At 35.8% G+C, this 72089-nt stretch overlaps 1 pseudogene; it reads right to left on the minus strand.

Moving 5' to 3' along the window:
• Nucleotides 1–22691: 22691 nt before the first annotated feature.
• On the minus strand, nucleotides 22692–48345 carry LOC131383739 (uncharacterized; annotated as a pseudogene).
• Between the last annotated feature and the right edge of the window lie 23744 nt (nucleotides 48346–72089).

A 72089-nucleotide genomic window follows, 5' to 3' on the forward strand; every position in this document is an offset into this window, starting at 1 on the left:
TTTTATGGGTCAGATTTCTCTTTTTTTAAGAAATATGTTTATGTCATCATCAAAGAGATATTTTATAACTTGCTTTTCCAATGTTCACAAAAATTATTCAATTTTCTATTTCTTCACAGAATTCTTTTTTTATTTTTCATTTTACACATTGTGACCTGCTTTATTATAGTGAATTGAACTGATTATTAAACTATGAACTTTGTAAGACAGTGTTTATAACATGCCTTTTAAAATTTTGAAAAAATTATAGTTAACACATGGTAATACATTTTGAGGACAAGATTAAATACTAAGAGGGCAGTAATTTCCTTGTCCAGTTCTTGACTTAATAAAACTACTTCAGTTTCTTAACATTTAGAATAACAGTTGAAACTTATTTTGGAATCTTATTTTTTATTAATTTACTTATACTCCAAACTACCTAATGTTTTATGATCAAGTCATGTTTAAATATTTATTGATATAGTCTTAAAATTTTTTTCCTTACTTTACTGCTCAAATAAATTATATTAAGCATGGACCTGGTAATAAATCACCTTCTGTTTTCTGAAGCAAAACCTATTTGTTGTAGTGTAACTTTTTTTGTATCATCACTCCATTTTAGTTAATATTCATTTAGAGCTTTTAAATCTACAGTATCACATGGGAGGGAATGTTATACAAGATTTTAAAATCACTCTTGTGAAATTCTGTTATTAAAATTATACTTCCTCTATGAAAGGAATTGGGGATTTTTCTATCTTTACTATAACCTGGAATATTTTAAATAATAGTGTAATTTTCATTTTTTAAAAGGCCAGTACTCTCCATTTGTAACCCTTATCTGACCCACTGGCGTTTTTTTTCAATGGCACATTTTTATTAAACACTCTATTCTTTTAATCTATATTAATTAGTCTATTCTTTTTTGGCATTTTCTGTCACCTTTTGTAATTTGTATGTTCTTATTTAATTAGTTGCACAGTAACTTTTTATACTTATTTTCTTTAATTTTCATTGTTAAGCGCCATCTTTGCTCTCTCATTTTCTACCATCATGCTTGTGAGGTTTTGATTTTATTGCTCTTAACTAAAATTTGGAATTGAAATTAATATTTAAAACTTTTTCTGACTTGGGAATTTTCAATATCACTAACTTCACATGTCCAACATTTTGTTTTATATTCTTTTTATTTCTCCAGTTTCTGGAGATGTTAATGTCATTAAGAAATTATTTTGGCTGAATGTAACAGAATGTCTGAGTAATTATTAAAGAAAGAAGTTGATTTTTTCATACACATACACACACACACACACACACACACACACACACAAAATCTGAAAGTAGTAGGCTGACAGCATGGTTCAGTGCAGCAGAACCATGCATTTTTAATCCTCCTGCTGATGTCTCTTGTTGGTAACATCTCCAGTTATCAACATAATCAAAGAAAAAGAGAATATACAGAGCTGAAATGAGAGATCAGTTCTTAGCCATCTGTGCTTGATAATTGGTTTTACCCAATGGAAAATAAACTTTTTCCTATTTTCAAGACAGAAGGCAATTTTAAGGCCAGAAAAGTTGGGCTCCTAACCTCTCATGGAGATTGGGAGATAGGGGCCCTATCTTTCTTAATGATTGTATTTCAAAGGCATGGCTCTAAGATCTGTAGGAAGAACATTCCTGAGTTGTAAAACTGCTCAGAGGCTCTTTAAAATTTCTGCATCTCAAAGGGGCAGACAAATTATTTAAAAGTACACATTATCTAAAGTAAATGCTCCAAGAAAAGGGAGATCTGTGGTTTGGAATTAGGAGAAGCTTGTGGAATGTTTTCTGACGCTGCGGGGCACATTAGATACAACTTGCTCACCACCAATTGTCATTTAGTTCCTGCACAAAGTTGAAGTTGAGGACATTTTGGTAAGTTGTAATATTGTCACTGGCTCCTCCTATTCTAGTGATCCATGCCCAAATAATATGATATCTTTGTTTAACACACTGACAATGCAGTATTTGAAGAGAAAGTGGGTAATAGGAAAAAAAGTCCCGTTAAAGAAAGGAAAGAAGAGAACCACACCACAGTCAGAGATGCGTAGCTCTTAACAACTCATGATGGTGAGCAAAAATGAGATTGCTCTGTCCGGGTAAGTTGATCTGATAGGTACCCCTCTCACACAATTCTCTCCACCTCCTCAAACTACAACCCTATTGTTGCCATCTAGGACTCTATTATTCATTGTCATTGGCTGCTACTTGTGAAATTGGGATGATCTATCTTATCCATTTTCTCTCTTGGCCATAGGAGATGAACTTTAGGTGAATGCCTACCCTGGTGAATGATCAGCTTTTGTAGTAGGTGATGAAGAGTTACAGGTTGTGGAGGTCAAGATGGCTGTTATTTTTGCAAAATTTTTTTTTAAACAAAACAAAACAACAACAACAACAGCAAACAATTATGTTTTAAGGGTATTTTCTTCCAGTCAGTCTTTATGCAAATAACCATGGCCAAGGATTTTTCTTAAACATAGTCTTTTAAGTTTAACATAATCTTTTAAGTCTTTAACATAGTTTTTTAAGTTTCTAAGTTTTTTTTTTTCTTTTTTTACAACCTACTGGTCTCTGTTCTATCCATACCCCTTCACCTTCCCATAATGGCTGTTACCCCAAGGCAGTGTAAAATGACAGCCTTGGGTAAAAGGCCCCATCCTGAATCCTCCCTTTGTCACCTGCTTCCTAATTTTATCCATCTTATCTCTTGCTGAGACAGCTATTTCCCTGCTTCTTGGACTAGTTGCAATTTGGGGTACACAAATTTTCTTTTCAAACTCAGCATGTCTACAAATTATGGGGCTCTAAATCACTTAGATTGCAGCCCACATGTTGAGAGCATACCTCCAGCAAAGCCTTATTTTCTCCTTCTCTGCTTTAGATTGCTTTCAGAACTTTCATACCTCCTTTTGGAAATTTGGCTGAAAGTTGCTAAGGATAACCACTATAACTAACATTCAGAGAGTTCCTGCTGTTTGTGCTAATACCACAGCTTCAGGAGATACATACCTTGTGTGCATCTCAAAGTAGAGCAGGTTATGTATTTTCTCCCTCTTTTCTCTTCACATGTTCGTATGTTTACATGATGGCTGTATTTGGGATCTTGGCATCAGTCTGCATTCAAGACTAGAATAAGTTGGGAAGGGGCTAGTCACAGAAACAGCTGTTCATTTAATGAGGAAAGCAAATATTTTTTGGCATCTGTATAAGAGATTACTTCTGTGTCACTAGTGAGAATTGTGTGCGCTTGGACACCCTGAGAAGCAAGGAAGATGAGAAGAGGTAGCATGATGCATTTCCAGTCTCTGAAGTCAACATGAGCAAGCAAAAGAAAAACTGGAAATGAGTGTTAGGGAAGGTAAAATAAGGAAGTATATCACAGATGAATACTAAATCATTTAATTTATTCTTTAAATAATGGGGATCAAAAGCCATTAATTTGCTCTAAATGTGGCATTGACTGTCCACTAGCTTTAGTATAAAGTGTGGCCATTTAAAAACTTTTCTGTATAATATTTATTTCTCTTTTGAGTTCATTTCAATGATCTGGGGATTAATAATTATTGTGTCTGTTAATTTTTAAGGCATTCACATCATCTTTTGATTATTATATTGTAAATAACATGGTATTCAGAAATTTTGCCTTTTAAGATTTTCATGTGGTTGTTATGCTACTGGTGGTGGTGGTGTGCAATATTTTTACAAAAGTAGACACATGAAAAATATATATGTTATATTGAGTAATATACAGTTTTGCTTATATTTACTTACTAAATCAAATGTATTCATTTTATCACTCAATTCCTTTGTGCTCTTACTTTTGTCAACTATACCTGTTAAATTTTTCCTTAATTTCCAATATACCTTGATTTCTATGTTTAAAGACTATACTGTTTGCTATGCATGGGTACATAACCTTTACATTTCTTTTACATTTGTCACTTATTTCATTATATCATCTCTCTTTTTATCTCACTTGATTGTGTTCTTAACCTCCAACAATCTTAACGTGAATATGGCCATTTCTGTTTTCTTTTTATTTGCATTTGCCTATTGTCTCTTTGTGTACTCCTTCATTTAGAAATTCTTATTTATTTTTATTTTAAGACGCTTATTTCTTCTTTATTTTTTTCAATAGCATATAGTTGCATCAGAATTTTTAACTCTGACAAACTTGGTATTTAATGAATGGAAGAATACAATATACATATTCCACTCTAGTGGGATAAATGACATGTTATTATATATCTTGAATCTTACTATGTTTACTTCTTCATATTATTTTTTCTTCTTATCCTTTTATTTTTGGATCAATACAGTTATATTTATTCATTTTGTTAGTGGAATATACTATGCTTGCACTGTTAGTTATTTTTTAAAAATTTGAGTATTTTCTATGTACCAGGTCCTATTCTAGAAGAATGGAATAGACAAAACAGAAAAAAAAAATCTTCTCTGAGATTTCATTCTAATCAGACACATTTTATTATCATTATATAGAACCAAGGAACTATATTTTCTACCAAGATCCCTATTTCCTACTGGTTTCAAATCCTGCAAAGTGAGCCATTTAGATAAAATTCTTACCCCTCTTCTCTTCCTTTTCTTACTCCCATTATGAAAAAAAACTTTTGAACATTTTCTTCCCTGTTGTCAACATTTATCTTCAAGTTTAGTGTTTAATCAATAAAATTTTCCTTGCAGTAGGATTCTGCTTCATGATCCCTTATGTCTTTATTTGAAAATTTTAAATTATGCAATACAGACAATCCATTTGTATCCTTGTATAATCATTACACACAACTGTTTCCAGATCTGTAGGCATTTGGTGAGAAGTGCAGGTGACCTGAGGACTCTCCACTGATGGCTGGCATCTAAAATAAGGGCAGTCTCGTGAAGTACCAAACCCTTAATCTGTGGGATATGTGCTAAATTTGGGGGGTGGGGTGGTTAGAATCTTCTATGTTTTGAATGTGATCCCTCCAAAACTTAGGTGTTGAAACTTGATGACTAATGTGATAATATTAAGAGGTGTTGCCTTTAAGAAATTATTATGTCAGAGGGTTCTTCCTTCATGAATTAGATTAAGATCCTTATACTAAAGGCTTCATGCAGCCTTCATCCTTCCACACTTCTTCTGTCCCTTCCACACTTCTTCTGTCCTTTCCACCAACACAGTGTTCCTCCACTCTGGAGGATGCAGCAACAAAGTGCCATTTCAGAAGCAGAGACTGGGCTGTCACCAAACACTTAATCTGCCTATGCTTAGATCTTGGACTCACAGCCTTTGGTACTATGAGAAATAAATTTCTGTTCTTTATAAATTGCCCAGCTTCAGGTATTTTCTTATAGCAGCAGGAATATACTAAGACAGCACAAGAATTGAATTGCAGTACACCATTTCATGTTAGATGAAACCCCAACACCTTGAACAAGACCAGAAACGTAGTATTTATTTATTCAAAGTGTGGATAATTGAATAAAGGAAGGTTGGAATAAGCCAACAAGAAGCTTCTTAGCTCATGGATTTATTTTCACTGTATATCCCTGAATGTCACAGCCCCACTGCAGCCAATAAAGCAATCTAAAAGCCTTTTATTTTCTGTGCATAAGTTTCTTCATGACCTTACATCAAGAAAGCAATTTTCTGATAACTAGTTATATCTTTTGTTTATCAAGATGCCAGTTCATTGTCTGTTTTTTTACCTGCTTTCTGCTTTCATCACTACGAGTGTCAAACATCTGTACTACAGCTTGGATCCTTCTGCTCTCCCCTTCATAACAATACGAAGCAGTAGTCTCTTGCTCTTTAATTACCAAATTACATATACAGTAGTCCCCTCTTAGTTATGATTTCATTTTTTGCAGTTCCATTTACCAGCAGTCAACAGCAATCTAAAAGTATATTTTGAGAAAGAGAGGGAGCATGCTTACTTATTATAATCATTCAACTTTATCATCCATTATTGTTGATAATATTTTGCTGTGCCAAATTTACAAATTAAACTTTATCATACATATGTAGGTGTAGAAAAAAAATAACAGTATATATAGGATTTGGTACTGACTGTGTGCTTCTACGTATCCACTGGGGATTTTAGAACCTACCCCCTGCTAATGACTGAGGGTTACTGTACTACTCACAATATAACCTACATTTCCTTGAATCCTAAATGCTTCGAGCGTGAGTTAAAACAGCTTAAAGTTGTAATTTGAGGAACTCTTAACACACTCTCTCTCTCTTTTTTCTTTCTTTCTCGGGTACCTTCAACAAAAGATAATTTGTTTGAAAAGTACAATTATCATTCATACTGCACATTCAAAGTATCATCATTTGTTGTTTTACAAAAATCTAACAATTGCCAGATAATTTCAAGCTACACAGTAGAAAATACTGAGCTCACCTTTTCCTGTTTGTATAATTACTTAAAACCAGGGAATGTGATAGAAAACACTAATTCTTACAGAATATTACATGTATTGCTTCTGCAGTGAGGGAACAAAGGAACTCATTTTACTGTGTAAGAATTATAATGTTAGCCTAAATTATATACAAAATATGATACAAAAATGTAGGTGCTTAGAAAAGTAGTGAGTACTGTTCTCTCAAATTGTATCTAAATGGGCCTTTGGGTATGTCTAGCAAAAAATTAATTTCAAAAAACATACATACTATTTTAATGTAAACAACTTTTATTATGCTAGAAATTAAGATCTAAACTAGAACATAATTCTTTCTTGATTGGTGTAATATTCAACCTTTAGGTTCCAACAAAATGTATTGTCAGTTTTCAAGATAACTACAGTTGTTTTGTTGCTCAAAGGTATTTTTATATTTAAAACTACTGAGTAGCTACTTCAGTGACCTAAATAATCTCCCACTGGGACTCAAATAACTCTATTTACATAATAAGCATATAATAGCACATTATCTTTTACTTCATCTAAACAACAACAGTGCCATATGTTTTACCATCTGAAGAGCCTGGAAAAAAAAGTTGGTCTAATTTCAAAATTAATTATAAAGGTTGAAGTAATAAAAAAGGCCAATTTTGTTAAAGCAATCAAGCCTATTTTGACTATCAAAAAGAAAATAATGGTACATATGAATAACTGGGACTCTAAAGAGATCCCAGAATCTCCAAATATATATTCCTGTTTTATTTATAATAATTATTGAAATTTTAGTATTAAACCAGTGTATTAGTTAGGGTTCTCAAGACAGACAGTGATATGGTTTGCCTTTGTGTCCCCATTCAAATCCTATCTCAAATTGTAATCCCCATGGGTTGAAGGAGGGACCTGGTGGGAGGTAATTGTATCTTGGGATGGTTCCCCCATGCTGTTCTCTAATAGTGAGTGAGTTCTCACAAGAGCTGATAGTTCTAAAATGTGGTACTTCCCGTCTCGATCTCTCCTTTTCTACTGCTGCCATGTAAGACATACCTTGTTTTCCTTTCACCCTCTGCCGTGATTTTAAGTTTACTGAAGCCTCCCCAGCTGTACGGAATTGAGTCAATTAAACCTCTTTCCTTTATAAATTACACAGGCTCAGGTCATTCTTTATAGCAGTGTGAAAACAGAATAATACAGACATAAAGAATTGATAGGATACATAATAGATAATAAGTAGACAGATAGATGATAGATATAGATAGATAATAAATAGATTAGATGGATAGATAGATAAACAGATAGGATTGATTAGGGGAATTGAGTCAGATGATTATGGGATACTGAGAAGCCTCATGACAGAATTGCAACTTGAAAACCCTGGGATGCCAATAACATACCAGGGTGAAAGTCCAAAAGCCTCAGAACCAGGAAAGCCAATGCTGTATTTCTCAGCCCCAGGCTGAAGACTTGGAAATCCAGGGGGGCTGTTGGTGTAAGTCCCAGAGTCTTAAGGCCAAAGAGTCCAGAGTTCTGATGCCCATCAGCAGGGGAAGAAAGGTGTCCCAGTTACAGGAGGGAGACAGAGAAAATTTACCTTTTTGTTCTCTCTGGGCCCCCATTCAATTGGATGGTGCCCACCTACATTGAAGGCAGATCCCTTGCACTTGGTCCACTGAGTTACATACCAATCTTTTCCTGAAATGCCATCACGGTCACACGTAGAAACGATACTTTACCAGTTCTTTGGGTATTCCTTAATCCAGTCAAGTTGTCACTTAAAATTAACTTTCACAACCAGGTTGCCTCAAATTACTCTTTTGTGTCGTTTGAATAATAATAATAGTAAAAAAATTTTTAAATTAGCTTTATTTTTAATAATGTAAATTAAAATGCCAATATTAATCTTAAGTGTTTTAGACATTTTAAATAATTAAAAAGAAGTATTTCCCAGGATCTGATTAGAATGTCATACAGTTTTCTAATATGAATTAAACCTCATAACTAATTTGACTGTGAAGAGATTGGGAAGCACACATGGATTAATCACTTTTGGGGCTGAACTCTGAAGGGTTGAGGTATTTTCTGTAGAATTCTGTATTTTTGGGGAGGAGGAGAGTGAGAAAAGGGAAAGATGGAGGGAATAAAACAAAACAGTGATAATAATGAGACCTACATACCCCTACATACAGCCTGGACACAGAACCCAAACCACAAGTTGTTGTCTATATTAGCATGAGTTTGTTCTGTTCCTCTCTCTTTATTGGCATGACTTCGCCATTTCTCTGTTTTCATTGGCATGACTTTATTTTTCTAGGAATCTTCTGCTCAGGCAAATGGTTTGATTCTTAATTATAAGAACTTGCAGAAAGTCTTATGAATCCTTCAATGAAAAATGCAAACAGACAGTTTATTTTGTCCTAAAATTTGTTGAATTCCTCATCTCACAATCTCACTCTGCTGTTACTGCCAACCCTGGACTATGGTATCATGATTCTTACCCAATCTTTATCAAACCCCCTCACTTATTTAAAACACCTATGTTAAACCAAACATTCAATTCTAAAAGAATTCTGCCTTTGCCTTCTTCTCCAGACACTGAAATCTTTTTGAGGTGTTTTCTCCCTGTTAAAAGAAAAAGCATAGACAAAATACATGTAACATAATTTATCTGAGCAAAGAATTATTCATAATTGGGAAGCACTCAAAATCAGAAGATTCAGAGAGCTCCATACTGCAATGTAGGCAGTGAGCTTTTAGGCTGAACATAGAAATAAAATACAGAAATAGCTTGACTGGTTACAGCTAGGTGTTTGCCTTACTTGGATATGGTCTGACCAATTGGCTCTGTGACTAGCTGAAGCATGGCTGCTTGTGATTGGCTGAGACCTAGCTATCTGTTACAAAAAATATACATACTCCTGAGTTAGGCTTTGGTTTGTTTATGTGCTAAGTTAGATTGTAGTTAATTACATAGAAACTCAAACTATGGAGACAGTCTTAAACCAATGGCCTCCTGCTTATTTAATGTGTCTGACCATAGTAATCTGTATACTCAGTTTTTTCATATCAATGGGATGTGTTTGGTAATATTTGGGAAGCCAGAATTTAACAATCATTATGAATTTATCCACGTTGGTGGAACTGAAAAGTTGTCTATAAACAACAAAAACAAAAAAGAAAGCTGAAGAGAAGAAATAGGAGAAAAACCGATCAGATTAAGCTTAAAATGAAAAGAAGGGGGGAAGTAATTATGGAACTGATAGAAAAGGAGGAATGAATGAAAATGTAGCTGTTACCTCAGATAAATGATCAGGGTAGTGAAACAAGAAGATAGAACATTTAGACATTTTCCTTGTACATTGGGAAAAGTCAGCAACTAGATGCATATAACTATAACGATGGTAGTTTCTATCCATTTCATCTAAAATGAAAATATGACCATGTCGGTTTCATTCTTAACCTTTCTGTAGCTTTTAATTGTGCTTATGATAAAACAAATAGAAACTCTTAATGTAAACTGTGTGATCTTATGTATCTTTAAAAAATCTTATCTTTAGCCATTATTTATCTCAATCACTTGTTATTCATCCACACTACTTTTTTTCTCAGTTACTCAGATTTTCTGAGTACCTATCATAGCAAGTAATTTTGTATTAATCTACTATGATATTTAATACAATTATCTTGGTAGAAAGCAAATTGTACAAAGGCAAATTATAAGCTTTGTTCATAATTGAATAACTGTTTCCAACATGCAGCAGATACTTGATTCTTAAGCAAAATAATGTATATCCAGAAGAGTATTATATAAGGATTGCTTTTAATACTTTCAAGAACTGGCAAAACTAATCAATGATGGTAGGCATTAGAAAGCAGTTGCCTTTTTCTGGTGAAGCAATTGAATGGGCATGAGGAAACATTCTGAGTTCATAGAAATATGAGGCTATTGGTTATTTGAAAGTATTCTTTTGCGAAAACACATCAAATTTTATATTTATGGTGTGAATTTCACTGTATAAAAATTGTAGTTAAATATAAGGCAGATATGACCAACGGTTTTTGAGCTATATACTTTGGAACCATAGTATTACTTAAGACTATTTTAATCCTTCATATATTTACACAGGTATTCGACATATATTTAGACAGGTATTCGACATATATTTATTGGTTAAGTACCTCACGTGCTCGTCTATGAAGAAGATATAGATAGTCTGTGCCTTTGTAGATAATAGAGATGAAAGGAGCCATTTTATGGGGTCTCATGGAATGTTTCATGGTGATTAACAAGGAAAGCCTATAAAGATAAAGCCCTTAGCCCTTCAAATACAATTCAACTTGATGACACAATTCAGTTAATTATAAATTATATGCTATGTAGTTTTAATATTATGAGTTATATTATAGATTGTGTGCTGTCTAACTATAGAAAATATAATTTTGGTTTAAAACATTAGAATCAAAGACTTATTGAAAAATGTTAAATGTCTGCTTAAATTTGTTATAATACACTGGTTCCTTTTCCTGTTATTATTAATATATTGTTTCATATCAACTGATTTCATTCCACTCCCTCAAATGTTTGAACACTAAACATAATAGAAGATACAGTATAGGAAAAGGAAGAATGAGTAAAATATTAAACTTAATGTTAGGTGGTATATTGTTTAATAATTTTGTAGGTCCCCCAAAAGACGTGTTGTGAAACCAGGCCGAATGAAAGTTTATTGAAAGAAGTTCCCAAATTAAGTTATGTCTCCACAATTCTAAAACATGCATTCTTACATAATTTTTAAACTTATAACATTGGTATAGACTCATGTTAGTAAACATTAGAGAAATTAGCTTGGGATTAAATATATGTTTCTAGGACAAAAAGGGTAGATTAAAAGATAAAAAATAAGAAAAAATATAAGGAAATTTGCAATATTATTTTATTTTTCTAATTTGCAATGTGCTAAACATTTTCACATGTAATTCATGTAGAATTTTGAACAAGGGCTAACATAGCAGATGTGTCAACATAAATTAACTCACACATCTAAATTACTGAACTAGTAAATGAGAAAGTTCATAATCTGAACTATATCTCAACACTCTTTCAAATTCACTGTACTGTTGAGGTAATCAAAAGGTATAAAGGTTTCTTCTATAGTCAAGTAAAAATATTTACCAACAAATGTACTCAAAAAAATCTAGTTTCTACATTTGTCTAAATTGATCTTGAATTATTCGGAAACCACTTAACCTCCAGGTAGGAGTAACTTTAGACTGCTGCAATAATACAAACTGTTCCTCTCTGTAGTACTCAAGTTTTCGGGTAAAAAGCCTTGAGTTTTTAAATTTATCTTTCTTTTCAAAATACACAGTCAGTGGTAAACAAAAGGGGAAAAAAGAAATAATAGTTTGCTATGGTATTGGAAATAATGAGTTCTCAGATTGCCTAGACATTCTCTAGTTGGCTCTATTAAAACATAAGAGCCAACTAGAGAATGTCTAGGCAATCTGAGAACTCATATGTCCATCTTATGTTTTAATAGATGTCGATCTCAGCCCAACCAGCCTACATTTGGGGTAAAGACAGTGGTTTGTGTCACCTGGGTTATTTCTCTTTCTACTTGTCAGTACCCAGCAGATCTACTTGGCTGCTTTGTCTTTTTCCCCAACTCCTCTTGGCATATATGTAGGGTATTCTCCACACATAGGGTCCAGTTTTTATTTTATTTTATTTTATTTCTTTTTTAAATATAGCAAGGAGCAGAAAATATGTATTTTGAGAAAATATGTATTTTGAGACATGGTCTTGCTCTGTTGGCCAGGCTGGAGTGCAGTGGCATGATCATATCTCACTGCAACCTTGAACTCCTGGGCTCAAGCGATCATCCTGCCTCTACCTCCCTAGTAGCTAGGATCCCAGGTGTGCACCACCAAGTCCAGCTTTTTTTTTTTTTTGGTTGAGAAGGGGATCTCACTGTGTTGCTCAGGACAGCCCATGTTTTGTTCTGATTTCCATTTGTTCTTGAACTTGACAAGTAGGACCCCGTCTGGCTTCTGAGGAGCCACTGTGGCAAATGTCTCCTGCAAACTCCCTCAGCTGGTCTTTCAGATGCTTCTAAGTCTGTTCATGTTAGAATAGCATCAAGAGCCGGTCAGGAGAAATAAACATCATCTTCTTTCTGCCTAATCATAGATAGCATTAAGTTTATTTTGCTGTATTTGGAATCGAAGTATAGAGTGTGGTAAAATGTCCATATGTTTAAGGCCTCACAAATTGTATTGTTTCTCTAAAGCCATCCCCTTTCTAGGCTCAACCTCAAGGCAGGGGAGTGGGAGGGAGGCTTGTTACTGTTTCCTCTGTCATCTACCACAATCTCTCATGTACTCAAGTTTAGAGAAAGTAAATGTTTCCTCTTCTTACCTGGTTATCCTTTAAGTAGTACTCTGTAATCTAATCCATGATACCTGCTTCTTGATAAGTTAAATGAGATGATAAAATAAGCCTTTTTAAAACCCACCTTTCTCCCTGTGCTTGCCTTCAGAACTTATAAAAATTCTATTTTGAATTTTCAGAAGCTGAACACGAATTTAGTATTTCTATTTTTACTAATACTGCAAAAGTCATTATCACTACATGTTTCCTCCAAGTTTCTCTTTCTTCTACTCAAAATTATATAGAATCCTTGTGTTAAAGATCATTCCAACAGAAATATAAAGAAGGAATAATATGGCTATCCTTGTCTTATAGACTTGGATGATTATACAGGTTACATCTGCAGATAACTGTGAATTTCAAGTAGATGGGAAAATACACTAGAGCATATGGTGTATTATAGTGGAGCACAATAGAGTAAGAAATTTGCAATATATTTATGAAAATATTTAGGGAATAAAGTATGCTTTCTTGAATATTGCTACTTCTTAGTTCTTGTGACAATAATATCTACCTTTTTTCTGTAATTCCTGCTTGATTAAAAGTGTGGTGACTTCCATGAAGGTCAAATTTTCTTTTTGCTAGTGCCATAGCTTTATCAATGTGAAGAAACTTTCACTTAGGTGAATTCTCTCCAATTTAGAATTAATAAATGAGCTTATGGATGAAGTAAAGAATAGAAACAGGAAAAATAGTAAATAATAGAAAGAGGAGAAGATGGACGAGTTAAAGTTCAGCTAATTAATTCTAGTAATAAAATCTAACTTATCTGAAGCCATTCCTTGCAGAACTTGGATGAATGGTTCCACGTAAATTTGTATGCTGAATGTAGTGCATGCATTTTCTTCATATTTAATTTCTATTCCAGCTGCTAATTTCGAGAGAAGAAATTCAATGATGAGGGATTCTTTTAAAGTTATTTGCAATTTAAAAATGTATATTTGATAATATTATGCTGATAAATATCAAAAATTATATTGCAGTTGAATTGAGATAATTTTTCTGCTTATTACTTTGGGGCAAGAATGGTTGTACAAACAATTATCATCAGGTGGCACTATTTGAAAAGTCCTGATTTTGGTATTGTATTTTGACCTGCAGTTAAAAAGCATTATTTTCTTAGAGTTTTATATCAATGTAGTATTTTATATCGCTACAATATAAACATATAAAATCATAAACTTGAAATTATGTAAGTATGTAAAATGAAGGGTATCAATTCAACAAATCATAATTAGATATCTAATATTTGTCAGGTAGAGTATTGGAAATGAGGAACATAAAAGGATGGATCAAACCTAATCCCTTTGCACTTCAAAAGCTTAAATATACTGAGGAAAAGAGATATTGGTAATGAATAATATGATAACTGTAATGCATAGCAGAACAGGGATGCTATGATAGGGATAGAAGAAAATGATACAGGAAGAGAAGGAAGAGATTGATTCACATATTTGGTCCCTGTTTATTTTATGTACCATACATCGGGTGGTAGGAAACATGCAAAAATGTTTGTTTTCATGTGAGATATTAGTATGATATACTAGTTTATAGAGGCAGACTCTAATATATTACACCTGATTACTAGCACAAAACCAGGTTTTGACACTCCAAAAATGAAACTGGAGGGAAAAAATGAATGTGCATGGTTCAGATCAAAGTTATTTCCATACAAAGGTCACTGAAGAACTCTAAGATCAATGCATTCTCCTTAAAACTCTGCCCAAGATTTTGAGAGTTGTTTGCTAGCACAACAAAGAAAAAAAAAATGAAGGTGTTAGTGGAGAGTAAATAATTCAAATTGATTATTTTACATGGAAAATAAATATGTCCTATCTTCTACTACTTTCTCTTTCAAGTTCAACTCCAATTGCAAACCTTTCACCTTAGGAAATCATAGGTTAAATAGAATCTATTTTGCATATTTTCTATGCATTCAACTGGGGAGTTTTCTCTTGGAATCTCTTTTCTTATCTGAAATACTCTAATAAAATTTTAAAGACCACCTGTGAGACAGTGGTAGTTGGTGCTGGGATGTAAATGGAGGGAAATTTTTTAAAACATAAATATTTATCAGTATAAATCCCACGTTATGAAATAATTTGAGCAAGCAGCAACCAGAGTAATTCTACTTCAAATGGTAGTATCATCTTGAGGAAATGAAAATGTGGATCTCTTTTACAGAATCAACTAATTCTAGCCTTCCAGAGAGACCTCCTGAGATTGAGAGGTGAAGCCAGCTGGGCTTCTGGGTGGGGTGGGGACTTGGAGAACTTTCGTGTCTAGCTAAAGGATTGCAAATGCACGAATCAGTGCTCTGTGTCTAGCTAAAGGATTGTAAATGCACCAATCAGCACTCTGTAAAATGGACCAATCAGCACTCTGTGAAGTGGACCAATCAGCAGGATGTGGGTGGGGCCAAAAAGAGAATAAAAGCTGGCCACCCGAGCCAGCAGCAGCAAGGCACTTGGGTCCCCTTCTACGCTGTGGAAGCTTTGTTCTTTCACTCTTCACAATAAATGTTGCTGCTTCTCACTCTTTGCACCACCTTTAAGAGCTGTACCACTCACCATGAAGGTCCGTGGCTTCATTCTTGAAGTCAGCAAGACCATGAACCCAGTGGAAGGAAGAAAAACTAGACACATCTGAACATTGGAAGGAACAAACTCTGGACAGACCATCTTTAAGAGCTGTAACACTCACCGCGAGGGTCCATGGCTTCATTCTTGAAGTCAGCAAGACCAATTACCCACAAAAAGGAATAAATTCTGGACACACTTTGACAACCACAAAGGGACTATTGCCAAGTGGTGAGTACCGTTGGACCCCTTTTGCTTGCTATTCTGTGCTATTTTTCCTTAGAATTTGGGGGCTAAATACTGGGCACCTGTTGGCCAGTTAAAAGCAACTAGCATGGCCACTGGACTAAAGACACGGATGCCTGCCTTTCTTAGAAAGGGCTAACAACCCCCGACTCTTCAGAGTTGGGAGGGTTGGTTTGCCTGGAACCAGCTTCCACTTTTCCTGTACTTCCGGGCTGAGCTGAGGGTCAACAGAGAGGAAAGCCATTCAGCTCTGGGGTCCTGACAACAAGTTGGTTGACCTTGCAGCCATGAGCAGAACTCTTAAAGTCACATCACCCAAGCGAGACTCACATATCAATCCTATCTATCCTGACCCATGCCCCCTGGGTCCTAACACCTGTCACACAAACTTGCTCTCACCTTTCTGCAAGGCTAGTCCCACTTCTAAAAAACACTCCCTGTCTCTGCTGCTTTTCTAGTTTCTCCTATAAGAATGATTTCTAGCAGCTGGGTGGGGTGGCTCACACCTGTAGTCCCAGCACTTTGGGAGGTTGAGGCAGGTGGACCGCGAGGTCGGGAGATCGAGACCATCATGGCTAACATGGTGAAACCCCGTCCCTACTAAAAATACAAAAAATTAGCCAGGCATGGTGGCAGGTGCCTGTGGTCCCAGCTGCTCAGGGGGCTGAGGCAGGAGAATGGTGTCAACCTGGGAAGTGGAGCTTGCAGTGGGTCAAGATCGTGCCACTGTGCTCCAGCCTGGGTGACAGAGCAAGACTCTGTCTCAAAAATAAAAAAGGAAAAAAAGAAACAAAAAAAGAATGATTTCTAGTATAAACTCCAGGACTCTATTCCCTTCTTTAGGCACCCAGGCTCACCAATCAGAAAGACATAATTTTTGCCCAAAGCCCTGTCGAGATGGAGACTACCTGGAATTTTAGGATCCCTCCTCAGACTAGCAGGCCTAATAAAAGCTATTCCTGAAGCTAGGGTATGGGGAGCTTCAGAAATGATATCCTTCATATTCAAGTGAGGACAAAAGGTGTCACTCTTCCAACCCTGGAGATCCCTTCCCTCCCTCAGGGTATAGTGCTCCACTCCATTTTGAGACATAACATCTTTACAGGACAGGGGAAGTTCCCAATACTAACAGGAGAACACTTAGGACTCTAATAGGTTTTTGAGAATGCGTCGGTAAGGGCTACTAAATCCAATTTTTCTCAATCCTCTTTGTGGTGTAGGAGGACAGGCAATTGTGCAAGTTTTTGAGAATGCATCAGTAAGGGCCACTAAATCCAACCTTCCTCGGTCCTCTTTGTGGTCTAGGAGGAAAACTAGTGTTTCTGCTGCTGCATTGGTGAGCACAACTATTCCTATCAGCAGGTTCCAGGGACCGTTGCAGGTTCTTGGGCAAGAGGTGTTTTTGCTGCTGCATTGGTGAGCACAACTATTCCAATCATCAAGGTCCAGAGACTGTTGTGGGTTCTTGGGTGAGGGAGAAACAAACAAACCAAAACTGCAGGTGTGTTTGTCTTTCAGATGGGAAACACTCAGGCATCAACAGGCTCACCCTTGAAATGCATTCAGCCATTGGGACCAATTTGTGAAAAAAAGGCAGCTCATTTTTTTCTGCATTACGGGTTGGCCCCAATATTCTCTTTCTGATGGGAAAACATGGCCACCTGAGGCAAGTATAAATTACAATACTATCCTGCAGCTTGACCTTTTCTGTAAGAGGGAAGGCAAATGGAGTGAAATACCTTAAGTCCAAGCCTTTTCATTGAAGGGGAATACATAACTATGCAAAGCTTGCAATTTACATTCCACAGGAGGACCTCTCAGCTTACCCCCATATCCTAGCCTCCCTATATCTCCCCTTCCTATTAATGATAAGACTCCTCTAATCTCCCCTGTCCAGAAGGAAACAAGCAAAGAAATCTCCAAAGGACCACAAAAACCCCTGGGCTATTGGTTATGTCCCCTTCAAGCTGTAGGGGGAGGGGAATTTGGCCCAACCCGGGTACATGTCCCCTTCTCCCTCTCTGATTTAAGGCAGATCAAGGCAGACCTGGGGAAGCTTTCAGATGATCCTGACAGGTACAGATGTCCTACAGGGTCTAGGACAAACCTTCAATCTCACTTGGAAAGATGTCATGTTATTGTTAGATCAAACCCTGGCCTTTAATGAAAAGAATGTGGCTTTAGCTGCAGCCTGAGAGTTTGGAGATACTTGGTATGTTAGTCAAGTAAATGATACAATGATAGCCAAAGAAAGGGACAAATTCCCTACCGGTTAGCAAGCAGTCCCCAGTATGGATCCCCACTGGGACCTCGACTCAGATCTTGGGGACTGGAATCACAAACATCTGTTGACCCGTGTTCTGGAAGGACTAAGGAGAATTAGGAAAAACCCCATGAATTATTCAATGATGTCCACCATAACTCAGGGAAAGGAAGAAAATCCTTCTGCCTTCCTTGAGTGGCTATGGGAGGCCTTAAGAAAATATACTCCCCTGTCAGCTGACTCACTTGAGGGTCAATTGATTCTAAAAGATAAGTTTATTACCCAATCAGCTGCAGATGTCAGGAGAAAGCTCCAAAAGCGAGCCCTGGGCCATGAACAAAATCTAGAGGCATTATTAAACCTGGCAACCTTGGTGTTCTATAATAGGGACCAAGAGGAACTGGTCCAAAAGGAAAAGCAAGATCAGAGAAAGTCCACAGCCTTAGTCATGGCCCTCAGGCAAACAAACCCTGGTGGTTCAGAGAGGACAGAAAATGGAGCAAGCCAATCACCCGGTGGGGCTTGTTATCAGTGTCGTTTGCAAGGACACTTTAAAAAAGATTGTCCAATGAGAAACAAGCCACCCCCTCACCCATGTCCAGTATGCCGAGGCAATCACTGGAAGGTGCACTGCCCCAGAGCGAAAAGATTCTCTGGGCCAGAAGCCCCCAGCAAGATGATCCAACAACAGGACTGAAGGTGCCCAGGGCAAGCACTGGCTCATGTCATCACCCTCACTGAGCCCCGGGTATGTATAACCATTGAGGGCCAGGAAATTGACTTCCTCCTTGACACTGGTGCAGCTTTCTTAGAGTTAGCCTCCTGTCCCAGACGGCTGTCCTCAAGGTCTGTTACCATCTGAGGAATCCTGGACTGCCTGTAAGCAGGTATTTTTCCCACCTCCTCAGTTGTAATTGGAAGACTTTGCTACAGATAGTAAGTATGCGTATCTAATCCTATATGCCCACACTGCAATATGAAAAGAAAGGGAGTTTCTAACCTCTGGGGCAACCCCCATTAAATACCACAAGGAAATCATGGAGTTATTGTATGCAGTGCAAAAACCCAAGGAGCTGGCAGTCTTACCCTGCCAAAGCCATCAAAAATGGGAAGGAGAGGGGAGAACAGCAGCATAAGCAGCTGGCAGAGGCAGGGAGACACCAGTGAAAAGGAAAGAGAGAAAGAAACAGAAAGAGAGAGAGACAGAGGAAGAGACAGAGAGACAGAAAGTCAAAGACAAAAGGAAAGAAAGAGAGGAAGAGACAAAGAAAAATTTGAAGAGAAAAAAAGAGAGATAGAAATAGTAAAGAAAAAACAGTGTACCCTATTCCTTTAAAAGTCAGAATAAATTTAAAACCTATAATTGATAATTGAAGGTCTTCTTCGTGACCCTATAACACTCCAATACTGCCTTCTTGTCAGTGTAAACAAGGGTGTAGCCCGAAAGCACTGAGGCCACTGACAACCAGTAGCCTTCCTATCAAAAATCCTTAACCCAGCAGGTTTCCTAACAGGAAATCTTAATTAATTACCATACAAAGGTCCGACCAGCTCTAGGAGGAACTCCCTTCAGGACAGGATGATAGATGGTTCCTCCTGGGTGATTAAGGGAAAAAGACACAATAGGTATTCAGTAAGTTATCAGGAAACTCTCATAGAAGCAAAATTAGGAAAATTGCCCAATAATTGGTCTGCTCAAACTTGCGAGTTGTTTGCACTCACCAAACCTTGAAGTACTTACAGAATCAGGAAGGAGCCATCTATACCAATTCTAAGTTAATATGGACTGAATAAAGTCTTACTAACAGCAAAGAATAATTGAAATCCCAAACTTACAAGGTTTTCAACAAAAGTAGAATTTGCTAAAAGTTAACAGTATCACATGGATTATCCTAACTTCTGATCTTATGGAAACCAGACCCTATCAGTGCCCTCAAAGCTCAAGTCCATCAGCGCAGAGCCACACAACTGATACCCCTACTTATAGGGTTAGGAATGGTCACTGCTACAGGACCTGGAATAGCAGATTTTTCTACTTCATTATCCTACTACCACACACTCTCAAAGGATTTCTCAGACAGTTTGCAAGAAATAACAAAATCTATCCTTAATCTAAAATTCCCAAATAGACTCTTTGGCAGCAGTGACTCTCCAAAACCGCCGAGGCCTTGACCTCCTCAATGCTGAGAAAGGAGGACTCTGCACCTTCTTAGGGGAAGAGTGTTGTTGTTACACTAACAGGTCACGGATAGCACAAGATGCTGCTCAACATTTACAGGAAAAGGCTTCTGAAATCAGACAATGCCTTTCAAACTCTTATACCAATCTCTGGAGTTGGGCAACATGGCTTCTCCCCTTTCTAGGTCCCATGACAGCCATGTTACTATTACTCGTCTTCAGGCCCTGTATTTTTAACCTTGTCATCAAACTTGATTCCTCTAGAATCAAGGCCATGAAGCTACAGATGGTCTTACAAATGGAACCCCAAATGAGCTGAACTAACAACTTCTACAGAGGACCACTGGACTGACCTGCTGCCCCTTTCACTGTCCTAAAGAGTTCCCCTCTGGAGGGCACTACAACTGTAAAGCCCCTTCTTCTCCCCTATCCAGCAGGAAGTATCTAGAGCGGTCATTGCCCAATTCCCAATGGCAGTTGAGGTGTCCTGTTTAGAGGGGGGATTGAGAGATGAAGCCAGCTGGGCTTCTGGGTGAGGTGGGGACTTGGAGAACTTTTGTGTCTAGCTAAAGGATACTAAATGCACCAATCAGCATTCTGTGTCTAGCTAAAGGATTATAAACACACCAATCAGCACTCTGTAAAAATGCACCAATCAGCACTCTGTAAAAAATGCACCAATCAGCACTCTGTAAAATGGACCAATCAGTGCTCTGTAAAATGGACCAATCAGCACTCTGTAAAATGGACCAATCAGGGCTCTGTAAAATGGACTAATCAGAAGGATGTGGGCGGGGCCAAATAAGGGAATAAAAGCTGGCCACCTGAGCCAGCAGCGGCAATGCGCTGGGGTCCCCTTCCATGCTGTGGAAACTTTGTTCCTTTGCTCTTCACAATAAATGTTGCTGCTGCTCACTCTTTGGCTCCTCACCACCTTTAAGAGCTGTAACACTCACCATGAAGGTCTGTGGCTTCATTCTTGAAGTCAGCAAGACAACGAACCCAGCAGAAGGAAGAAACTCCAGACACATATGAACATCGGAAGGAACAAACTCTGGACACACCATCTTTAAGAGCTATAACACTCACTGCAAGGATCCGTGGCTTCATTCATGAAGTCAGACCAAGAACCCACAAGAAAGAATAAATGTTGGACACAGGATCATGGAGGATAGAAGGTAGAACTAGATTATAGCTCTGGACGGAGCAGCATGTGGAGGCTTGCATTGTGAATTTTAGCTCCAAATCAACTGCAAGAACAAACCAGCAATCCAGAGAGGATTACCCTCCACAGACCCTCCAAAGGAAGCAGACTGCTCCTGTAGGACCTGGGAGCCCCCCAAATACTGTGAGTGCCCCAACTGTGGAAGAGGGAAAGGGAGACCGTCCTCTTCCAAACACACACTCCCAGTGGAGAAGCTGAAGCTCTATTCGCGGGAGCAGTTTCTGACTTTACCCGAAGCTGAGTCAGGTTAGAGAGCTGTGTGAAATACAGGGGTAGAGAGAGAAGCAGAAAGGCCCTGGGAGCTCGCTGGGCCCCCGAGCAGCCCATTCCTGCCTGGCACCACAGGGACCCATCAGGAGGGTGGCCAGAGGAGCAGGGGGTAAAACTCCACAGGGAGAAGGAATTCTCTAGCCAAAGTTTGTAGCAATTTGAACAGGGGAAGCAGCCTCTTGGCGAGAATTCAGGTGAGGGCATGAAACCAGCATGCAGGCTTCACAGATTGGGAAAGAATAAAGTCCTTTTCTTTTGCAGCTGGGAGGTGGATAGCCTTGGGCAAGTTTTCAAGCCCATCTCACCTTCCACCTGGAAACAGACTTGGGCTGTTGGGGGAACACAGTGGCGAGTGAGACTGGCCCTTTGGTTTGCATAGGAGCTGGGTGAGACCTGTGACTGCCCTCTTTCCCTATTCCCTGACAACCAGCATGACTCAGCAGAGGCTGCCATAATCCTCCTAGGTACACAACTCCAGTGACATGGGAATCTCACCCTCATCTTCCACAGCAGTGGCAGCAAGACCCACCCAAATAGAGTCTGAGCTCAGACACACCTAGCCCTGCCCCCACCTGATGGTCCTTCCCTACCCACCCTGGTGGCAGAAAACAAAGGGCATATAATCTTGGGAGTTCTAAGGCCCCACCCACTGCCAGTTCCTCTCCATACTACCACAGCTGATGCACTCTGGAAAGCGTCACCTCCCAGCAGGAGACCAACCAGCACAAAAATAAAGCATTAAACCACCAAAGCTAAGAACCCTCATGGAGTCCATTGCACCCTCCTACCACCTCCATGGGAACAGGCACTGTTATCCATGGCTGAGAGACCCATAGATGGTTCACCTCACACGACTGTGCAGAGAACCCCCACTACCAGCCCCGAGCGGGGCAGACTTGCTGGGTGGCTAGAATCAGAAGAGAGACAACAATCACTGCAGTTTGGCTCACAGGAAGCCACATCCATAGGAAAAGGAGAAGAGTACAACATCAAGGAAACGGCCCCTGAGACAAAATAATTTGAACAACAACTTTCAGCCCTAGACATTCCCTCTGACAGAGCTTACCCAAATGAGAGAAATCAGAAATCCAACTCAGGTAATATGACAGAACAAGGCTCTTTAACACCCCCAAAATCACCGTTGTTCACCAGCAATAGATCCAAACGAAGAGGAAATTCCTGATTTACCTGAAAAAGAATTTAGGAGGTTAGTTATTAGCCTAATTAGGGAAGGACCAGAGAAAGGTAAAGCCCAGTGCAAGGAAATAAAAAAAAAATGCAAGGAAATAAAAAAAACAAATTATAGAAAGAAGTGAAGGGAGAAATATTCAAGGAATAGATAGCTTAAAGAAAAAACAATCAAATAGTCACAAAACTTTGGACACACTTTTAGAAATGCAAAGTGCTCTGGAAAGTCTCAGCAATAGAATTGAAAGAGTAGAAGAAAGAAATTCAGAGCTCAAAGTTAAGGTCTTAGAATCAACCCAATCCAACAAAGACAATGAAAAAAAAAAAGAAAATATGAACAAAGCCTCAAAGAAGTCTGGTATTATGTTAAACAACCAATGGTCTACTCTCAACCCCAGCCTTTGGTTGTTTAACCATAGTATACTGTGTATAAACAAAAAATAATATATATATGTATATATATAATCGGCAGCTCATTTAAGGTGTACGTCACATCCAGTAATACAGAATTTCACAATTGCAAGATATTGATTCCCAGCTGATGCTTTAACTGAGCCCTCAGCAAAGGCAATTCACTATTCTTTTAAGCCACCACAGTGAATTCTGTGGGTATGAGTGTATTCTGTGTGTGTGTGTGTGTGTGTGTGTGCTGTGTCTTAAATGTTTGTGTCCCTCTAAAATTCATGGTGAAATGTAATCCTCTATGCAATAGTATTAACAAGAGAGGCCCTTAGGAGATGATTAAGTCAGAAGGGTTCCATCCTCGTAAATGAGATTAATCCCTTTAATAAGGAGGCTTCGTGCAGCATTTGCCCAATTTCACCTTCCTGCCTTTTCCATCTTTTACACCATGTGACGACTTAGCATTCATCCCCTTCCGAGGATGCAGCATTTAAGGTGGCATTTGGACACAGGAACTAGGACTTCACCAGACACTGAAACTGCCAGTGTCTTGATCTTAGACTTCCCAGCTTGCATAACTTCCAAATAAATGTCTATTCATTATAATTTACCCAGTTTGTAGTATTCTGTTGTAGCAGCACAAACAGGCTAAGACAATTTTCTTTACCATAAAATGTAGTTTGTGGTCGGAGCTGAGGTTTTTTAGAAAGACAGAAAATAGAAAAGGAATTTATAAAGTCTTTGAATGAGAGGATAGCAGAAGATTTTTACAGAAAAGGGAAATATTTATGTGGAACATGCATCTATTCACATAGGATAAGCAATGGTCTTCTCCATGATAAAAAGTTTCCCTAATATAATTAACTTGTCAGGGGCTGGCTGGACATTGGCCTCTAATGCTAGCAGTCATAATAATTGGTCAGATCAGCTTTAATTAAGTGAAATTCGTGTTGTTGAGCCAATATACAGTTTTTATCCCTGCTACCATAGAGAGCTTGTAAATAAACCTATCAAGCAAACAGCAAGATGGCTAGATAATTAGATTGATCAAGATCCACAGGACAAGTGATCTTTTTCACCTTATTATTGAACATCTGCTCCTTTTGAATTGCCCTGCTACAGACATTTACATGGCATACAAATATATTTTTTGATGATTCTGAAAAATACACATAAATAGTTTTCCCACAGCCAATTCCTCAGACTATCTCTTCTTCCACGTTAAGTAGGAAGCTAGATGTAAGGACCAAAATCCGGTCCTTTATAGCTACTGTCTTTCATAGTTATTCCTGAACTGGGCTACAATGCAGTAGCCATCCACTTTAAACTGGTACCAGCATGTCATGCAGACCCAATTATAAACCACACCCATGTTTTTCTTCCTGTATCAAGTGGTCAAAAGGAATCCTTCATGAGATCTGTTGGTTTAAAAGTGGACAACAAAGAAATAGGAGCAGATATAATAGATATCTGAGTCAACTGTATTTTATATTTACTTTTGCCTCTGGATCTACTCAAATACTATCTCAGATATACAATTTACATTTACACTGGGCTGTTGCTGTGTAAGTGTGATTTTGATTCACTGGATCCATTTATGCTGCATAGTTCTAGTCACATGGTTCCCCACAGCCAGGAATTCAGCAACTACCATGGCCCATTAGCACGCCAGAGACCATTTTCAAATGGACAGTAGTCATCAGCAAACGAGGTCATGGCTTTACTAAATAACATTAGAAGTCTGCACTGTGATTGTCCTACTGGGGTTTGTCAGACACCTTATAGATAATTCCTATCTGCCACAGGCATTTCCAATACCATTTTGTCTGCAAGATTATAAAGTTTGTGATGGTTTTGCATAGTGTCAACATAGCCATGCTAAAACTGTTTTCCAAAAGTTCTTTTCTTATATGGTTTTCACTTATAATTGGCCCCGAGAGAAATTTTCATGAGATTTGGTATATAGAATTTAAGCAGCAGCAAAATTCTCTGAATGAGGATATAGCAGTGTGCCAGGCACCACTGTAGCTCATGTACATTGTCACTAATCTGCTGGTTCATGTTGTTGGTATGGGGCAACAGTCAAGCCCACAGCTTCTCCAGCTCCTATCAGGTGTTTTTCTTTAGTTTCACTGAGCCCTTAGTCGGGTGCATGTGCAGCTTCATGACAAAAGGTGTTAGCGTCGTTTGCAAGTTACCTTTATTGTCAAGGTTGGCAGCAATGAGAAACAGACAGGAGTTATCTTCATAGGTCCTAGCTTGTCCTTATAAATGCTTATATTGTCATCACTTCTGCTTCAATACCAGAGTTTTTCTCACTTGTCTTCCCTGTAGATGTACAGCAACTTAAGCTCCTGGTCAGTTGCAGAGGCAACAGTTTTTTATAGACTGATTATATCTGCTCCAGTAATTGCATACTATCCAATCCATCAACCTAATATATTCTATGTTCTGTGGGATAAAAAGATGATGGCAATCATTCCAAACTACATGATCACATTGACCAGGAGGCTAGGCATAGTTCTAATAAAGGAGAGCAAAGGAGGAATACTATTTCTACCAGGTAAAGACAAGTTATTCCTGATAATTTTTGTTTATTAAAATTTCAAAAAAAAGTAGATTGGCCAATAGCTACATACCACATGCCAGGAGTTGTGTTAGTTTGCTTCAATACAGATACCACATACAGAAGTGGATGTGCCATTGTTATCACCATCTAATTGGCAATATGGTCATTTTTCACTTTTTCAGGGACAGTTGGAAGGGCTCTGCTTGGCACTTCTTACCAAAGTAGCTCTCACTCTAAGGGTCAGAAAGCAGTATGCTCATTTTTACCAGTTACTTGTATTTTTACTATGAACTCTAGGATAGAGAAACAAATACCAGATGGATCTGCAGTCTCATGGGATTTACTGCGAGACCTATTTGGGCAAAGGCTTACATCAAACATCTTTCCTTCATAAACCTTGACCTTGACTGCTAGATCACTGTAGAGTTATGGATCCACAGGAGTTAGTGTTTCAGTTCAGAGACAATTTCTGATAACCCAGTATAATTTTTCTTTCCTAAACGTGGTGTTACTCTGCAAGAGGTCTGCAGTTCACCTTTTGGAATAACAGAGGAAAGACTCACATTATTCTGTTGTGGGCAAAGAACATGGTTCTTCCTCAAGAGAACTGGGTTTCCTATCAATGATAATTGGTTGTGGATTGGCTTAGACTTGGGAACTGAGTAAGGAGTTCTGGATCCCTGTCAGTGTTACTGAAGTTAGGTCTCTGCTTTCCATGCCTAGAGGTTTTCCACTTATATATTTACAGCAGTACCTCAGTGGGATGTCCATCTCTTTCATTAATAAGGATCTTACATTCAATTAAATATCGCCACAAACCTCCAAAACATTGTGATTAAAACCTTGTCGCTGAAGTTTATTATTGAAATGGCATTCAAATTGTTACTCAGGTTAAAGAGCCATCTACTGCTTTTAACATTCCAAAATGTGTTATTCTTAATCCCACTGAGGTATTTTCTATTGTCATTGTTAATTTACAGAGAAGACACCAATAGTTATTTGTTGATGCTGGTGGATTCCTCATCAAATCATGTTGCTTGCCAGGAGTGTCCACCTGGAAGATATGCTTAGGGAGTGGCTGAGAAGGTTGCACATAATACAGTCACTCCAAAAATTCCACTTCTGTATGCTTTCATGCTCCTTCCTCCTAAGAATATCTGGGGAGTTCTGCCTTTCAAGTGATGGTAGGCCACAGCTGAATTTATGTTTCAACTGAACTTAGAGAATGTTAATGCCATGCAAATGTGCATGAGCCAATTATTTAAATTAAACATTTACTAAGGAGAATCAACATGTACTTGTGATGTAACTACCCACTTCACATGCAAAACTTTTAAGCAGAAAAAAAGATGATTCCTTCACAGAAGGAGAAATTGCTTTTGCTAACAAGAAAATTTCAGAAGAATTTCGGCGTAAATATTCTCAGCCTCATCTCATCTGGTCTATGCTTGCTTAGATTTTTTTCACTGTGTATTTCAGAGTTTCACTTTTTTCCTCCAAGCGTACTTATCTTAGCATAAGAAAATGTAGTTGGGTTATATACTGGCATTGTAACTTTAATTTTTACAATTAAGCCCCGGGCTTGATTCTAAGCTATATCTTCCCTGAAACTAAAAGAGATAAGAAACTTTTTTCAGAATTGCCACTGAGGCGTTCTACTTTTTCATCCTTGTTCTGTATAAACTCTAAAATTTTCAAAGGTAGCTGCTTCAAGCCATAATGTTAGTAATCATGATTGTTGCCTTTGTAACTAAGTGACAGCTGGGTGACTGCCATTGCCTTGCCCTCCATTTGCAACCCATTCCACCCATAATTAAAAGATTGAAAAGAGTTACTTCAAGCCAGTTTACCCATATGTAATTTCCCTTCAACAAGGACATCATAGTAGATATTAAAAATTTGATAGCAATCCAATGTCAGGTTTCATTTAAAAAATCTGTTTTCTTTAGTCATTCCTAGTTCCAACAATCTCATAAATCCTGAGAGGAAATTATTGGCATATTCAAAAGGGGAATGAATGAGTTTAATGAAAAGATAATTTACAAAGGTGACTACAGAATTAAGGAAAACCAACTAGGATAATGCAGGGCTCCTGTAGGTAAAACCCACAAAAGGGTGAGGCCACTCTTATGACTGGGTCTCCCTAAGATTTTAACTCTCAGAATTCTCCACACTGAACTTCTAGCATTTCACCAATTAAAGTTTAGGCTTTTCTAACCGGGCACTCATTCCTGCAGAGGTTTCCGCTCCAGTAAGATGTGATTCTCTATACTTGCCTGTCTGTCTCTCCAATTTGCGGAGCAGTGGTTTGCCCTGTGACTTCACTTTGCTAAGGATCTAAGAAGAGCTGTTGAATTTTCAGTTTGTTCAACTTTTTATTTGCTGTTAGTACAGCAAGTAAACTTCTACACTTCATACAGACCAGACTGGAAACCAAAAGCTTCTGTGTACTGTTAACTGTTAAATGAGTAAAAGAAATTAGAAGAAACTGGACCAACCAGTTTTATTATAAGAACAATAATAACTCATATTTTTGTTTCAAGGCCTAAGCTTAGCTATAAATTCAATACTGAGTTTATCTATGCTTCTTGGATGTCTCCACTTGAATATCTTATAGGCATGCCCAAAACTATACTCATCGTCAACTTAATTATCTCTGTGTACTTCAGTGAAGCAATATCTATCCACCAGTTTGAATCAGAAGACAGTCACTATTATTTATCCCTCTCTTCTCTTACACTCATATTGAAATACAGTAGAGTGTGATTCTTTTATGATTCTCAAGTGTATTCATCTGTCATCTCTACTGTCATGATTCCTAATCATGCTATATCCCCAGAGACAATTCTGAAATCTAAATGTCCTTTAAAATTTGAGTCCTGTGTACTTACGAAATCCCAGATAACACAGTGCTTTAATGCTATTAAGGGTACTGTTGTTGTAGATTGAAAATACTTACATTTCCATTAATTTGTTTTTCTTAGGTCATTGCCAATTATTTGTGTTTTTGTTTTTAGAATGTTTTGTTCATTTAAATAAAGTCAAAATAATTATAATTTTACTATTGAATATTAATGCATTAGTTGAAATGTGAACTGAGAAAATCCAGAGATACCTACCAATTCCGTTCATTTTACAATTTTAAAACTTTTCAATGTGATGTACTTATTTAGCAATTATTTTCAAGAAAGAAGTAAATTTTGTAGATATAATTTTGGTTATACTACAGTATTTTTCTCCATTTACATATTTTAAATAGGAATTGGAAAAAAATGAGTAGCTACAGACATTTGAAGTTTTATACATGTCTTTGCGGCTTCACAAATACAAACAGTTGTAAACAGGTTGTAGAGGTGCATTGAGGCCCAGGTAGATAATAAAATTAATACAAAATTATAAACTTTTCCTGGTAAGTTTAATAATAAAATATAAATAAAACATAACCGACAGTTTATTTTTAAAAAACTATAGCCTTAAATAAATATGCTTTTATTAAGATTTGAAGAAATATAGTCCAGGTGGTTATGACAGTGCTCAGTTGCAACTGAATTTACATGTTTTATGTGCCGATTGCCTTTATTTTAGCTGAGATCTTCTTCCCACTTCAAATCTAGTAAAACTCTTCAGCTCCAATAATGTACCTAAGTTGTGCTAAACTCCTCAAAGATATTCCTGGTACTGTAGAGTTAATGTTATCATGTCATCTCTGACATCAATAGTTGTTCTATAAAATATTGGCATCTTCCTTGAATTTCACCCAAACAAACAAAATCAGTAATAAACATAAACCTCATCTATAGAATACATCAATCTAGTAGAATTAATGGAAGATTTGGAGTTTAGAGAAGGACATTTCATCATAGCAACTCTATAATAAAGAGTCCAACTGTTTTTTTGATGTTTGGCTACTGACATTGTTTTAAACTTCATCTTTCTTTCCCCTTTGGTTCTACATATGGACAGACTTATTACAAGGTGTACATTGGCACCCTTAGGAAATATGAACCTTGTACAACTCCAACCAGCATGGGAACTTTTCCCCAATCCCACCCCCTAGCGTCTGTGAAAGAGCTAACTCCCTCTGCTTCCGGCAAGGCAGTCTGGATCTGCTTGTGCAAGCTGTGCTCTCCCCTGTAGTACCTTGCATGAATAATAAACTATTCCTATGGAGGGGGTTTGCAGTCTGCACATCTGAATCAAAGTTTGGGCAAAAGTCCACCCTTCTTCTACTTCATGCTGACAAAGCAAACTCAAACACATTCAGTATGCAACGTGGACATACATGCTGTTAATTGGCTGGATGCGGTGGCTTACACCTGTAATCCCAGCACTTTGGGAGGCCGAGGCGGGCAGATTACGAGGTCAGGAGATCGAGACCATCCTGGTTACCACGGTGAAACCCCGTCTCTACTAAAAACACAAAAAAATTAGCCGGGTGTGGTGGCGGGCGCCTGTAGTCCCAGCTACTCAGTAGGCTGAGGCAGGAGAATGGCGTGAACCCGGGAGGCGGAGCTTGCAGTGAGCCCAGATCGTACCACTGCACTCCAGCCTGAGGGACAGAGTGAGACTCCATCTCAAAAAAAGATTTTAAAAAAGCTGGTAATTGTTCTTTTCAAATCTTATTTCTTGGGATACTTTGTATTACCTCTTTCCTCCACGTTCAATACTAGCTTCACGTCATCTTGTTGCATATCTTCCTTTTCCTCCTCTCATCTCTCTCTTACTCTACAGACTCTCTTTATCACATAGAAAATTGTAGCTAGTTCTTTTATAGACTTGCTGCCTAATGACTGCCCCTAGGGTCTCACCTTTCCCCACAGGACAGTTATAAATGTATTTACTAAACAAAATCCACTTCTCTGCTAGAGGGAGTTATGGTGACATTTTCTTACATCTATGAATGTGTACATCTATATTTTCACTCCTTCAAAAATCCTGACAAACATCAGAATGAAGGTGCAGCACCTTCAATCATCTTTTTTCTTCTGGTGGAACAACATTTTTTAGAGGTATAAGCTATTTTTATGAAACTTTAGTCTTCTTGTAAAATCAAGAAATAATGTCTTTCCTATGATTGTTATTAATTTATTTTACTTTTTTGATCCCATCTTACATAGTTTAATAGACTGATGCTTTTGTATTTACCAATCTGTACACTTTTTCTAACATGAATTTTAAAGAGAACAAATCTGTTTTCCTTTCTATTAATAATTTAAATACACTTAAAAAATAATTTGAAAAGTTTCCTCATCCCCTCAGCTTGAAATGATAATATCACAACAAGAAAAAGAAAAACATCAGAGCAGCATCAGATGACATAAACTGATGAAACATTCTCTCCTTTCTCAGAAACACCCTATGCCTGTTAGTAATTTATTTTCTCTCATCTCTAAACTTGCCCTTCTCTACAATCCTTTTTGATTTTGGGACTGGGACTGTGAAAAGCACATTTCTGCTGTTCCAGATGGCTCCCTGTAGCCCATTTATGCTGCAGGTTGCAAATGTTTTTTGTGAAAAATCAGACCTTGGGCGATGACCTTGGGCAGTAGTGTATATATGACTCCCACAGCTTAGTGTTCCAATAATGGAACACCTGACATAAATGGGTTAAGGTCTGAAAATAGATGGCACCAGGAGACTATAAGCTTGGAGGAGGAGGAAGGGACTTCTTAATTCCTGGGGCATTCTTGTGAGCTTTTTGTCTGTTTCTCTACTTGTGAGTATCACCTTAACACACTTTTTCACCCTGGCAGTGAAAATTTCTTCTTGTAGCAACAGCTGGGTGCAGCTGGCAGTTTTGCCAATATTAGAAACACTAATTTTATTCTGTATTCTTTCAGCAGCACTAATTTTATTCTGTATTCTTTCAGCAGCACTGGCGTTAGCCAGCTGGTGCCCAGTGCTGAGTTTTCAACATTCGTCATTATTAACTTTATCTTGAATGAACAGTTGAAGGTTCTGAATAAGAGACAAATTTTTATTAATTACCTATCTCAATCTGTATGACCTGCTGTAACAAACTACCATAGACTGGGTGGCTTATAAGCAGGACAAATGTATTTTTCACATATCTGGAGGCTGGAAAGTCCTAAATCAAAACACCATCAGATTTGGTGTCTGATGAAGGCCTGCTTCCTAGTTCATAGACAGCCTTCCCCTGGCTGTGCCCTCATATGGTAGCATGGTTGAGAGAGCACTCCAGAGCCTCTTTTCTAAGGGAACTAATGTCACTCATAAGGGCTCCAACCTCATGACCTACACACCTGCCAAAGTCCCCACCTCTTAATACCATCTCATTGATAATTAAGACTTCAATATATTATTTTGTGGATAACAGAAATATTCAGTTTATAGCATTACTTTACAGAAAAGTATGTTGACCTGCCTTTACCATAGACTTTACCAATGGGACAAATCAATGAATGCCAGATGGAAAATAAAATATACCAGAGTAACCAGTCACTTCACAGGCAAGGAAGAGGGGTAACATTTATATACAGGACAGAGAAAGTTGTCCCTAGTTCTTCCTGAAAAAAAAAAAAGTTATTTTTATAAAAAATAATGGACACATATACATTTATACATATATTTATACAGGCATACATGCAAATACATAGAGAAAGATAGAGAGCATTTGCTCCTTGGATATGAGTTGGAATAATCTTGGATCCTGACTCTAACACCTTACAATGTAGGCACATCTTTTTAAGGGTCAGATAATAAACCCTGGGGCTTCTGACTTTTGTGACCTAGAGATGTCTTCAAAGTCTGGACTTTGTATTTCTGCAAATATAAATATACATGGACACAGCACTTTAATCTTTATGGGACTTCAGGAGTTAACCTAGGGTCTTAGTCTATATTGTAATGATTTGGTCCTCTCAGTTCAGAGCACTTGACTAGAAAAATGGCCAGAGGTCAAATTCTCATATTATACCAAGAGAAAACTGCTTCTATAGTATGTCAAATCAACATTAGCTCCTTATATGTTGCTTACATTTCTGTATCTCAGTGGCTTAAGACCATTTAACAGCACTGAGAAATCTGGATAATTTTTTTTTTTTTCCTACTCCTGGGTCCATCATTCTTTCCTTGCTGTGTACATTTGCCATTACTGAGCAGTAGTCTCATCCCTAAAGTAAGTGTTTTGTTTTGTTTTATCTAAGTCTCCTTCCCTAAACTCTTAATTTTTAAATTTTTAATATTTATGGATACAGTTAGTGTATATAGTTGTAGGATACAGGATATAGTTTGATACAGGCATACAATGTGTAATAAACGCATCAGGGTAAATGGGGAGTCCATCACCTCAACCATTTATCCTTGCTTGTGTTATAAACAATACAATTATACTCTTTTAGTTATGTTAAAATGTACACTAAATTATTGTTGACTGTAGTCACCCTGTTGTGCTATCAAATACTAGATCTTATTCATTCTAATTATAGTTTTGGACCCATTAACTATACCCACTTCTCTCCACCCTCGCTACCCTTCCCAGCCTTTGGAACCATCCTTCTATTCTCTCTCCATGAGTTTGTTTGTTTTCAGTTTTAGCTTTCCCAAATAAGTGAGAACATGCAAAGTTTGTCTTTCTGTGCCTGGCTTTTTTTGCTTAATATAATGATCTCCAGTTCCATCCATGTTATTGCAAATAACAAGATCTCATTCTTTTTTATGGCTGAATAGTACTCCGTTGTATACATGTACTACATTTTCTTTATCCATTCATCTGTTGATGGACACTTAGGTTGCGTCCAAATTTTGGTTATCATGAATAATGCTGCAGCAAACACAAGAGCGCAGATACCTCTTCAATATCCCAATTTTCTTTATTTTAGATATATACTTAGCAGTGGGCTTGCTGCATCATATGGAAGTACTATTTTTAGTGTTCTGAGGAACTTCTGTTCTGTTCTCCATAGTTTTTGTACTAATTTATATTCCCAGGGACAGCATAGGAGGGTTCCCTTTCTCCACACCTTCACGTATTCTCATTATTGCCTGTCTTTTGGATTTAAGCCATTTTTTGGCATCAGATGATATCTCATTGTAATTTTAATTTGCATTTCTCTGATGATCATTGATATTGAGTGCCTTTTCCTATACCTGTTTACCATTTCTGTTTCTTTTTTAGAGAAATGTCTACTCAGATCTTTTGTCCAATTTTAATTGGATTATTAGATTTTTTTTCTGAGTTATTTGAGCTCCATATATATTCTGGTTATTACTCGCTTGTCAAATGGATAGTTTGCAAATAATTTCTCCAATTCTGTGGATTGCCTCTTCGCCTGTAAACTCCTAAATTTTAACAATTCCAAACGTTTTCTTTTATTCCCACAGTCCCAGGTTGCTGCTTCCTTTTCTTGCTATATACACTGGAGTTTTCTTTACCTTTACAGTTAAATGTTTATGACGAAATCACAATCCCTTGTATTAATGTGTATCTGTTCAAAAAACAGGTGGTGATTTTCACCTGCCAAGGCCTTCACTATTGCACTTTGAATTCCTTCCTGAAAAAGAATTATAGGAATTAGAAATTCAGTATTTTATAATCACGAAAATGCTTGAATTTAAAATAAAGAATGCATTAAAATTGTTAAGCAGAGGAATCCACTTTTCTAAAAATGTGAAATTTGATGTTAATATGTATGATTTTCATATAAATCATATACAATTTTTAATATTAATTTTCATGTTGGGAATCTGCTGGTAACATATTATCTCAAGTTTTATTTGTCTGAAATGTTTCTGTTTTCCTTTCATTTCTGAAGTAGATTAGATATTTTTCACTTTCTTCAACTCTAGGTTGACAAGTTTGGTGGTTTTCTTTTTTTGCGAAGTTATTATTTTTTCTACTCATTACACTGTTTTTTGAGAAGTAAACGAATTCATATGGTTGTTGTAATGTGTCTTTCTTTCTTCCTCTAGCTTTGTTATGATATTCTCTTTATATTTAGTTTTCAGTAATTTGACTGTATGTGTCTAAGTGTATTTCTTCATTATATTTGTCCTGTTTGGGAGTTATAGAGTTTTTGAATGTGTTGATAAGGGTTTTATTATTTTTGAAAAGCTTTTTGCCGTTATCTTTTCAAATGTTTATTTTCTGTTGTGTCTCTCCTTTCCTTCTGAGACTCTAACTATATATACTATGGATTATTTGATATCATCCAACATGTCTCTCATATTCTTGTTCATTTCCAGTCTTTTATTTCTCCTCTGTGCATCAGTTTAAATGTTTCTATAGACCTTTCTATGTATCTTCCTTCTGATATATCTATTCTGGTATTAAGTCCAGCATTGAAACCTTTATTCTAGATAGCATTTTCTATTTGGTTGGTTGGTTTTTAGAGATACTTTTTTTTGTACTGAAATTCTCAACCTTTTCGTCTTTTCCTTTAGGCTTGTTAAAATATTAATTAAAATTCTTTTAAAACCCCTGCATGATATTTCAAATGGCTAGCTAATCTGCTTCAAATTACTAATGACTTTATTAAAGATTACATTTTCCTGTAGGTCACCTAATTTGTAATTGTTTACCAGATGCTGTGTTTTAAAACACTATCCAAATTGAAGTAAATGTTATTTATACCCCAAAATGCTTATGCTTATTCTGTCAGGCAGCTATGGTAAGAGACTGATTACATTGATTCAATGAAGACTTGAGATGACCAAGGCTTTGTTATGAAGGTAGTTCACAACGCAGATGTTTATTTCTTTCCAGGCTTGTATGAATACAGATCTATAATCTTCCCTTGTATAATTGGCTGGAGAAAAATCCCTGTTTTTAACAGGCTTATGTGATTAGGCCAGGCCCAGCTGATCATCTGAAATTCAATTGATTTGAGACCTTGATTACATCTGCAAAGTATCTTCACAGAAGTATGCCTAATTGAGTAGAAAGGATAAAGTTTATACGGTTGACCCTTGCACAATGTGGGGCTTAGGAGCACCAACCCCATCCAGTCAAAAACCCAGATATAACTGTTGATTCCCCTAAAACTGAACTACTAATAGCCTATTGTTGACTGAAAGTCTTACTGATAAAATAAACATTAGTTAATACATATTTTGTATGTAATACACATTATATACTGTATTACTGAAGTAAGCTAGAGAATATAAAATGGTATTAAGAAACTTATAAGAAAGAGAAAATATATTTACCATTTATTGAGAGTGGATCATCATAAAAGTCTTCATACTCATTGTCTTCATGCTGAATAGACTGAGGAGGAGGAGCAGAAAAAGGGGTTGTTCTTGCTGTCTCAGAAGTGACAGAGGTAAAAGAATATCCATGTATAAGTGTACCAGTGCAGTACAAACCTGTGTTGTCCATGGGCCAAGTGCATTGTTATCATCTAGCTCTTTGTTATTCATTTATCTATAAAAACGTTATTAATTAGATGTCTGAAAAGGCTGATATATCCAATTTGTCTAAAGCTTGATATTCCTGATTCAATGGAGAGCCAAATTTAATCTTTCTCAAAAATATGTTTATAATTGCTTGTACACAATATTACATGCCCAAACCCTGACAGAAGGGATTGCTTTAAATTATCAATTACTGGGTGCAAAACACCATGAACATAGATAATCTGACAGATAGTGATATCATGTACAAAATGAATCAGTTTAAGAAATTTTACTTAGGTTAGCGAGGGGATATTTCTGTATACACAGACACTGAGGAGAGTGGGAAAATGCAATGTACTTTGGATAATTTAGACAATGTGTACCACCTTTAAGAGGAAATTTAGAGACAAGGTTTGCTATAGGATATACATATATATATTATATATACATATATATAATATGTATGCCTAGGTATGTGTGCATGTATATATATGTGTTATAATTGTGCATATGGAGACATTTGCCTCTGTTTAATATTAAACTTGCTCTCGAATTCACCTTTTCTCTATATTTTTTGTACTTGTTTGCATATTTATTTGCAATTAATTCCATTTTAATTAGGTTGGTTATGTTTAGAAGTCACTGAAAATCATTTTGGAACAACATGGATAAAATAACATAAGTAATACATTGATTAATTCTAATCTTTACTAAAACGCTAGTAGGTATTATTATTATTTCTATTTTACAGATGAAAAACAATATAACCAATAAATAAATATTATAATTATTATGTACATGTGGACACATTTATACAACTTTTTCCTGAATGACTTTTGGGTAAACTGTGGAATTAAGGCAGAAATAAAAATGTTATTGGAAATAAATGAAAACAGAGATACAACATGCCAAAATCTCTGGGATGCAGCAAAAGCAGTGTTAAGAGGAAAGTGTATAGCACTAAATGCCTACCTCAATAAGTTAGGGAAATCTCAAATTAATGATACAACATCACATTTGCAAGAACTAGAAAAGCAAGGACAAGCCAGGCGTGGTGGCTCATGCCTGTAATCCCAGCACTTTGGAAGGCCGAGGCGGGTGGATCATGAGGTCAGGAGACAGAGACCATCTTGGCCAACATGGTGAAACCCTGTCTCTACTAAAATACAAAAAAATTGGCTGGACGTGGTGGCACGTGACTGTAATCCCAGCTACTTGTGGGGCTGAGGCAGAGGAATCTCTTGATCCTGGGAGGCAGAGGTTGCAGTGAGCTGAGATCATGCCACTGCACTCTAGCCTGGCGACAGAGCAAGACTCCGTCTCAAAAAAAAAAAGAAAAAAAAAGAAAAACAAGGACAAACAAATTTCAAAGCTAGCAGAAGAAAATAAATAACTAAAATTAAGGTAGAACTGAATAAATTGAGACCCAAAAATTCATACAAAGAATCAACAAAACCAGAAATCGTTTTCAAAAGAAGAAACCTCTTATGCATGGCTGGCAGGAAGTAAATTAGATCAGCCACTGTGGAAAGCAATTTGAAGATTTCCCAGATAACTTAAACTAGAGCTACCATTCAACCCATCAATCCCATTACTAGTTGTGCATCCAAAAGAAAATAAATTCTTCTACCAAAAAGATACATGCACTCACATGTCCATCACAGTACTATTCCCAATAGCAAAGACATGGAACAAACCTACGTGCCCATCCATGGTGGACTGGATCAAGAAAATATGGTGCATATGCACCATGGAATACTACGCATCCATAAAAAAATATCATTTCCTTTGCAGCAACATGGATGCAGCTGGGGGCCATTATCTTAAGCAAATTAACACAGGAAAAGAAAACTAAATACCACATTTTCTCACTTATAACTGGGACCTAAACATTGCGTACTCACAGAAATAAAGATGGCAGTAATAGAAATAAGGAACTACTAGAGGTGAAAAGGAGAGAGGCGGACAAGGGTTGAAATACTAACTATTGGGTACTTTGCTCAGTACCTGGGCGATGGAATCATTCATACCCAAAACCTCAGCATCACACAATATACCCAGGTAACAAACCTGCACCTGTGATCCTTGAATCTAAAAAAAAAAAAAAAAATGAAACCAATAAATATATATTATAATTACTATTACGTATTTATGGACACATTTAAATATATGAACCTATGTACACATATGCATATGCACCTACATGATATAGATTCCACACATCTATTTATTTAGGTGTACAAATGTGCATCTGAGTCACCCTGAAGTTCAGCGTAAGGGTTTATTTCTCTATTAATGGATATTTCTATACCGGCATACCACATCTTATTGGACTTTGCTTTACTGTGCTGCTTCAGAGATTTTGTGTTTGTTAGAAACCGAAAGTTTGTGGAAACCCTGCATCAAGCAATTATATTAGTGCAATTTTTCCAAAAGCATGAGCTCATTTCTTGTCTCTGTATCACATTTTGGTAATTCTAGAAATATTTTAAATTTATTATTATAATATCTGTTATGGCTATTTGTTAGCAGTGATCTTTGATGCTACTATTGTGTTCGATGCCACTAACTACACCCAAATAAAAGAGCAAACTTAATTGATAAATGCTGTGTGTTTCCTAGCTGCTCCACAGACCAACCATTCCCCCATTTTTCTCCCTCTCCTCAGGCCTCTCTATTCCCTGAGACACATCATTATTGAAATTAGGCCAATTACATCATGAAATATATAACATTTATAATCAGAGGAAAATTTACTGTAATTAATTATATGGGTTTGATTTGGTATGCTGAAAATTATCTCCTGTTTTATAACCTGACTATAATTGGAGTATGTTGTTAAAAAGCTAACTAAGCTGTTAAACTCATGCTGAAGGACTGAATCTCTCAGATGCTGGTGGAGAATAATGCAGACTGCGGGACTGGCATTACCTCATGTGAAAGTTAAACGTTTTGAAACTTTTGTGATAAAAATTTTTCTCTGTTCTCCATGTGGGATAAAATGTTGTATTATCAAAAAAAAAAAAGTCAATAGCCTAAAACTTATAAAGCTTTTGTGAATAGCTACAGTTTGGAAAGTTAAAAGGAAGTAAATGTGACGGTTTTAATTCAGAATTATCCTAGAAAAAAAGGCCTATTAATAACCCTGCAATGGCATCTAAGCATTCAAATGAAAGGAGTTACATGTACCACACTTTAAGTCAAAAGCTAGAAATGATTAACCTTAGTGAGGAAGACATGTTGCAAGCCAAAATAGTGTAAAACTTGGCATCTTTCGGCATTTAGCCAAATGGTGAATGCAAAGAAAACGTTCTTGAGAGAAATTAAAAGTTCTACTTCAGTCAACACACAAATGATAAGAAATCAAAAGACCCTGGCTTCATAGCTTCAAAAGACAGGTTGACTCTCTTCTTAGGAAGTAATGCTGTTGGTGACTTCAAGTTAAAACCAATACTCATTAACAGTTCAAAAATCCTAGGGCCCTCAATAATTATGCTGAATCTACTCTGCCTATGCTCTGTAAGTCAAATAACAAAGCCTGAATGACCACACATCTATTTATAGAATTTATGAAAAATTTTTTTGAAACTTTTATTTTAGATTCAAGGGTACATATGAAGTCTTCTTACATAGGTGAATTCATGTCACAGGGGTTTGCTGTAAGGATTATTTCTTCACCCAGGTATGAAGCCCACTACCCAATAGTTATCCTTTCTGCTCCTCTCCCTCCTCCCACCCTCTACCCTCAGGTAGACCCCAGTGTCTGCTGTTTCCTTCTTTGTATTCATGAGTGCAATTTTTAGCTCCCACTTATAAGTGAGAATATGTGGTGTTTGGTTTTCTGATCCTGCATTAGTTTGCTAAGGATAATAGTATCCAGCTCCATCCATGTTTCCACAAAAAAGACATGATCTCATTCTTTTTTATGGCTGCATGGTATTCCATGGTGTAAAAGTACCACATTTTATTTATCCAATCTGTCACTGATGGGTGTTTATGTTAATTCCATGTCTTTGCTATTGTGAATTGTGCTTCAATGAACATTTGCATGCATGTGTCTTTATCATAGAATGATTTTATTCCTCTGGGTACATACCCAGTAATGGGATTGCTGAGTCAAATGGTAGTTCTGTTTTTAGCCCTTTGGGGAATTGCCATACTGCTTTCCACACTGGTTGAACTAATTTACAGTAGTTGAATAATGCAACAGTGTTTAAGTGTTCCTTCCCTTTTCTCCACAATCTCGCCAGCATCTGTTATTTTTTGACTTTTTAATGATAGCCATTCTGGCTGGTTTGAGATGGTATCTCATCGTGGTTTTCATCTGCATTTCTCTAATGGTTAGTGATGCTTAGCTTTTTTTCATATGCTTCTTGTAAGCATGTATGTCTTCTTTTGAAAAGTGTTTGTTCAGCTCCTTATTAATGAGGTTGTTAGTTTTTTTCTCCTACATTTGTTTAAATTCCTTATAGATGCTAGGTATTAGTCCTTTGTCAGATGAATAGTTTGCAAATACTTTCTCCCATTCTGTAGATTGTTTGTTTACTCTATTGGTAGTTTGTCTTGCTGATTCATAGAAGGAGGTAAAAATATCAACATTAACAGTAGTTTGGAAGAAAGTAGATTCAACTATCATGGATGAATTTCAGGAGTTCATGATTCCAGCAGAGAAAGTAACAGAAGATGTTGCAGAAATAGCAAGAGAAATATAATTAAAAGTGGAGACTGAAGATGTGACTGAATTGCTGCAATCTCATAATAAAACTTTAACTAATAAGGACTTGCTTCTTATGGACGGGCAAATAATGTAGTTTTTGAGATGGAAACTACTCCTGGTAAAGATGTGAATATTGTTTAAATAATAACAAAATATTTAAATATTACACAAATTATTTGATAAAGCAGCAGCAGAGTTTGCAAGTGTTGACTCCAATTTTAAATGTTCCATTTTGGGTAAAATACTATCAAATGGCATTGCACGTTACAGAAAATGTTTTGTAAAAAGAAAATCAATGCATTAAGTTTTGTTGTCTTATTTTAAGAAATAAGCAGAACCACCTCAAACTTGAACAACAACTAATCTGTCAATGGCCATCAGCATCTAGGCAAGACCCTACACCAGCAGAAAAATTACAACTCACTGAAGTCTCAGATGATCATTAGCACTTTTAGTGATAAATTTATTTTAAATTCAGACATGTACATTGTTTTACAGACAATGCTTTTGCATACTTAATGAACAGTATAGAGTAAACAACTTTTTTGTCTACTGGAAAACCAAAAAAAACAACTTTATATCTACTGGAAAACCAAAAAATTTGTGTGACTCACTTTATTGTGATATTCACTTTATTGCTGTGGTCTGGAACCAAACCCACAATATCTCACAGGTGTGCCTTCACATAAAATATAAGTGTTTTGCATAGGGTGGAGATATTTAAATCTCTCTCCCTTTTTCTCTCATTTTATATATATATATATATATATAATATTATACATTATAATATATATTATTATATGTTATATATAATCTATTGAAAGCATTTTTACTGCTTTTCTTTTTTATTATATTACAAATCATTTTAATTTTTAAAGGTACTAAAGTAATAATGAAGAAAATGACTTACCTTAAATTGTCTTCCATTATATAACAGGGAAATTCATAATATAAACACTTATCATTGTCAATCTGCTGCTGAAGAACTCAGAAGGAAAGGTTAATGTAAGTTAATCAGTTTATCCTGTTTTGGTTTTGGCTCTGTTTCTAAAGGTATGATTATAAAGAGCAAAATAATCAGAGATGTTTCTTTTGAGTTCAGAGCAACATACAATGCTAAACTGCTAAAACAGAATTTGAAAAATTCCGAAGTGCCAACATCCAGACACTTGTCCATTGCTGATGTTACTAAAGAATCATAATAATTATTCTGACTGAATCTGCATGAGTCTCCAAACACTTCTTGACATAGGATTATAGGCAACCACTACTAATTATTTTGCATTTTCATTAAAATGAATCCTGGTGTTTCTAAACCAGTCTGAAATTATGAGTCCTACTCTCTGATATGTCCATATAACAAACAAATGATTTCAACATCAGAACTTAAATGTGCCTTACATTTATAATTTGGATTAACCCCATTTTCTGTTCAGGTGCCCCACTTGTATTTTAAGAACTCTCCTGTGAATAATCATTACTAAAGTGAGCAAACCGGTGTATCAATAGAGAACTGTTTTTATCATTGGTAGAAGTAAAAATGGTATGAGTCAAACACTTGAGCAACATTAATGAAAATAATAGCTAATGCTTATTTGTAATTTGCTATGTGCTAGGTACTATTCTATGTGCTTTCCTTGCATTAAGTCATCTGTTTATCATGTCAATGTTATAAGGCCGGTATCCTCATCATCTTCACTTCATGAATAAGTAAACAGAGGCACAGACTTGCCCAAACTTGGCACTAAGGTATTTAACCCATAGTGTGTCAAGTAGAGTGCCGGATTTTGAACTTTGGAATTATAATAGCATAGCATATCAATTATCACTTGATATATCAAGGATCATGTCTTTGAGATTACTATTAAAAATATGTGGCCCAAGAATATCAGCTAAAGGAAAGCACTAAAGAAACTGCAATCCACCATATGTGAAGGTTAAACCCACCTTGAAAACAAGTTTTAGGGACACTTAATACAGTCTCATGACAACACTTTCCAACTCTCTATTACAGCATTTGTATTTTAAAAAGAAAAATGGAAAAATCAAAGGGACAATCTAAGAATTCTGAATGCCTGTAAGATATACACATTTACTGGAATTTGAATTAATTCCAGTAAATTAATGCCCATTGATAATATTTTATATGAGAATACCATTAACATGAAGAGGGGCAAGATAGAGGGTCGTTCCTAATGGAAAAAAAGAACAACTTATTGCCTCAAGCTGATTGAGGAGTAATACTTAAAGCAAGAAAGGCATAAAATGAAAATCTGTAGCATAGGTTTTTTGGACCTCCGTCTTTTCTTACTCCCACCAAAATACTAATATTTCATCTAGCAAAGTAAATAGTGAGATTAAAGCATATCAAATTTCCTCTTTTTAAACCTGATCGTGAAACATGAAACTACATAATTTCAAAGAGTTTCTCTCTCTCTCTCTAGATATGTAGAGATGTCTTATATGTTGTGTATTTATATTTTATATATATAGATAAATATCGTATATTTGTAAAAACATAAAACAATACCAGTATTACCACTAAGTATTTTTGCATTGGAAAATATATTTTTCTTAGAATATTTATATTAACATATGATAGATATTTTCTTTTTTAAACTAAACTAATGCATATTTTATTTTTTCATTTTATTTTTAATATTGTAAATATTTGTAGTTAAATCTCACATAAAATAATTTGAGATCATCAATTAAGTTTAAGATTGTAAGGAGCTCTTGGGTTTAAAAAGTTTAAGATTCACTGATTGGAGTTTGCATTTTGTATTTTCTCTCTCCATTTTACTTTCAACATTTCTTTATACTGATAGTTTTATCTTTCATAAGCAGCACATGGTTGTCATTTTTTGTACAACACTCCTATGTGTTTTTAATGGGGACATTTAGTACGTTTACATTTATCCTACTTACTCATCTTCTTCCATTTAAATGTCTGTTATGTCATATGATTCATTTTACATCTTAAGATAACTTAACATTTTTCTCTTTTTATTGTATAGTTTTTCCTTATGATTTTCAGTCAAAAATTATTTCTCTTCATACTCAGTTATATTGTTAAATATCAGATATTGTGGATTAAACTTGTAGAAATAAATTGAGTCTTTATGATAGTGTCATCCTCCAAAGAGGTTTCACTTTGATTTGGTCAGCCAGCTGGGTTAGGATAGAGGATCTTATTTTAATCAGAGATTGAACTAATATTGAACTGGGACCATGAGAGCTGGCCAATTCTGGAATTGCAATTACCTTTAAGGTGTGGACGTTTGAGGTCCTGACTGAAAGTTTGTGTCATTTCCCAGTCTTTCTACGTTACAGGACTCTAAAATCCAATCTATGTTTCTCTTACCCGTGGGTAACTTGCTGCAAGATCATTTCAGCTTCTCAGCTTTATGACTAATACCTTCTAATCTGAAAACCCCATGAGGAGAGAAGTGGCAACAGTTATACCTTTCTTTGCTTCCCTTTTTTCTGGGGTCTTGACCCTGAAAGTTCTTATTGATATCTCCCTCCTTCTTCTTCGTAATTGTCTAGTCTTTCCAATTCCTCTCAATAGGAAGATTGTTAAGGATCCAGCTTATTCAACATTGCTGGAAATGGAATTTCATATGAATGTATCATAATTTCTAGTATGGAAAGTTGCAGTACCTTAAGCTAGTATTTATCTTTTTCTGCAGTTATTTGTTGATGTTTTTGTTGTTATTTCTACTGTTGCTTACTAATACTGCCTTGGTTTCTTTATTTCATTGTGGACATTGCTTCTGAAACATGATTATTTTTTCCTTCTGATACGACTTGCATATTTTTTCTATATATTATTGTCTTAAAGTTTAAATAAATAGTATGTACTTTCAATGTGATTACGATGAAATATATTTTCCATTGTAAACATTTTAGATATTTCTGAGGGTATTATAACACTCAGACTAGTAATCATGGACCAAGTGGCAAGACTGGGAAAGTGAAAAAAAAAAAAGTTAGTGATTTGGGCAAGTAACACACTGTTAATATAAGCCATATTGGCCAAATGTCCAGTCTTTTCCAGGGAAATGCTGCTTACGACACAATAGATGATAATCATTTAGCCCAGGCATGAGCCACAGGCTGGTTTTTATGGTAAGAGACTTTAAATAAGATTTTAATACCTTTGTCTTATTTCTCTATCTGTCAAGTTTTTTATTGCTTTTACAACTTTTGAGGAGTATTCAGAAATCTGATGGTCAAATAAGCAGAAGAACAAAAATAAAGTGTGTTGAGGCATGAGAGAAAAGGAAATTATATTTTGATGTTTATCTACAAAGCAATACAAAATGAAAAAAGGGAAATTTAAAAAAGCAAAAATAGCATGCTAGGATTTTATCTTGTAGACTAATCAGTTTTCATTGCAGTGTAGAATTATGCACATATTTTCTATCAACAAGATATTTGTTTTGTTAGTTTTGAGAAATAGACACATCATTGTTATCAATAAAGATGAAAAAACACAGCTTTTGAGAAATCAAATAACAATTTATTAATCCAAATATCATACCAGTAGAAAACATCACTATTTATGCAAAAAATGAAATAAAATGTAACCGAAAAGGCAAATGGGAAATAACCCAGGACTTCTGTTCAGGCAGCAGTCATAATTTTAATATGACAAATATTTCTAAAAAGATAAGTGCTTCTGGTATATCTTCAGATTTTACCAGAGATCCTATGTACACAAACATACCTATTTTTTCTTACAGATTTTGTGTTGTTGGCAACATAAAATAGTCTAATATAAAATATATTTTAAGGATACTAAATATCTTGCATATTAAAGTCAACTTTGATAAGCTGGGTGTAGACATTAATAGATTGTTTTAAGTAATATCTAAAAACAAGATTAAAATATTTTATTTAGAATCTTTTATTAAATATTTCTGTATATTAATTGACAACACAAAGGTTGAAGAATGAGTCCAGTAAAATGTGCTAAAATTATAAATGAAAAAATAAAAGGACATAAAGCTTGTTAACTGTGGTAAATTAAATTATCTGGCTCAGTTACATATCTATCATTTTATTCATATCATTTGTCATATGATTTTGCAATTTCTACTACCAAAAGCAGATTTGGATCTAGCAATGTGACTTTCTTTGGTTAATGGCATATGGGCTAAACTAAAAGTGTGCCAGAACCATGCCTAGGTATCTAGGGGCATTGCATGTTCTTTCTTTCTTTAACCTCTGACCTCACCATAAGGCAAGTTTTCCCCATGTAGTTGTCACTTCTTTAGCCTAGATTCCAATTTAGTACACAGGGAGCAGACCAGAGACAAAGCTGCAACAATAAGCCTAGCCCAACTAGATTTGCTGTTTAAAGCAGAAATGCCTAGCTGAACTTAGGCTAGATGAGCTGATCCCCAACTAATATGGTTTGGATTTGTGTCCCCACCCAAATCTCATGTTAAATTTTAATCCCTTGTTGGAAGAGAGGCCTAGAGGGAGGTGATTAGCTTACAGGTGTGGATTTTACTTTTGCTGTTCTTGTGGTAGTGAGTGAGTCATCATGAGATCTGGTTGTTTTAAAGTGTGTAGCACCTCCTCCTTCCCTCTCTTTTTCCTGCTCCAGTCATGTGGAAGGACATGACTCCTTTCTCTTAACCTTCCCCCATGATTGTAAGTTTCCTGAGACCTCCCAGCCATGCTTTCTATACGGCTGGTGGAACTGTGAGCCAATTAAACATATTTTCTTTGACTTAATCTCAGGCAATTTTTTATAGCAGTGTGAGAAAAGACTAGTACACCAAGCTCAGAGCTATGAGAAAAAAGTGCTTATTGTTGAATGGCACTGAGATTTTTGTTTGTTTGCTTCACAGTAATAGCTGACCAATACAATTTTGAAATAGGTGTAAAGGGAAACATCTAGAGTGCAACAATTGCATCTGAAATCTTTAACTCAAGGATTACATTGTTTTTCTGTAGGAAATTAAACTATTTATTTACACACACCTGCAAATGTGTATAAATAAATAGAATTTAAGGGCCTTATTACGCTTAAAAATGATAAAAAGCCTTGTTATGCCTAAGGATTATAGAAGTCATGATAATCATTTTACTGTGCTGTATACCTTAATCTTACCTTTGTGATACAATAATAATAAACTCATGTATATAATTATATAATATTGTGATTTGGCTTATTTGGTGTAGTAAGTGCAAGTAGATAATTTAAAAAAATTGCTACCTTATGTATGTGCATAAACGTTATTCATTAAGAGTGTTTTTTGATATTATTATTGAAAAAGTATGTTTTTAAGCATTTCAGAACTGACATAAATTACGAAAATACAGAAACCAAAATAAAATATCTGAATATTCTGGTGCATAGGAAATCATGGATCATATGACATTAATTAACAAATACTCCCCACATGTCAAAATCAATTGTTTAAATAATTTTAAATGATTTTTAAAATTCGCAAGAGCTTATTCACAGAAAATGAAAAAAAATTAGTCATTTCCGTTTTCTGCTTAAATTTGTTTTCTAAAACTAATGATTTTTTTTTAAAAAAGTTTAGTTATTAGAAAAATTTTCTAATTTAAAAAGCAAATATTTAACCTCTTTAAAAAATACATCTTGGCTGGGCACGGTGGCTCATGCCTGTAATCCCAGCACTTTGGGAGGCTGAGGCAGGGGAATCACGAGCTCAAGAGATGGAGACCATCCTGGCCAACATGTTGAAACCCAGTTTCTACTAAAAATACAAAAATTAACTGAGCAGGAGGTGGAGGTTGCAGTGGGCCAAGATCGTGCCACTGCACTCCAGCCTGGTGACAGAGTGAGACTTCGTCTCCAAAAAAAAAAAAAAAAAAATACATACTCTTAAGCTATTGCACTAATTGTTTATCACAACCTCCAGAAACATTTTTAGATTTCTTTTTTATAAATTTCTGCCACATTTTAAATATCTACAGTCCTACAGTGGTTAAATATTTTATATTTAACTTAACAGGGATTTCTTTAAAATAACATTTTAAGGAAGAATTAATATCTAAAGAGCATCTGTGAATACACAAGAAAGTCAAAGGGCCAAAAGGACAGTGAAAAAGATGAGTGATGCAAAATTGATTGCAAGAATCTAAGCACGTAATTAATTAACTATAAATTGAGAAAGGCAATTGCAATGTAACCATGACTTAACTTCAGAGAAACAAAGAAATTCATCCATTTAAAAATGGATAAAACTGGCTGGGCCCGTTGGCTCATGCCTGTAATCCCTGCACTTTGGGAGTCTGAGGCGGGCAGATCACCTGAGGTCAGGAGTTCAAGACCAACCTGGCCAACATGGTGAAACCTCCTCTCTACTAAAAAAATACAAAAATTAGCCGGGTGTGGTGGTGGGTGCCTGTAATCCCATCTACTTAGGAGGCTGAGGCAGGGAGAATGGCTTGAACCCGGGAGCCTGAGGTTGCAGTAAGCCGAGGTCGTGCCATTGCACTCCAGCCTGGGTGATAGAGTGAGACTCCGTCTCAAAAATAAAAACAAAAAAAAAAGCATAAAACTATGGTCTATCATTTGAATTAAAAGTCTATGACATAATAAAACAATGCTATTACAATTTTAGATATCTCTGAGGAATGTACTTTCCAATCCCTTCTAATACATGGTGAATTTCTTTATCAATTTAGTTTCAGCAACAGACAGAAAAACAGCCAGATGTGATACATTAATACAAAGGATTTTCAACACAAACTAAGATGATGTAGATTTATAGAGATTAAGATAGAGACAGAGACAGAAACAGGCAGAGGGACAGACATGCACACACACACACACACACGCACACACACACACACGCACACACGCACACGCACACACACACACACACACAATATTGGGAGCTCCTACTTTGTTCTAGTTGGCTACAATGTTTGAACACCTAATTCACAAGAGGTTTTGTGATAGCAGTTACAGTATCAAGTTGAATTATTGGGTAAAAAGGTGGATTTACCTGCCTACCTACCTACTTTAATCTAACAAGAGAATAATGTACAAGTCATGACCACAAACTGGTAAAACTTCAGTGTATTCATTTATTAGAATAAAACAAAATGGTGGAAGAGGAAGCTCCAAGCTCCTGTCCCTCCACAGAAACACAGTAAAGCAAGCCAATTCTGTCAGAAACAACTTTGTCAGAAATCTGGCAAAAAAAAGGTTGATAGCAACCAAGCAAATGCTAAGTCAAGGAAAAAAATATATTAAAATAATAGGAAATCTTTGGGGCATTTTTCCTTGCGCTTCTTCCACTAATTTTCCAACTTGGTGAGAGTATTGAAGACAGCAGTCCAAGTTACCATTGTGCTACCTTGGTCCCTGGTCCTGGAGAGAGAAGACTAGGCCCTATTCATCTTATTTACAAAGTATTATGAATGCCTGTACTAACTGGCCTTGAAGGCTCCCTGAAGGGCTGAGGCAAGGCACCTATCTCAATTGCTCCTATCACAGAGCTCACTAAAGGCAGAAAATCATTGGGTATTGTTTGAAAATATTGTATGGCAAATAGAAAAAAAAAATCCAGAGCTGCACAGGCAAAAGATTATGATAGATTATGGTTGAGAAAAAACACAGGATGCCTAGACAGCAGGAGAAAAAGATTGGGAGATAATTTGCTTGGGAAATTAATGTTTTAAAAGGCGCCCATATATACAGGAGAATTTTTAAAGCCATGTGCATATGCAAGGCAAGTGGCATGTTCAAGAAAGACCTGAGACAACCCTAAGCTTTCCCCTCTGACTAATAGTCTGAGTGAATATTGAAGGAGTGACTGAGACTAAGCTCAGAGCAATCTGCAAAGACTTACAGAAATTTTCTTCACTTTTTGTAGTTGCTGTTGTTTGTTTTGTTTTTAATCTTTAGTTCTTGGCATTGAAAGAAGTTATTTCAAAACACTAGCTGAACATAAGATAAAGAAACAAAAATATCAGTGACCATACATAAAAAGAACAGTAGACAAATGACTACATCTTCTAAGATACAAAATCAGCAAACTCTGCAGAAGGAGTAGAATCGTATTTATAAAGATACCACAGTATCTTTGTCCAGTTTCAACAAAAAAGTCACGAGGCATACCAAAAGTAGGAAAGTATAGCCTGTTCACAGAAACAAATAAATTGATAGAAAGAAAATATCCCTGAGGATGGCCAGATACTGGAATTACTAAAAAATTCTTTAGAGCAATTATTTTCAATGTGCTTAAAGAGCAAAAAAATTAATAGAAATAGCTCAAAAATAATAAAATTTATGAAAAAATATAATATTAAGAAGAGCTGGAAATATTCAAAACTAAACAAATTTTGAAGCTGAAAAGTAAAAAGACTAAAATTTAAAACTCACTAAATTAAAAAGCAGATTTGAGCAGACAGAAGAAATAATTAGTAAACCTGAAGATAAGACAATTAAAATTACCCAGTCTGAATAGCAGAGAGAAAAAGAAATGACAAAGGTGAAAAAAGCCTATGTGACATGTGAAATATCATTATGCAAAACAAGGCACATTTTGGGAGTCTCTGACAAAGAAGAAAGAATAAGGGAAAGGAAAAATATGTGAAGAAATAATAGCTTTACATTTCTCCAATTTAATGAACGACATTAATCTACATACTGAAGAAGCTCAAGGAACTCTATGCTCAAAGAACTCCAGGGATAAACTCAAAGGCATCAACACTGCGACACATCAGAAACAAACTATCAGAAGCAAAAGACAAAGAGAGAATCTTGAAAGAAAGCAACAGAGAAATGGCTTATTATGTGGAAGTAATATTCAATAAGATTAACAGCCAATTTTTTCATCAGAATCCATGAAGAACATAAGGCAGTGGGATAACATATTTAAAGAGATAAAATAATTAAAAACTCAACCAATAATTCCATATCCAGTAAAACTGCCCTTCATATTTGAGGGGAGATTTAAGACATTCCCATATAACAAAAGCTGAGGGAGTTAATTCCCACTAGAACTAACTAACAAGGAATGATCAATAGAATTATTCATGTTGAAATGAAAGGATATTAGAAAGTAACATAAAGCTGTATCAAGAAATAAATCTGCTAACAGTAATTACATAGACAGATATAAGTCATTATTTTTGTGTTGTGGATTTGCAGCTCCACTTACATAATATCAAAGACAAATGCATAAAATAATAATTATAAATATATGTTATTAATCATTCCACGTGAAAATATGTAATTTGTGACAACCACTGTGTAATGGTGTGGGGCCAGTGAAGTTTTATTAGAGCTGAGACTGTGCATACTATTGAAGTATATTGGTAAGAATTAAAACTAAATTGTTATAGATTCAATAATTAAATGCAATCCCCATGGTAATCACAAAGAACATCTGTACAAAGTATACACAGAAGGAAAAGAGGACGAAATCAAAATGGGTTATCATAAAAAATCACTAATCATAAAAGAAGTCAGTAATGGATGAATGAGGGATAAAAACACTTAAGATATACAGAAAATAAGTAGCAAAATGGCAGAAGTACATTCTTCCTTATCAGTAATTACTTCAAATGGAAATGGATTAAACATTCCAATAAAAAAACAAGAGATTAACAGATTGAATTTTAAAAATCATGATCTCACTATATGCTTACTATAGTCTGAATGTGGGTGCTTCCTCCCCAAATTCATATATTGGTACCTAGTCCAGGTTGAGTATCCCTAATATGAAAATCTGAAGTCTGAAAAGCTCCAAAATCTGAAACTTTTTTTCCCAAAACCATCCATGGCCTCGTGCCTCCTCCAATCCTGTGCCTATCAAAATCCCGGGCTCAGCCGGCAGAGAGGAGAAGTGGCTGGATGTCGTAACTACGTCTGGACGTTGGAGCGAGGCGCTTGATCTCAGAGAGACATCTTGACAGCATAACTTCGGAGAAGAATTCAGCCTGACATGGCCAGACTTCAAAGGAAGATTACCTTCCCACCCCATCCTCTTCGCAGCTCCCCTTCCTGCTGAGAGCCACTTTCACTGGCAATAAAATCCCCTGCATTTGCCACCCTTCAATTCATTCATAGGACCTCATTTCTCCTGGATATTAGACAAGAGCTCAGGAGCCACAAGTGCGGATACAAAATGCTGTCACACTTGCCATTTGCCCTCGCCGGCAGAAGGCAGCTGCCTCATGTGAAAAGGCACTGTTAAGCCGTCCTCAGGTGGCAGAGCTGAAAGAGCACTATAACATGCCCTCTGGGGCGTCAGGGGTTGCCAGAAGCTGCTGTGGGGCCTGCATGGAGTTTGCTCCTGCCAGCACCCAAAAGCCCTCCCCCTGGCTCCTGTACTCGCTCACTTGGGTGATCCCTCCCGTGAGAGGTGGAGCGCAGTGGGTCCGACTGAATGGAATTCTCCAATGCCAGCACTGAAGTGGCCAGCAGGTTCCAGAGCTCGTGCACTTCACTTCCCACTTTGTTCGCTTGTGTGCTCCCTCCCACAAGAGGATGAGAGCTGCAGGCTAAGTCAATGAAGCACCCCCTTCACTGATTTCTCTGAGTCCCAGGAAGAGGTCAAAAAAAATATTCCGCTTCATTGATATGCAGAATAAGTAAAGCACTCCTTCAACTCAACAACAACAAAAACAAAGAAACAGACAAAATTAAAAATGGGCAAAGGGCTTGAATAGACATTTCTTGAAAGAAGATACACAACTGACCAATAAACACATAAAAACATGCTCAAAATCATTACTCATTAAGAAACTGTAAATGAAAAACACAGTGAAATATGGCTTCACACCAACTAGGATGGCTGTAACTTTTTAAAATGAAAAAATACAAATGTTGGTGGAAAAATTAGAACCCTCCTACACTGCTAGTAGGAATGTAAATTGTCTCAGACTCTGGAAAACAGTTTGGCAATTCTTCACAAAATTGACTCTTAAATTACCATATAACTCAACACTTGTACTCCTAGTTATACACCCAATTACTTGAAAACAGGAACTCAAACAGACACTTGCACCTAAATATTCATAAGAGTATTATTCACAACAATCAACTGATGAATGGATAAACAAAACATAATATATGTATTCAATGGAATATATTCAGCCAATTAAAAAATGAGGTTCTGGCACAAGCTACAGTATGGATGAGCCTTGGAAACGTAATGCTAAGTAAAATAAGCCAGACAAAGAAGGAAACATATTGTATTATTCCATTTATATGAAATAACTATAATGGATAATTTTCATAGAAAAAAGTATGTAGATTTGATTTTACCAGGGCTGGGGGAAGAGGCAATGGTAAGATGTGTTTAATTGCTACATAGTTAATTGTTAGGGTCTTGAAAAACTGTGGAATTAAATAGCAGTGATTAGCGTACAACATTGTGAACTAGTTAGTGTCACTGGATTGTATACTTAAAATGGTTAACATGATAAATTTAATGTTATGTATATTTTATGACAATAAAAAGAGATTATAATAAACTTTATCTGCATTAAAGAAACAAACAAGCAAATAAATAAAAACAACCAGCAAAGACTTTTTTCTTTATTGAATTGTGGATGAATGGAGAGCAAAAATTTACTCTGAGAATAGGTAACCTCAAATCAGCTCTCTCATGAGTTTGCAACATATTTCAATATGTATCTGATCACAATAAAAGATAATCTAATATGGAAAATTTAAACAATAAGTGATTATAAGATCTTCTTTGGAAGAACTTGATTTCAACTAATTTCTCAATGATGTTTATCAATAAAGTTCCAAAGTTTTCTTTCAAAAATTACAAACTTGCAAGTAAAGAAGGCACCAGATGAGAGAGTGAATAAAAATAATATAAAGCAATACAAAATATTTTATCTATACATATTCAGCTACTGGAAGCATAAGAAAGAGTATACATGGAACTATTAGAAAATAATTTAAAATGAATATGTTTAATATGTTTCAAGGAATAAGATAGCTTTAAAACTATGAGCTAAAATAAGTTAAAAATAAAATTTTAAAAAATAGTGAGAAGAAAAATGTTTATTTGGTGTTTATGGGGTTCATGAGCATGTCACCCCAAAATATACCTCTTTGGCATATTGATTATTTTGAGTTAAAGGCACTTGAAAAACAGCAGATACAAGAAGTGAACTCTGATCTTCGTTTCTTTCCCTGAAAGCAGGAGATACAGCTCCCATGTAACAGGAGCCCTTATTGGAGGAAGGAAGACATTCTTATCACCAGAGACCAGGAGTTAATGCCAGGAGAAATCTGTACAAATAAACCTTTTTAAACTAACCCTTATCTTTCTAGTCGCTTTCCACATTTAACTGTCCTAGCCAAAACCTCTTTGTCTTATCATGTTTTTCACAATTCACTACTCTTTGTCCAACCTAGTATATAAGCTTTCAGCACTGACTGCTTTTTGGGGTATCCAATTTTCTTGTGTAGGCTCCCATGTATGTATAAAAATAACTAAATAAAGCATATATACTTTTCACCTGTTAATCTGTTTTATGTCAGTTTAATTCCTAGTCCCAGCAGGAGTGCCTAGGAAGTTAAAGGAGAATTTTACCTATTTTACAGTATATAAATCGAGAATTTATGCCCAACTAAAGGAAGGATTAATGAAATTTAAGAACACTCCAAATAATTCACATACTGAGGTCAAACATAATTAGATAAGTAATTTTTGAATAAAAAAATAGGAAACATGAAGAGTTCGAGAATGTGTCACATATTGAACCAGAGGTTCAGAACAAGATAACTGTATAATGGAAGATATTTGAAAACATAATGCCGAAAATGTTCCCCTAATTATGAAAGCCAACTAAAGTTCATTCCAGAATCTCAGTAATTAAAAGCAAAATAAATTTAAATTGAGAGAGAGTAGCACTTCTTGTCACCCAGGCTGGAATGCAGTGGCACAATCTCAGCTCACTATAACCTCTGCCTTGCCACTTCAAGGGATTCTCCTGCCTCAGCCTCTGGAGTAGTTAGGATTACAGGTCCCTGCCACCAGGCCTGGCTAATTTTTGTATTTTTAGTAGAGATGGAGTTTCACCATGTTGGCCAGGCTGGACTTGAACACCTAATCTTAGGTGATCCACCCGCCTCGGCCTCCAAAAGTGTTGGGATTACAGGCGTGATCTACTGTGCCCAGCCTTAATTTTGTATTTCTTAAGTTGCATATTGTGTGCAAGTTTTTTTTCTGATGTGTTATTTATTTAATATACTTTATTTCTTTAATGTTGTACATTTACAATAACATATTTACTTCAAAAATACACAACTGAAAAAAAATCTCAGAAAAAAATCCAGAAGTTATACAATAATATTTATAGTTTTCATAAAACAATTTGCATAAATCTCATGCTTCCATTAATAAGCCAAATATGTGCCAATGCATGCAGAAAACAAAAATTGTCGATAATTGAGACCTCAGAAATTAATTTATCTGTGTTTTATTCTTAAGTGACTTAATAAATTAGCAAAATTCAGATGTTTAGGTTGGAGAAGTCAAGAAAAATTTTAAAAACGTCTAGTAATATTAAAAAGTTAAGCATGATATTTAAATAACTATTTTCAATATATATGCCCACATATTTTTTAGGAACAGTTATATGACATAAATATAAGTTATTTTGTTTAATAAAGTCTTAACAACCAATCTGTCTATTAGGGACCTGAAATTAAGAATTGAAAAGAATCAGTCCTTAAAAAAAAAAAAAAAAAAAAAATCCTCAATTAGAGAAGGAAGTGTTCCTAATTTTGACTATCTACTAAAACAGTAATACATATTAGTGTTTTGAGATTTGTATTTACTTCTTACCAGTTAAATAAACATGAAAAATTGATGTTCTCTTGTCTATTACATTTACATTTTATGTTACATTACCTTTACATTTACAGATTGATATGATGATCAAGATGACTTAAAAAAAAAAAGCTTTGAACTCTGAAGTTCACATTATTTTGCCATTCAGATCTAAGAAATTAAAATTTTGTAATAAGTAACAGCTAAAATTAGAAGGCTACATAAAATTAGAAGGCTACATTATTTAGAAGTATATAATCTTACATTTTAGAGTTAAAAATAATTTCATAAATTAGATAATCAATCCCTTAGTTTACTCCAGGTAAAATGAGGACCCAAAAGGTTGTGACTTGCCAAGGTCACAGCTGAAAATCTAGTAAATTAGAGTGACGATAGAAACCTAAATTTCTGTTGTTACTTTCATGGACTAATTCACAAGAAAGATTCGAGAATTAAAATCTCATTATCAGAGTTATATTATGTAGCCTTGTTATATGCAATTACCAAGTCAATTTGTTGCTGTAGCTTGAGTCCTAAGTATTGTATTTTTTACATACCATTGACGATTTACACAAAAGAATAACTTAGAATTCATTTATGTTTACCATTAATGGCATTCAGAAGAAAGCAGTTTTTCTTCAATTAACATGCTTTCTTTAAACATAGGAAATCTTTATAGTAAAACCAGGAAATCTCATCACAGTTCTTCATTTAATGTTTGAAAGAAAAAATTCTGTTGACAGTATTAATTAAATTATTCTGTACACTGTATTGCCCAATATTCAGTATTGTAGTAAGACAAAATTGGGAAGAAATTGCAAACTTATAGATAGACACCAAGAGGAAATTATAGTATATGCCAAAAATTATATGTAACTGAAAACATACACATATTTATATGGTGAAGAAATTATATAATTTTACAGTATTGTAAATCTTTGGTCTAGTATTAGTTTTCAATGTCTAACAGTGATGTCTTAGAATTAATACATATAAAGCACTTAGAACAGTGCCTGGCATAGACAGTTTTCAATTAATGCTGTTACTATGAGTAGTACGATTATTTTTATTACTATTGCTGTTATTAAAATTCTATGGAGTCATATGGATGATATCAAGAAGGTGGTTGAATAATGAGAAAGAGCAAAGGAATTCAAAGTAAGATGCCAGTGGTGGTGTGTTTTGGAAGGAGAAATGAAGATAAAAAAGGCGCATTTGGTCCCCTGGTGAGAAACCCAGCCAACTGCTGTCCTAGATGCAAAAGTTCTATACAGGTGCCTCATATCCTCTTCCAGAAGTAATAGGGAGGCGGGTGGGGGAGTGGGAAGCTCAAGTGACTCACTGCTTCTACACTCGTGTTACAACTCTACTTTTACCTCTTTCGTATAATGAGATATTTTGAAACACTGTCATTTAAAAAAATTATTTTGACTTGCAAAATAATTATGTAATAACTCATGTTTTTGGATTCCCTGTGTGGGTAGAAATTACGTGTTCTGTACAAAGACATATGTTAATTCTTGACTTTTTGTATAATGTACTTTGTCTATTGTCTTGCTTCTTTATTAGTTTACTAAGCCTGCCATAACAACGCATTAAAAACCGTTGGCTTAAACAGAAATTCATTGTTTCACAGTTCTAGAGGCGGGAAGTCCCAGATCAAGGTTTCTTCTGAGAGTGTGAGGAAAAACCTGTTGTGCGCCTCTTCCTCGGGCTCCTGGTGGTTTGCTGGCATTGGCATTTCTTTGTTTGTAAAAGCATCACCTCATCTCTGTCTTCATTTTCACATTCTGTCTGCTCGTAGATGTGTGTATATCTCTGTCCTAATTTTCAAAAAAAAAAAAAAAAAAAAAAAACAGTCTCACTCTGCTGCCCAGGCTGGAGTGCAGTGTTGCGATCTCGGCTCACTGCAACCTCCGCCTCCTGGATTCAAGCGATTCTTCTCCTTCAGCCTCCTGAGTAGCTGGGATTACAGGCATTTGCCACCACGCCTGGCTAATTTTTGTATTTTTTAGTAGAGACGGGGTTTCACCATGTTGGTCAAGCTGGTCTCAAACTCCTGATTCGTGATCAACCCACCTTGGCCTGCCAAAGTGCTGGGATTACAGGTGTGAGCCACTGCGCCCGGCCTCTTTTGTTATAAGGACCCCAGAATAACATAAACTAACCCCAGAATAACACAAGTTAACAGTAATACAGAAGTAGGGGCCAGTATCCTCATCTTAACTAATTACATCTGTAACATCCATATATCTAAGTAAGGTTACATTTTGTGGCACTGGGAATGAGGACTTCAAGTTATGAATTTGGTGGCGGGGCACAATTCAACCAGTAATACTCCCCAGTGTTTCAAGGATGCTCTTCCTTAACTCTTTCGATTTACCCATTGTTTCTCCATTTCCTGAAATACGCATACTTGAGAAAAACAGGCCCAGGTGCAGTGGGCCCACATCCAATCAGGTTCATCAGGTGTTAAAATTGCCCTTGAGGGTTATTAGTTTAAATGTCCTATTTCACAGGTAAATTATTCTAAGAGCCAAGAAGGTTGTGACCTACTAGGATGCAAATGTTTTAAATACAACAGTATAGAAATTCTTAAACACATGCTCTGATTCCAGATTCCCTCTTCAAATCTTATTAAACCAATGTTTTCTAAATTTATCTGACCATTAACATTAATCCCTACTTCTTTTCTCTCCACATCTGTTATAATGAAGAGAAAAACAACAACAACAGCAAAAAATATCACACGCTTGCATTCCCAAAGTTATATAATAGTGGAACTATGTTTCATAAGGCAACATGGTTATCTGTATTCAAATATATTTGAGAAATACATATAAATATCCCTTTTGCAAATGTACAAAATATCATAAAATATCAGAGTCTGAAATGTCCAAACTGTGTTACCTTTTTTAAACCAATTTTCCTAGATTTATCTAGTTACCGATTTCCTTTTAAAGGCCACTCACATTAACATTCTGAGGGACAGGCCTTGAGAATGTCTGCCTAGGTACATTTTCCTAATTGAAGCTACTTACAGAACTTCTACAAAAGCCAATCTTCACTGTACTAAATCATTGTCACATGCAATAGGGTAGAATAACAAATCCGGATGAAAATATCATTAGTCATCTTATTCAATTTTAACTATCACTGCAAACAATTCTTGAAGACATGCCACATGTACATATGTGTAAATACGGTTGCTTATTCTGTCTATATTGAAATTACTCTTTACATTCCCCAAATTTTACATCTCAAAATGTCAAATTACCTGCGTGTTAAAAATGCATTTAACAATAAGTTAATTGATAGGCTGCTGTTCTCTGAAGCACAGATTTAAAAACTGAATCTTGCAGTGTTGCACAGGATAGATCATTTGAGACTAAACTTGGACATTCTGAAGTGCTTGGAACAACTTTGTCTTTCAGAGGAAATGGTGACAAATTCATTCAACATTCACAGGTGTTTTATCAAATATTACCTTTTTCTTGAAGGTCTCTTATAAGCAGCTTATGTTATGTTGACTTTTCTCTATGTTTTAAAAATGTATATTCTAAATAGCACAAACTAGCAAAAACTCACATTAGGTACATAATAGACATTCTCTTTGTTAACATTTACTACTTTGAGAATATTTATTGCATGGTTTTAAAAAGAAGTGTTTAATATGAAATGTGCCATATAAGACCCACATTCCTCCTATTTTCAACATTAATTTCCTGTTAAGAATCACTGAAGCAAAGACACGGAGAGGAAGGTTGACATTGATAGCTTCCTTTAATAAAAGTTAGGGGTGAAAAATTATCCCGACTTTGCCATTCTATGTCACAGTCTATTTTCTGAGGAGGAGATAGAATAAAAATGAGGACAGAGAGAGTTTGAGTTTTGAGACAATAAATTTGTCCTATATAGAAGACAATGATATATGAGAAAAGTGAAGCTTGAATAAAAAAAATGTTGGTTAGATATGTCACTTAGTATTATCTGGGTAGACTACTGTAAAAGGGGAAGTATGGAAATTTAGAGAATGGATTCAGGGGTGGTGTTGGGAACTGAGCCCACACAGTCACACCTCCTTGCCTCTGAAACTTTTGCCTTCCTGTATATTAATAACTCCTCTTTCCTGCCTCAAGAGAGCAAGAATCAGAGGATACAGACAAGTGGTCTCCTAACTAAACCTAGTATATCTCTTAGCACGTCTCTCCTTTCTGACTAAAATCCCTCCAGTGGAACTTGAATTATAGTGCATTTAACACAGGACTTAACTAGTGTTTCTGCAGTAGTCCCCCTTTATCCATGGGGGATATGTTCCCAAATCCTCAGTGTATATCTGAAACCATGGATAGTACAGAACCCTTCGTATGCTGTTTTTTCATATACATACATATCTATAATAAAGCTTGATTTATAAATTAGTCACAGTAAGGGCTTAACAGTAACTGATAATAAAATAGAACAATAACAATGCTGTAATAAAATTTATGTAAATGTTTACATCCAAAATTTTCCATTTAATATTTTTGAAACATGATTGCCCACAGAAAACTAACTGAAACCACAGAAAGTAAAACTGTACATAAGGGGGGAACTACTTGTATTTGTTCCTTCCAAATTTCATGTTAAAATTTGACCCCCAGTGTTGAAGATGGGGCTTAGTGGGAGGTATTTGGGTCATGAGAGCAGATCCCTCACAAATGGCTTGGTGCCATCCCCACAGCAAAGAGTGGGTTATTGCTCTATTGGTTACAGTGAGATTTAATATTTGAAAAGGGCCTGGCACCTTCCTCCCCCTCTTTCTTCCTCCCTCTCTCACTATGTGGCTCGCCTGTACCCTTTTCACCTTCTTCCATGATTGAAAACTTCCTGAGGTCCTTACCAGATGAAGATGCCGACACCATGCTTCTTATACAGCCTGCAGAACCATGCATCAAATAAACCTCTTTTTTAAATATAAAGTATCCAGCCTCACATATTCCTTTATAACAATTTAAAATGAATGGAGACACTACTGTGCCTATTTTTTTTTTTTTTGAGACGTAGTCTCACTCTGTCACCCAGGCTGGAGTGCAATGGCCTGGTCTCAGCTCACTGAAACCTCTGCCTTCTGGGTTCAAGTGATTCTCCTGCTTCAGTCTCCCAGGTAGCTGGGACTACTACCACCACACCTGGCTAATTTTTTTTATTTTTAGTAGAGATGGGGTTTCACTATGTTGGCCAGGCTGGTCTCGAACTCCTGGCCTCATAATCCGCCCACCTCGGCCTCGTACCTAAATATTTATGTTTTGTATACTTGATGTATTTTAAAATACCAATCAAAAATGCGTATTAAATATTTACTACATGCCTCCTATTACAATGAAACACTATTTCTCCTATTATGAAAGTACAATCACTCTAGAGTTGGAAGTGCTACCATTGCACCGTGAGATCTTGGAGGAAATCACTCTAAAGGTGCCCTGTCTCCTATCCTTGGCACCTAAATCTAATGATTCTCTGCCTTCCACAGCTTCCCCTACACCTTATCTCCAAGGCATTAATCTCACCATCATTGCACTGACCTTTATTTTCGTCTGTCTTCACTTCCCTCATTAAACTTCATTAGTATTATACTATTTTTATACATTTCAAGCAAAATCACAACTGAATAAATTCATCTTAGGACTGATTCACCAAATTTAGTGTTGCTGAAGGGCAGGAAAATTAACTTTTTGCCATCTGATATTATTGACTTTAAGTGGGTCCTCAGTGATGTCCAGCAGTTCTGCTATGCTTCCCTTGTTTATCCAACACTATCTACCCAACTCTCAGAGGTGACTATTTTGTAACTTTATATGTCCTTTCCATGCTTCTATTTCACTGAGAAATAATTATGCAACAATGAATATATGTCCCTACCACCACATCCACCCACCTACCTGCATCTATACTTCTAAGGATGAACACTTCCCTCTTCCTGCCAGGTAAAGAAACTTTCTCCAGTTATGCCTTCTTAGACCTCATGCACTATTATATGTGCAAGGTTGTTGTCTGAGCAATTTTTCTTACATTTGCTAACATTATCTGTTACGTTCCCTTTTTTCTTTATTTTTTCCTGTTCCCTCTCCTGAGACATAATTTTCCCTTTTTATTGAATCATTCTCACTAGCATGCAAAAATTGTCTAATAACTCCCATTTCAAAGAAATAAAGTTATCCCTATGTATAGTCTCCTCTAGCTAAATTCTAATTAATCTGCCTCTTTTACACTAATTTTCCTGTATTATCTTCTATCAATTCCTCTCTGTACAATTTGTCTTGAACCCACTTCAGTAAGTAGCTTTATCACTTCGCCAAACGCACCCTCGGCAAAGTCAACAGTGATCTGCACATTGATAAATCCTGTAGTTAATCGTTATTCAAATTAGACTTCTGTCCTCCTTTGAAACATTTCTTTTTCTATATTTCTTTTACTTCCTTTGAGTTTTTGTACATGTATCCTCTTGCCTGTCTTCTTATAACTTCCATAGTTTCTCTGATAGATATTTTCAACTCCTAAAGCTTTAAATATTAAGGTGATCTATTTCTATTATAATTGTCTGTTCATATCATCTGTGATCCCAGAATAACGTAAGCTAATTAAGGGTAGAAATTATATTTTTTCACCTTTTTATCCACAGGCCCTCGAACTGTTGAACAGGTAAATTATCTCTCTTAAGGCTCTTCTGATGAAGATAAAGCAGGCTTCAGAAAAAGTGAGTTATTCTTTCCTCTAATTGCTACCTTGTAGTCCCAAACAAATTGTCTGACATAAGTATCAAGTAGCTTCTTCTGATTTTCCATAAGAGAGAATTCATTTTAATGTAATTGATTATAATGGCATAAAACAATGAATTATTTTAGTTGTTAGTCCTATAATATATACTATCACAGAATTTAGATAATTCTTAAACAAAAATATAGAATATAACTTATTCATCCAAATTTATGTATCTCTTACCTGAGGGTTACTATTTTGAGAATCTTGCCTTTGAACAGAGGACAAAAATACCCTGCTACTCGTAAACTACGTAATCACTGGAAGTAAATCATGCTTGGTTATTGGTAATATAATGTTGGCACTTTGTTAAATGTACTTCACTAAATAATAGGACTTTGTTCAGGGCAGGTATCCCTCTTGTTCTCAGGCATTCTCCACACTCCATGAAATAAAATTATTTTATGACTCCGATATTCCTCAAGCAAAAATATCATAAATATTAATATTGTTTGACCTCAACTGTCAGAATTAAGTAACAGTATTCAAAAATCTGAGTAACTACTATATCATTCATGGGGGAAAATGAAGAACATCATTTGAGTAGAATATATGTGTGTGTGTATATACATATGTATAGAATATATCAGATTATATGTATATATATATACACACACCAAAAGTAAGATATGTATTTATACCTCATAAAAGAAAAAAAAGCAAGAAGGAATTTCTCTATGAGCATTGGAATGAATAATCCCCTACTAAAATGAAGAAGAGAGTAGAGAAACACTTGAAAAAGCCTAAAATAGAACTCGATTTACCTATTTAATCTCCTTATATTAGCAATGTACAATTATTTTCTTTTTTCAGATCAATTTAATATAAAGTGCTTCAGTGTTGTATTTAACACATTCATGTAGGAATTTACAATATTTAGGAAAAAATTGTTTAGTGCAACCCACACAATGCTTTTATAAGACATAAATACCAGTTTTGATTTAAATAATTATTTTATATTATCTGAAAATGGAGAAAGATCGTGTTCGGAATCATGTGGATACTGTTGCACATTATTTTGCTGAAGATTTTTTAAATGATCTTGATATTTTTGAAAAGCACTGCATAAGTGTTTTCTAAAATGTCATTTAATTTGGGTTTGTGTGATATTTTCTCATAATTATACTAGGATTATGGATTTTGGAGGAAGAATACCACTAAGGTGAAATACAATTTTTATTGTATTTATCAAAGAATACATGACATCAGCACTACTCATTACTGGTGATGTTAACTTTGATCATTGGGACAAGGCAGTGAAACTGTCGAGTTATCCATTGTAAAGATTATTACAGGCAAAGAGAGCAAAATAATTCAAAAGCCTCAAAACAGGATGTGACATGTGTGCAAGAAACTTCAAGGAGTCCAGTGTTGCTGCAAAAAAAAGTGAGAGAAAGGATTACAGGTAGTTTTTTTTTCTTTTTTTTAACTTTTATTTTAGGTTCAGGGGTACAGGTACAGGTTTGTTATATAGGTAAATTGCATGTCACAGGGGTTTGGTATATAGATTATTTCGTCACCCAGGCAATAAGTGTAATACCTGATCAGTAATTTTTTGGTCCTCATCCACCTCCCACCTTCCACCCTCAAGTAGGCCCCTGTGTCAGTTCCCTTCTTTGTGTCCATAGGTACTCAATATTTGGGCTTCACTTTATAAGAACGTGAAGTATTTGGTTTTCCGTTCCTGTGTGAGTTTGCTTAGGATAATGGCTTCCAGCACCATTCATGTTGCTGCAAAGGACATGATCTTGTTCTTTTTATGGTTGCGTATTTCATGGTGTAAAGTTGGCGAAGGACATAAAGAGACACTTCTCTTTTTTTTTTTTTTTTTTTTTTTTGAGACAGAGTCTCCATCTATTGCCCAGGATGGAGTGCAGTGGCACAATCTCGGCTCACTGCAACTTCCACATTGGGTTCAAGCGATTCTCCTGCCTCAGCCTCCCGAATAGCTGCGACTACAGGTGCGCACTACCATGCCCAGCTGGTTTTTTTGTATTTTTAGTAGAGACAGGGTTTCACCATATTGGTCAGTCTGGTCTCAAACTCCTGACCTTGCGATCTGCTCACTCTGGCCTCCCAAAGCGCTGGGATTATAGGTGTGAGTCAAGTGCCAAGTGTCCCTGCACCTGGCAAACAGACACTTTTCAAAAGAAGACATACATGTACCCAACAAGCATATGAAAAATGTTCAACATCACTGATCATGAGAGAAGTGCAAATCCAAACCACAGTGAGATGCCACCTCACACAAGTCAGAATGGCTATTACTGAAAAGAAAAAAATAACAGATGCCGGCCAGGTAGCATAGAAAAGAGAACACTTATACACTGCTGGTGGGAATGTAAGTTAATTTAGCCACTGTCGAAAGCAGCTTGGTGATTTCTCAAAGAACTCAACCCAGCAATCATGTTATTGCATATATACCCAAAGGAATACAAATCATTCTACCATAAAGACACATGCATGTTTATGTTCATCACAGCACTATTCACAATAGCAAAGACATGGAGTCAACCTAAATGCTCATAGACTGATAAATGCCCGTGGACCATTGGTCCGTACCAATGGTAGACTGGATAAAAAATACAGGTAGATTTTTAAAAGGACAAGAGATTGGTTTACAACTCATAGGGATATCTTATGAGAAATTTTAAGGTCTTTGAGGTCTTTAGCTTTTACTTTGAGTATAATATGAAAACATTACTATGTTTCCCAAAAATCACTTTAGCTATAATTGAGGAGAAAGTAGTTTGGACCAGGTTGACCATTTACTTAATAGAAGCTAGTAAGTAATAACATTTTTAATATATTTTAAAGATAGACTCAATAGTACTTGATGATGAATTGGATATGGAGTATAAGAAACAATGAAAGAGAGGGAGGAATCCAAGATCTTTTTGGCCTGAATAACGGACTTAGAAGATTATAGGATGAGCAAGTGTAATAGGATAGGTCAGAAGTTTGGTTTTATGAATGTTAAAACTCATATGCTTATTAGACACAGAAGTAAAGATCTTATATAGGTATTTGAATATAAGAGTTACACATGAAGGGGCACGGTGGCTCATGCCTGTAATATCAGCCCTTTGGGAGGCCAAGGTGGGTGGATAGCCTGAGCTCAGGAGTTCGAGCCTACCCAGGGCAACATGGTGAAACCCCATCTCTACTAAAAATACAAAAAAAAAAAAAAAATTAACTGAGTGTGGTGACACACACCTCTAGTCCCAGCTACTTGGGAGGCTGAGGCAGGAGAATCGCTTGAATGCAAGGGTGAAGGTTGCAATGAGCCGAGATCACACCACTGCACTCGAGCTTGGGCTACAGAGGGAGACTCTGTCTCAAAACAAACAAACAAACAAACAAATGAAGAGTTACATGTAAAAGTCAAGGCTAAAGATACAAATTCATAAGTTATTACTACTTATCTGGACATGGTAAGCATTACTAATATTTACCAATATTTCCAGTTCTCTTCGCCTCCCTAAACATAAGGGATAATACGACTTGCTGACTTCAAATTAGATATGTCCACATGACTTCTGTTAGCCAACAATATTTGAATGGAACTTATATGCGTCACCTTTGGTTAGAAGCATTCCAAGTCAGAACATAATTCTTCATGTTATATTCCCATGCTTTGACACACCCTTAAAGCCTCATTCTGAGATGATGGTTTTGAGTTAGTGAAGAAACCTACACTTCAATAGGCAGTGTCTTCAATAAGCAGACACAATCTATTAACCTGTATTGCATGCGTTAGATGAGACGTTAGAACCAGGGTTTAATACATTTGATTAACTAATACAAAGGGCACTTAAAGCTGTAGATTTAATGAGATCATATAAGGGTTAAGTGAAGACAAAAATAAGAAGTGGTATAAGTACTGAATCCTGAGACATGCCAAGGTTAAGAGGATAGAAAAATGAGGGCATATTAGCAAATAGACTTAAGTGGAATAGCCTGACAACAAGTTGTGAAAAAGGTAACTACAACATTACTAGAGAGTGATACATTATAGATCATGAAGCTACACATTTTCCTTTGCCTACTGAGGTTCTATCAAAATCAGTGATTCTTTATAAAATATTAAGAATTGTTGCTGAAATTTTATTATTCTTTCTCTTCTTCTGGCAACAATAAAGACAAGTCACTGGGTTTAACAAAAGATCATTACCAAAAGTGACAGTACTTTTGTTTCCCATATATAATTTGGCAAGATTCATGAGTTGGACTTTAGACAGGCCTAACAGCAGTACTAATACACCTAAAAAGCTGATGCTTCAAGGTATTATTAACAAAAGATGAGAAAGTGAAACAATATAAAAATAGGTAATATAACAACCTATAGTTTAAAAGTTATGTTCTGCCTCTATTAGCTGTGTGATTTGGGCATGTTTTTTAACCTACTCATGTCATCTTATTCATGTAAAATTAAGAGAAATAATCTTGTCAACCTAATGGGTTGCTTTGAAGATTAAAGGACTTATTTAGGTAAAGTTTTTGGAAAAAGTTACTTGGTAAGTACAATTTTTTAAAGCTATGATTATTAAATTTTTAGGCATCAGCACAGATTATAGATATCTGAAAGTCTAACAGTATCCACTTCATTTCTTCCTTCATGTCTATACACATACAGAGCAATGTGGCTAGAGAAAAATACGGATCTCTGCTGGCTATTCTCATTTTAAATTCTCTGTTCTAACCCTTGATGAGATTATAATGCTGTCCAAATGTCACATCATATTTGCTTAATCCATTCATCTCCCCACAATCTTTGACTATTTCTCTTCTTTCCTCAAACATCTAATATTTCTTGCACAACATTTCTCCTAGTAGATCATCACATTCTATTTCTCTGAAAAAATGCGAACAATCAAATAAGAACTCCACACATTGCCACCACAAGTACTGCAAAAGTGCTTTCATTTGGGACCAGTACTTTCATGCTGTGCTCTTTCTTTTGTTGAGAATAAACTGGCAATGCATCTAGCTATGGTCAACCTTTTATTTCATGCAGTTAAAACCCTTCACCTCTTGTCTAGTCAAAAATACGTTTCAGCAATTATGCCTTCTTAGTTTTACACCATTAATTTTCATCTCTTTATTAGATTGTGCCAATCAACGTACATATATACTGTCATTAAAACAAATAATCTTTTTCAATTACACTTTACCCTCCAGAAACCAAGCTTGATTTCTTCATATTGCAGCTCAGTTCCTTAGATGTGGTGTTTTGTTTTGTTTCGTTTTGTTTTTCTCTTGTCTCTGATTCCTCTCTTCTGATTTGCCCTTGAACTCACTCTGTTTATGGTCTGTCTCCAATGGTCAACCAAATTAGCTTTTATCAATATCGTCAATGGTCTCCAAACTACTAGATCCAAAGATTAGTTGTCTCACCATCTCACTTGAGTCACCAGCCGCGCTAAACATGTTGGACATGTTCCTCTTTCTACTATTTGTGAAGGCATAAATGAGTAGAATATTTCTATAAGGTTTCTTCTGGATGATATTTGTAACTATTGAAAATTGTAATGATTGTTAAGGTTATCAGTGGTTTTGAGATAAATCACAGCACCTTGTTTTTCAGCAGAAGTCACAACCCTGATGTAGAAAGGGCAAAGACATTTATCATAAGTAAATAAGGTAGATTAGATGAGAAAAATTCATACTTCACTGAAGATATGAAAATTTAGAGTGTAGCCAATATTCACAGAAAAAACTCCGGTGATGTTTTATAATGAATAACTAGAAAGAGAAAAATAGTTTAGTTATATTGACCAAAGATATATATCGATGATATTAAAGGCTGCAGAGAAAGTAATTAAGTATGCAGACTCAGGAGCCAAACTACATGAATTGATATGAGACACCTTGCTGCTTGAAAGATGTCTCTATATTTCATTATAGATACCTATAATAGCGATAATAATTAGATGCACATCATAGGGTTTTTAAGGTAAAATATTTTAATTAATGTAAAATCTGGCCAGGTGCGTTGCTCACGCCTGTAATCCCAGAACTTTGGGAGGCCAAAGCAGGCAGATCACGAGGTCAGGATGGTGAAATCCCGTCTCTACTAAAAAAGTACAGAAGCCGGGCATGGTGGCATGTGCCTGTAATCCCAGCTACTCGGGAGGCTGAGGCAGGAGAATCGCTTGAATTCGGGAATTACCCTGCTTAGACATTTTTGTTTTGATATGTGCGCCCATTTCTAAATCCAACTATCCTAATGAACAATAACAACATAGTATTTAATCCTGGACATCTTGGTCACTCCTGTGAAACACCATGGGAGATAGGCCTTCAGAGATAAGAAGTGTCCAAAATTATAAAATTCATGAAAAAAAAGAAATTTACATTTAAATTCTCTCTTAAAGTAAATCTCATCTTTGATGAGATTGAAGGCTAAGGTAGATTGCAGATATTATCAGATGGTAGTATAAATTTTGTGCACTATTAAATGTGGTGACCTGAGGGATGAACGAAGGCAGTATACTTCGTTTGAAAAGCTCAGGGACCAAAGGAAATTAGACTTTGATAAAATATAAACACAAAGTACAACTAAAGAGAAAATATCTGGCTAGTTAGAAGGAAAAAAAAACTTCTGTAGCTAAAATACAATCATTTTTTGTAGAGATTTTGGTATGTGTTTACGGAATGTGCAAGCAAATGGTTGTCCCAGTGACTTACTGTTTTTTTTTTTATGAAAGATTTCCTACTTTCTCAAACACTCTTCCACAGATCTCTTATTATCTTACCCCTTTACATCATGCAATTGTCTGTTAAATCATTAGCTCTCCTAAGTAGCCTGTCTTCAAAATTTCTCTGTCACCCAAAAGCTATTTTAAAATCTTACTAATATGAAGCATTTAACATACATAAATATATATTTTTTGTTATTACATATTTTATGTAATGTTTATGTAATATATATAAATTAGTAAATGTTAATGGATGTTAGGAAGGTATCATCTAATTTAATTTTATAATTTTTTAATTTTATAATAATTTTATAATTGTAATAACTTGAATCTTCTTTCATGTTCAATAAACTATTTTTATTAATTGTAGCATATTTTTCTTGATAAAATGGATAAATTAAATTGGTTTTTCAATATTAACCATGTTTAGACTGCTTTAAATAAATACAAGGTTAAAAAATAATAACAACACATTTCTATTTCTGTTTTCTTCATGACCCTTAGAGACTAACCTGGGTAACATGAGGAGACCCTGTCTCTAAAAAAAATGCAAAAATTCACCTGGTGTGGTGGCATGTGCCTGTAGAACCAGCTACTCAGGAGGCAGAGGTGGGAGGATCACCTGAGCCTGAGGAGGGCAAGGATGCAGTGAGGCGTGATCGCACCACTGCACTCCAGCTGGGTGACAAATTGAGACCCCATCTCAAATAATAATGATAATGATTTAAAGTGTTTATCATTGCAATAAATTTGGACATTTATGAATATAAACCATAGATCTCCCAAATTTCAAATATTATGGAGTAATAAACAACTGATATGATTGAGGTCCTTGGCAGTGGCTAGGACCCAGTATTTTTTAACCTGGTTTAGTTTAGAAAAGCTAAACTTAGCTAGGCAGAAAGTTAATTAAACCACACTTTATTTAAACTCGCATCATGTGATTGGTATTCAAGGTGCTATATAGACACTGTTGATGGCAAGCACTACCTTCAAAATATGTAAATAGTACTCATTCTGTATAAACTGATAGTCTATTTAGAAAATAAATACAGCATACGAATTATTGTTTCATAAAGTCTGTATTTTCCCAAATGTTACGAATTATTGTTTCATAAAGTCTGTATTTTCCCAAATGAGATGAGATTATGTTCAAAGTAATTATGTTAGTCTAATTACTTTTTCAACTTTCCAATTTTTACTACAATTATATTTCAGTGTTATTTTTAAGAAATACATAATCCCATAATGTCTGCTCAATAGACCCTAGAGACTATATTCTTCACAGTGTCTAAATCATATCTTTGGAGGAAATTAGGAATTTACAAAAATAAATTACAACATATCAATATACTTTTATATATCAGAGGCTGTCCTTCAGGCAAATTTGGGAGCCAAGACGCTTTATTCTAACACCTAATTTTTTCTCTATATGACTATTTATTTCACCATCAAAGTATTATTTACATGGGAATTACAAGTATTTTGATTATTGTAAATTAACTCAATTCCACAAAACGCCTCCCTAATATCTGCAAGAGATAAGACTAGATACAGTGATTCTCAAATATTAAAATTAAAAAATGTCCACTATTACTAACACTGGGTAGCTTAAACACGTGCTAGAAAAAAAAAGCAATCTGATAGTTTTGATAGTGATAAATGTTGTAAAAATGGCCCAGACTTACTGTGATGGGAGAGAAACTTTAAGCAGAGATTGCTTTTGAACATATGTTAGAGGATTAGGGGAGAGCACAAGCAATAATTCATATGCCACATGCAAGACATTAGAATTATTTTCTTGTTTCTGGAATGCAAAGTTGGAGGCAGAATGTAGTCAGAGGTGACACTGGAGAGAGACTGACCAGCCACACCAAATGGTAATTGGGTGATACTTATGAAGCTTAGAATTCATCCATAGGTAATATGCTGTTAATTATTATTTGCAATTTATATTATTGGATTTTAAAAGCACCTATTTAATAAAATAATGTGTTTATTGTAAAAAGTTAAGTAATAAAAAGATATGTACATACATTGTCCATGTGTACATTAACTAATTTATTTCCTTTTCCAAGTGTCCACAACTATAATAATATAGTTTATTTCTTACACATTTGTAAAATGTTCATTCAATTATACACAGTGTTTTCCTAGGTTTAATGAGGTTGTGAAAGGTAAATCTGGTTAACAATTCCAGAGGATGGGAAGTTAGTTTGAAAACAGAGAAAAGAACTGCTTTCAGGTGAAACGGAATAGCTAAAAGAAGATCAAGGGTAAGAGTAAAAAAAAGAAGTAAAATATTTACATAAAATTCAGGCATTTGAAGCCAAAGAACTATGGAGACAATGGAACTTAAATAATTAAGAAATTAGAGAAAGAAAAATGTCTAAGAGTTTGTCTGCCTTCTGAAGCCTCTTTGACTCGGTGAATATGTCAATTAAAATGCTGGTAGAAGGCTGGGACCTTGGGACTGTAAGACTCATGAAGCACAGCTGCTAAAACAATCAAACCAACGAGCTGCAGGCAGGTACTGGAGAACCCAGGCCACAGCCAAATTTTCATCTGTGAAGGAGTAATTGTATGGGACTTGCCCTCACACGTTAAACAACTATAAAACTGGAGAAAATAGATAAGACCATTGCTTTTAGGTATTTGACAACCGGCAGGGCAAGAGTGATCTCTGAGAGGAGGACAACTATGAGATAAGCCCTCCCATCACCCTGGCTTTCTGCCTGGAGATAATTGCATGGTCATGGCAAGAGGAGGAGAACTCAAGAGAGATGAATAATTTTGGCAAGGTAAAGAGACCTAAATTTCATTTAAAGGAGGGTGTGGCAACTGGAATTGTTGGGGCAGAGTACTGGAGAGATCAATGCAGGGAAATAACTTGAATCTGCTTAAAAGCCTCCTCCATCTTTGTCTGAATATCAATCTCTACAT

The sequence above is a fragment of the Hylobates moloch genome, unplaced genomic scaffold (genome assembly GCF_009828535.3).
Source record: "Hylobates moloch isolate HMO894 unplaced genomic scaffold, HMol_V3 SCAFFOLD_6, whole genome shotgun sequence".
NCBI lineage: Eukaryota > Metazoa > Chordata > Mammalia > Primates > Hylobatidae > Hylobates > Hylobates moloch.